The following is a 72,089-nucleotide window of genomic DNA, read 5'->3' on the forward strand; positions in this document are numbered from 1 at the left end:
CTAGTGTGTATATATGTAGTAGACTTTACCGCAAAGTGAAGAGGAGCCTTTCTTCAGCACCCACATACTCCCCATTTACAGTATTTTGAAGAATCAGAGAAGTCCTAAGACGGCCGAGCAGATCATCAAATGCTGGGATTGACATATGACAGTAGTTGTAGAACTTGTCTGCATCACTATAAATAAAGAAATTCAGCATTTTATCATTACAGTATATAACCTACATAATATTGCACTTAAAAGGTGTACTAAAAACATTACAGCTCACCCTCAAAGCATGCACGCTGAATGGCAGCATACAATATCTACAGGTACATATTATGTACCCATAGGCACCTAGTATATCATTATATTGTAACATGCAATTCTATAGGAATCATTGAAAACTGTATTCCATATTACAGATCTATACAGTCCATAATACGGCCATGTACAGGAGGCCCTAAAGAGAGTTTATTGTTCAAGTGTCAAATGGGTTTCCTGAATTAGAAAAACATGGCTATAATCTCTCAAGAACAGCACCACACCTACACATGCACCTTACAATCTTGAAGTTTCGCCTCTGAGCTTAATAATAAGATTCCATTCCCTGCTCTGTAGAGATCACTTTTAAAAGGGATTCTACCACTAAAATGCTGTCTTGTGTGCTTTAGATGTCAGAATAGCCGCCTTTAGAAAGGCTATTCATCTCTTACCTTTAGACGTGGTCTCCGCCGTGCCATTCCTTAGAAATATCGGTTTTTACCAGTATGCTAATGAGTTCTCCGCAGCAATGAGGGTGGGCCCCAGCGCTCAAACGGCAATGGGGGCGTCCCCACTGCTGCCCAAGAACCCGCTCCAGCGACGCCTTCTTCTTCACCTGCATCCTCCCCTTCTCTGTCGTCTTCCTTCTTCATCAGCTCTGACGCCTGCGCAGTCGGCTGTGCCAGCAAGACACTGGTAGAGCCAACTGCGCATGCCGGCCAGCGGCCATATTTTCGAGGCCGCAAGGCAAGACTGCGCAGGCGTCAGAGGAAGACAACAGAGAACGGCAGGATGCAGCTGAAGAAGAAGGCGTCGCTGGAGCAGGTTCTCGGGCAGCAGTGGGGACGCCCCCATTGCCGTTTGAGCGCTGGGGCCCGCCCTCATTGCTGCGGAGAACTCATTAGCATACCGATAAAAAACGATATTTCTAAGGAATGGCGCAGCGGAGACCACGTCTAAAGGTAAGAGACGAGTAGCACACAAAACAGAGTTTTAGTGGTAGAATCCATTTAAGCATAGAAACAGAGAAGACATAAAAGATTGCAGAAAAATACCACATGGTCCATCAAGTCTGACCTCATATTATTTTTTGTTGTAGATTTTGTTGAGGATTTTTGTGCCAAAGCCAAGAATGGCTACAAAAGGAATGGAAATATATATATATATGTGAAGCTCTTATACTTCTCCCTTCTGCTCAATCCACTCCTGGCCTTGGCTCAAAAAAGTAACAAAGTTTGCAACATGGGGCCTCAGCCTGCTTCTGTAACTTCCAGTCTGGCAGTGGGGGATTAGGAAAATGCATTTAACATAGAGTTGTCACAATAGCTGGTGTGAGTTATACCTACGGCATGGATTTCAATAGTGACTCGAGGGTGTGCACCTGAATTATAAAGGATCCGGAACCTCCTAATAATCCAGGAATATCTCACGCCATCCAGGGACTGGATTACTGAATTCCCCTGATGCCGTTACTGGTATCTAACATGTGACTGTGGAGGCCAGTGATTGGCCACAGCGTTCACCTTTGACCCTGTGTTTCCACCTGTCCAGGAACTTGAAGGAACAGGGGTCACGGGTAGGCTGGGGTGGTAGGAACGCTCTGACAGTATAGAGCTATGGACAGTAGTGTCAGGAGGGGCGTTCCCAGCTAAACTGTCAGGAACGCCCTTCTGACGGTGAAGACCTATCGGTAATGGAACCGATATCTCATCCCCCGGGGCACATAATGGGGCTCTGAATTCAGCGCACTGTCCGCTTTCTAGCGGTATATAAAACCGCATGTGCCCGAGGACATGAAAGAGACTCTATAATATATTTTTAACTTTTAGAATTAAGGTTTTATGTAAAAGCCAGATGAAGAATCATTTCAATACCATAGTAACATTTCTTTACCTTCGCAGTTCATTCCGAAATTTCGCCAGTCGCTGCCTGTTGTCCCTGATCCTCTTAACCCTCCGCATCCAGAGCAGATGCTGCGCCCGCCTGGCTTTCTCCTACAGAGATATATATTAATGGTGAACTTCTGAGAACAGATAAAATGACGCACAAATATGGCGGACACCACAGATACGTAAAAACGTACTCGAGCCATTCTGCGGCGCCTCAGTATCCTCACCAGGATTATTAAGAGCAAGGCTAAATGGCGTTGCCTCACTTTTATCCTCTTGGTCGGGTTTGCCTCCATGTTTCCTTCTTAGGTTTTTAGGGGAGTCGATGGAAATAAAGTGTGGCGACAGTAAGTGATGTCATCGTACGCACACAGTGATATGCAGCAAACCTGGGGGACAAAACAGGAAAGTTATACACGGACCTCATGGATGACCAGAAACATACAAAAAAGCCACTTTAATTAGATGTTTGCAATAAAACACAAACGCAAGGTGTGAACACAGGCAAACAACTCGTCAGTATCACAACATGTCTGCCACGAGTCTTCCCTTGTGACTGATAGGTGTCGCCCTGTCCACTCTCCTCCCCCACCATGTGCACTACTTACAGGTGAAGGCCCCGGCTTTGCTCTGCTGTTTCTGTCTCTAGGGAAAGTTCATTACAAATCCGGAACTCAGGAAGGGGGAGGAGCAATGCGTCTGGGCGGGGCCTCTGGCGACGTGCGCGGGCCATGTGTTGGTATGCGCAGGCGTGAACGCGCACCGCCTGTGTTTTCCCAGCACCACGTCACGTGATACATCGAGCTTGTCGCTGGCTTATCGTTTTGTAGTCTGTGGCTACCGAATTATGCCCCGATTGACCCATTAGAGACCGGATCACTGAGGGGGAATGGAGCGCAGTGACAGCTGAGAAGAGGGCCGGAAATTGTGGGCGACACGGCGACTCGCGGGGGCCAGGTGCGCGCAGACTCCCCCGGTGATGGCCTCCGGGTGTCGGTGACGCGCCCGGGCGTCAGTAAGGGGGACTGCGGTCTGGGAGCTCAGGCTTTACACGGTACCCCGGGCGCAACGGCTCCTCCTTCCTCCTCCGTCCACACAGGCGGCGACTGCTGCTGGTGGAGGATGTCAGGCCGCCGCTGCGCCGGGGCCTCGGGCTCGGCTGCCTCCCACGGAGACACGGGGGGAAGCGGGGAGCCGGCCCGGGAGCTGTTTGAAGCCTGTAGGAACGGTGACGTGGAGCGGGTGAGGAAACTGGTGACGGCCGACAACGTGAACAGCAGGGACACCGCGGGCAGGAAATCCACCCCACTGCACTTCGCTGCAGGTAAGACCTAGGCCGCTGGGGGAGGGGGCTGAGGATGTATCACCGGTGCAGGCTGACCCAGGCCAGGAACCAGTGTAGGCTAGACCAAGGATGACCCAGGCCAGGCACCGGTGTAGGCTAGATCCAGGCCAGGCACCGGTGTAGGCTAGATCCAGGCCAGGCACCGGTGTAGGCTAGATCCAGGATGACCCAGGCCAGGAACCAGTGTAGGCCTGACCTAGGCCAGGCAACAGAGGTGTAGGCTAGACCCAGGCCAGGCACCAGTGTAGGCCAGACCCAGGCCAGGCACCAGTGTAGGCTAGACCCAGGCCAGGCACCAGTGTAGGCTAGACCCAGGCCAGGCACCAGTGTAGGCTAGACCCAGGCCAGGCACCAGTGTAGGCTAGACCCAGGCCAGGCACCAGTGTAGGCTAGATCCAGGCCAGGCACCAGTGTAGGCCAGACCCAGGCCAGGCACCAGTGTAGGCCAGACCCAGGCCAGGCACCAGTGTAGGCTAGACCCAGGCCAGGCACCAGTGTAGGCTAGATCCAGGCCAGGCACCAGTGTAGGCCAGACCCAGGCCAGGCACCAGTGTAGGCCAGACCCAGGCCAGGCACCAGTGTAGGCTAGACCCAGGCCAGGCACCAGTGTAGGCCAGGCACCAGTGTAGGCCAGACCCAGGCCAGGCACCAGTGTAGGCCAGACCCAGGCCAGGCACCAGTGTAGGCCAGACCCAGGCCAGGCACCAGTGTAGGCCAGATCCAGGCCAGGCACCAGTGTAGGCTAGATCCAGGCCAGGCACCAGTGTAGGCTAGATCCAGGCCAGGCACCAGTGTAGGCTAGATCCAGGCCAGGCACCAGTGTAGGCTAGATCCAGGCCAGGCACCAGTGTAGGCTAGATCCAGGCCAGGCACCAGTGTAGGCTAGATCCAGGCCAGGCACCAGTGTAGGCTAGATCCAGGCCAGGCACCAGTGTAGGCTAGATCCAGGCCAGGCACCAGTGTAGGCTAGATCCAGGCCAGGCACCAGTGTAGGCTAGATCCAGGCCAGGCACCAGTGTAGGCTAGATCCAGGCCAGGCACCAGTGTAGGCTAGACCCAGGATGACCCAGGCCAGGAACCAGTGTAGGCCTGACCTAGGCCAGGCAACAGAGGTGTAGGCTAGACCCAGGCCAGGCACCAGTGTAGGCCAGGCCAGGCACCAGTGTAGGCTAGACCCAGGCCAGGCACCAGTGTAGGCTAGACCCAGGCCAGGCACCAGTGTAGGCTAGACCCAGGCCAGGCACCAGTGTAGGCCAGGCCAGGCACCAGTGTAGGCTAGACCCAGGCCAGGCACCAGTGTAGGCTAGACCCAGGCCAGGCACCAGTGTAGGCTAGACCCAGGCCAGGCACCAGTGTAGGCTAGACCCAGGCCAGGCACCAGTGTAGGCTAGACCCAGGCCAGGCACCAGTGTAGGCTAGACCCAGGCCAGGCACCAGTGTAGGCCAGACCCAGGCCAGGCACCAGTGTAGGCCAGACCCAGGCCAGGCACCAGTGTAGGCCAGACCCAGGCCAGGCACCAGTGTAGGCCAGACCCAGGCCAGGCACCAGTGTAGGCCAGACCCAGGCCAGGCACCAGTGTAGGCCAGACCCAGGCCAGGCACCAGTGTAGGCCAGACCCAGGCCAGGCACCAGTGTAGGCCAGACCCAGGCCAGGCACCAGTGTAGGCCAGACCCAGGCCAGGCACCAGTGTAGGCCAGACCCAGGCCAGGCACCAGTGTAGGCCAGACCCAGGCCAGGCACCAGTGTAGGCCAGACCCAGGCCAGGCACCAGTGTAGGCTAGACCCAGGCCAGGCACCAGTGTAGGCTAGACCCAGGCCAGGCACCAGTGTAGGCTAGATCCAGGCCAGGCACCAGTGTAGGCTAGATCCAGGCCAGGCACCAGTGTAGGCCAGACCCAGGCCAGGCACCAGTGTAGGCTAGACCCAGGCCAGGCACCAGTGTAGGCTAGACCCAGGCCAGGCACCAGTGTAGGCCAGACCCAGGCCAGGCACCAGTGTAGGCCAGACCCAGGCCAGGCACCAGTGTAGGCCAGATCCAGGCCAGGCACCAGTGTAGGCCAGATCCAGGCCAGGCACCAGTGTAGGCCAGATCCAGGCCAGGCACCAGTGTAGGCCAGACCCAGGCCAGGCATCAGTGTAGGCTAGACCCAGGCCAGGCACCAGTGTAGGCTAGACCCAGGCCAGGCACCAGTGTAGGCCAGACCCAGGCCAGGCACCAGTGTAGGCCAGATCCAGGCCAGGCACCAGTGTAGGCCAGATCCAGGCCAGGCACCAGTGTAGGCCAGACCCAGGCCAGGCACCAGTGTAGGCCAGACCCAGGCCAGGCACCAGTGTAGGCCAGACCCAGGCCAGGCACCAGTGTAGGCCAGACCCAGGCCAGGCACCAGTGTAGGCCAGGCCAGGCACCAGTGTAGGCCAGATCCAGGCCAGGCACCAGTGTAGGCCACACCCAGGTTAGGTACCACAATGGGCTAGATCCAGGCCAGGCACCAGTGTAGGCTAGACCCAGGCCAGGCACCAGTGTAGGCTAGACCCAGGCCAGGCACCAGTGTAGGCTAGACCCAGGCCAGGCACCAGTGTAGGCTAGACCCAGGCCAGGCACCAGTGTAGGCCAGACCCAGGCCAGGCACCAGTGTAGGCCAGACCCAGGCCAGGCACCAGTGTAGGCCAGACCCAGGCCAGGCACCAGTGTAGGCCAGATCCAGGCCAGGCACCAGTGTAGGCCACACCCAGGTTAGGTACCACAATAGGCTAGATCCAGGCTGACCCAGTCCAGGCACTCAGGCCTTGCTACTTCATACAAGTCTATGGTAGCTAACCTGTGGCCAGCCATGCTGGGTGATTGTATAAAGTGGAACTCTACCTATGGAGTTACATCTTTGTCTGCGCCCGGGAAAGCTGAGTGACTTTTCTTACAGCTGACATTTCCTCTCTCTTTAAAGGTATTTTCATACAATCAAGTGAATTTACATGGACCATGTCAGTTTTCAGGCCTAGATGGGTGTAAATCTGTTTTTTGCGCCACATTGTTCCATCTGCGCTTTATTCGGCAAGAAAAAGTATGTGGAAAACAAAACGGGCCGGTGTGGAGACGCTTTGGACAGATAAATTAAGGCCGGCTTCCCATGAAAGACACTTAGGGCCTATGCCATAAATGTCTGATGGATGCAGGTCCCATTACCTTTAAGGCTGGTCTTACACGACCGTAGTGGATTTTGCGGTCCGCAATTTGCAGATCCACAACACAAATTTCACTTTAAAAATTAATTCCGCAGACATCCGCAAAGTGCATCCGCAACGTTCCGTGTGTATCAGTATTATGCGGATCTGCAAAAAACAAAACACACATGTTGACATCCACAATTGCGGATATACACTGATGTATGTTCAGTGTATATCCGCAAAAATGCACACGCCCATAGACTTCTATTGGACCTTCCGTGCCGTGCCATTCCGTAAAAGTCCGGACCGCGGTTGCGGCGCGCCACATCACTGACAAAATCTACGGTTGTGTAAGAGGCCTCATAGAAAACTATGGGACCGTAAATGGTCAGCAATTTTGAACCCGCAATTGCGGACCATTTGCGGTGCAAAACTACGGTCGTGTAAGACCAGCCTAACTCTTAACTTACTGAGAGAACGGTCTGTGATCGCTTCGGTAAGCACCGTTGCTTTCTGAGCTACACTGTTTCTGTAACTCCCATAGAAGTAAATAGGAGTTATGGAGACGGCACAGACCAGTGAACTACAGTGATTCCTTCACTTCTATGGGAGTTATGGAAATATTGTAGCTCAGAAAGCGAAGCCCAGGCACAGCCTTCTCGGCAATTCAAGTTTTTTTTAATGAGTTTTCCATGGAATTACATTTACCACTGCCTTCCATTTTCTACATTGAGAAATTACAATTTTTGCTCCATTTCCAGTGGCAGGTGGTCACACGCTGACTTGCCCCCATTGAATGGGCGTCATGAGCCTGAGGACCTGCACCAGTTCAAGGCTGCAAACTGCAACAGGCATCTAAGGCTCAATTTCAGATTTCTGCCGTGGGCTGCATTGGCAAAAGTACATGTTGGATCTTTGACATTTATTACCATTGTGTGTGCGCCCACAGGCTATGTACACTCAGGTTTCTCATAATCCTGAGGGGAATCATCCCGCGGTCTAGGAATAATTGTCTTTCAGGATTTTATCAATACTGGCCAACAGTTCCTGTGGAACACAATGGTGTCGCCGTACATTTCTATGTCAGTATATGGCGAGGGATACTTTCCTTTTGGGACTGTAATAAAGCTGGGTGACGTAGTGTGTTGCAGCCAAAAAGCACTGTGGGATAATCTGCAACGCTTTATACAGAGAGTCGTCAGTTCCTTTGTGGACTTTCTGCTTCCATTATACCTATATGGAAACAGTCAGCGTTTCTGTAGGTATAATTGCAAAAAATGCAATGGTTTTTGAAAATGCAGCATGTTCACTGTGGATGATTTTCTGTAATGTGTGGATGGGATTAGACAGAATCCCATCCACTTTACCAGGACTGTATGTGGGGTCCTGGCCTTAAAGGGGTTCTGAGGCTTTCATATTGACGACTTGTTCTTGATCAGGTCTGACTCCTGACACAGCGGATTGGCATTGCCGAGTTCCAGGCACAGCGCCATACGCAATGTAGTGTTATTAATGATATTGCAGCTGATTTCCATTCACTCCATGCCAGTGATATACATGACAATGTGAGAAGGAAGCCACACCATTTGCCGCAGGTGACTACCCGCTGTGCTATACAGTTGTAGTGAATGAGTTATAAGCAAATCTCATTCAGGGGGCGCTCACACTTGTGCCCGGTGTATGTATTACGCCACAATTATAAGGGAAAAGTATGTATTTGTACCCACAAGTAGTCAATCTCCTGCTGTGGATTTGTAAACCTGCCTATATACGGGGGTGAGGACCGGATAGTTTCGACTGTACTTTGCCACTGTGGGATCAAACCCACAAAGGAAAATGATACTTGACTTTTTTTCATCAGTCCCATTGAGGGGGTGGGGGGATGCATATGCACTAGTACTTCAGGGGTTTGGGGATCCCTACAGTTGTCATTTCTGAGGTTCCAGTGGTTTTCACTGTCTTGAGTATAGGGGATAAGTCTTGTTACCTCCTTGGTGATCCCGTGTTCATTGTGCAGATAAAGTAATGGGTGACCATTTTATTTGTGTCTTATTTTCCTAATTGACCTTTACTATGGAATATGTTGGTGCTATATATGCGTGGTCTGCAAACAAGGTGTCTTTTCACATAGACAAGTATTTTGCTTTGTACGTGTCAGAAGTTAAATCTATGGGGGTTTGGGTGCGGAGAAATGAAGGGGGTGTTGCTTTACAATGAAGATAAATGCTGCCTTACAACCAGATCACTGCTGGGAAGCCTCATTGTTACAGCCGTCATGAAGGCCGATGGATTGCTGCCAGATGGGAAGTCATGACAGTCATGATCATTCTCTGCTATGGGAGTTTGGAGGCTTTACCTTTCTTTATAACCATTCTTTGTGTTGACTAGTAACTATAAGGGGTTTTTTTCCACCTTGTTTTAACACCTTCCTGGTATAATCCTGTTTTTAAGAGGTGGGGTTTGGAAAATAACTTTATTTTTTCATTCTCATAGATGTGTAAGGGCTTGTTGTTTGCAGGGCTGATCGTACTTTCCATGGGGGCCATTTAACATTCCGTATGATTAGGTAGAATTAAAAAAACAAAGTTGAGCCTTTTTTCATCGTGTCCACTATACTGTAAAAATGATAGGTTATCTTGATGGATGATTTTATAAAAATGTGAGTGCCTGTGGCGGCTTGTAAAGTCCATTGAAGGGGGTGTCCAGGGAGTTTTATTATACTCTTCTTTTTCTTCCAGGGATGTTCTTCGTTCTGGGCTGGGTCCAACCCCGGGTCAGGTGACAGTAACCAACTCCAGGGTCGCTCCATCTCCTCCCTCCTGATTCTCTTTCGCCTGGGCTATGGGGGCTGTCTTTGCTATAGGCCGTCAACCCCCTTAGCACAGATAACTAATGTGAGGAGGCAGAGCGACTTGGTGGTTGAGTGCCTATCTATGATATGACCTGGGGTCAGAACCAGATCGCAACCTCCAGGTCTAACATGAAAAAATTTCCAGAAGGAGTGAGTTTTGTAAAGTTCCTGACAGCCCCTTTTAGGGTGCATGCACACTACGTAACGCCGGGCGTGTATGAGTTCCGTACACGCCGGCGTTACAGCAGGGCTGCCGAACACTTCCCATTCACTTCAATGGGAGCGCTCGTAAACGCCGCTGTTACGAGCGCTCCCATTGAAGTGAATGGGAAGTGTTCGGCAGTCTGCTGTAATGCCGGCGTGTACGGCTCTCATACACGCCCGGCGTTACTCAGTGTGCATGCACCCTTAAAGGGTTTTTCTGGAGCTTGTATATGTATGGCATGTCATTCGTATAGGTGACTCCTCGCCAGTCAGCTGTTTAAAGAGGCCGTAGTGTTGCAGCCGTATTCTGAAACAACAGTCATATAGTACAGTAACTTCACAGTCACATTTAAGTGAATGGTGCTGAACTGCAATACCAAGCATAACCCAGCAATGAAGAGGTTGCAAAGCTCAACCTGAATGCTATGGCCTCTGACCAGTTGATCATATAGTTGATTTAAGTCCCAGACAACCCCTTTAAACCTCAGAGATCATAGGGATCCAAACCTGTTCTTAGATTAATTCCACAGCTCATGTTATCTAGTATGGTGATCCATCATGGTGCCAGTCAATCACTTGCTGGAGCCTAGTGCCCCCTAGAGTCTGTGAGCGGTGTGCGGGAATGTGGGCAGAGTGAAATGATGGATGCCACATCTGGCCATTATGTCTGAGGAGGGATGTGCCTTTAGGGGTCATCTGTGACAATCGGCCGTCCTCCCTGGTGACCCCTCAGTACAGCTGACTTGGCTGAAGATGTTATGTCTAGCCGGTCCTACCGAAAGTGAGATGAGGGTCTCTATGAGGGTCCTGTGTGAGTACAGTGTACTGGAGCTTCAGCTATTCTGTGCCCACTCCCAGCAGACATGTGCCCCTCACTCACTGCCTCCATCACAGTCACATTACAGGAAAAGTTTTACCATCTCCGACTTTAAAATAAAATATATAAATAGTAGCAATGAATTGTATTAATAATGTATAATAGATTAGATACATAGTTACATATTTCCTTTTATAAGAATATAATCGCTGTCTCTTTAGTGAATTGGCTTCTGTCTGTCCGTGGCTTTCAGCCTGTTGTGAATGGATCTGGGTCTGAGCAGGATTGGGGCAGGGGTTTGGCCTCCTGACTCCAGTCTGTCTCTGACAATTTCTCTACATAATAAATTCTTCTAAACATAAGATACCCAGTTTATATTCCATGTGAGTACGAAGATAAGGGACTACCGTAGGTTGATATCAGGGCTGCAGGATTTTTGGAGTAAAAGTAATTCTGACAATAAGAGTCTGTTCTTCATCCTCTTCATAGTCCGCCTCTTTGTATTTGCACTGGAGCTGCGGTATACGGTCACGCTCACTACTGGGTTGCAGATGACTGCTGACAGCAATATTGACAGAAGCCGAAGATCAACACGCACAAATGTCAAGCGTCGGCTGCAGCGGCATGGTGCACGTCATCACTTGTTAGTCACCTTGCTTGTCTGGCAGACAAGTCTGGGGCAGCGATGCTAGTGCCAATGTAAAGTTTGGTGAAGGAGGAATAATAGCTTAGGGCTGTCTCTGCTATAACCATGTCAGTCTCTGCATTAGGTGACTATTCCATAGGATGCTGGGGCACTTTACTAGTTTTGTTCAAATAAAAACCCTTATTTTTCCTGAAAAATCACTTTTGTGCATTGCTGTGATCCAAGACTGTACGCACACAAATGTGTACACTAATAGGTTCTTGGGAAATCAGCACATGGTTGATATCGGTGTGCCATCCGTGCCCCTCACGGACCTGTACACTTGCACATGTATGGTATTGTAGGGATTATTTTATACTTTTTGATAGGATTTATGTAGGATTATACCTATAGGGAAACCACTGATGTTTCTGTAGGTGTAATTGACATGCTGCAATTTCCAAAACTGCATCGGTTTTGGAAATCGCGGCGTGTCCACAAAGTGGTTTTTACCGTAAAGTGGGCATGGGATTCACTAGAATCCCATCCACTTTACCTGAACTGTAAAACGCAGCGATTTCTCCCGCAGTGTTTCCGTCCCATAGGACCCCGGTCTGAATGGTTACCCTCGCAGGCGCAAATCTCACCAGTATTATGAAGAAGCTCTAAGCTGCCTGTACAGTACTGCCGGTTGTAGGTGTGTATAGGTTATATTCACTCTGCGTATAAGAGATATGGACATCATGTACAGAGAGGGGTTAGTAGTAGAAACTTCAATAGTTTAGATTCTCTTATTTATGTGAAACAAAGTTACATAAGTCTGTATGTAAAGTATAAAATATTGCTGAAAGACGATTGTATGCAAATTTTTTAAATGTATTTTTACTCCTAGGATTTGGACGGAAGGACGTTGTGGAGTATTTACTGCAGAGTGGCGCCAATGTTCACGCTCGTGATGATGGTGGTCTGATTCCTCTCCACAATGCCTGTTCTTTTGGCCATGCTGAAGTTGTCAATCTCCTGCTGAGACATGGCGCAGATCCTAATGCCCGTGACAATTGGAATTATACCCCTCTCCATGAAGCCGCTATTAAGGGCAAAATAGACGTCTGCATAGGTACGCTTGTGTGTAGTACAATGATATCAAGCCGCATGGAACTAGATAGCGACTGCATGTATATAGACTTGTACTTTTTATAGGTAATGTAACTTTTGTTCAGAGAGAGGCCTCACGCACAGGACCATGTGCATTATCAGTGTGCTAGTCATATATTCATTGCAAGCACGCTGACCCGCCCCATACACCTGGCCGTGTATTTGATAATAATAATAAATTTTATTTATATAGTGTATTCAGTTCCATGTATAGAGTCTGAAGCAGTACTCAGGACAGCTCCTATCCCTGTCAGTTCTGCAGCCCTTGCTGACTGACCTCAGTGAATGGCATACATGTTACTCTAGATTCACACCTGCATTTGGATTTTCATTCGAGAGGGGGGTCCCCAAGCAAAGCTAATCCACTTAAAAAGCGGTTATCCGCAGAAACTCGCAGACCCAATAGACTATAATGGAGTTTGAGCAGTTTCCACCTGAAAAGGGAGAAAAATGCAGAGAGAAATGTGCTGCTTCTCTCTGTATTTTTTAAGTGGGTTTGGAGGCTGAAACCTCAGAGTGCAAGAACTGGTGTGAACCCAGCCTTACCTACATCTTACTCCCTTCTTTATTTCAGCCTGATGATCTGTTTTCTGGAATATAGTATAATTTGTAGCACAGTAATGACCTTATTTTCTTCTTTTTTTTTTTCTTCCATAGTGCTGCTTCAGCATGGAGCAGATCCAACAATCCGCAATACAGACAGCAGGACAGCTTTGGATTTATCGGATCCATCAGCAAAAGCAGTGCTCACAGGTAATGAATAGTCGCTCTCAATGGCTTCATTTGCTGTTTTTGCAGGTTTTCAAATTAAAGTTGATTTGTAGACTTTTCAGATTTTTTTTTTTTCCAGTTTTCTAAATAAAAAGGATTAGGTGAATGCATTAGAATGATACATGCAGCATTTTCTGTAAATTATGGTGATAACAGCGCTGCATGCTGCGACTTCAGATGCTAGTCTCAAGCCTGAGCAAGCATTTTCCTTAGGAAATGAAAACCTGTTTAGGCTGAGGCCCCACGTTTCGGGGAAATGCAGCTTTTATTTGTTGCAGATTTTGCTGTTTTTTTTTTTTTTTTAAAGCCAAAGTCAGACGTGGATTGAGCAGAAAGTAGAAGTATAAGTAATATATATATATATATATATATATATATATATATATATATATATATATACACATACACATACACATACACATACACATACATACATACATACACACACACACACCGTATTTTCCGGACTATAAGGCGCACATAAAAACCTACGATTTCCTCAGAAATCGTAAGTGCGGCTTATAGTCCGGTGCGCCTTATATATGGATGGAAGCGGCGGCAAAGTCTGCGTGCCGCTTCCATACATACATAAAAGGCACTGTAAGGGGGCATTCACACTACGGAACACCGGCGTGTATCACAGCCGTACACGCCGGCGTTACAGCAGGGCTGCCGGACACTTCCTATTCATTTCTATGGGAGCCGGCATGCGAGCGCTCCCCATAGAAATGAATGGACAGACACTTCCCATTCATTTCTATGGGAGCCGGCATGCGAGCGCTCCCTGTAGAAATGAATGGAAAAAAGCAGTCCATTCATTTCTATGGGGAGTGCTCGCATGCCGGCTCCCATAGAAATGAATGGGAAGTGTCCGGCAGCCCTGCTGTCACGCCGGCCTGAAACAGAACGTGAAACTTACCGAGCGGTGCAGGGCGGGCGGGCATTCAGGCCTCCTCTTCCTCCGATGTTCCGTCCTTCTCCTCTGGCGCTCGCTGATAATGGCCTGGGCGCATGCGCAATATCATAATGCTTCTACTACGGCTACTGCGCATGCGCCCAGGCCATTATCAGTTAGCGAGCGGCGGAGGAGGAGGACGGAACATCGGAGGAAGAGGAGGCCTGAATGCCCGCCCACCCTGCACCGCTCGGTAAGTTTCACATTCTGTTTTAAAACGGGGGGGTAGTTTAATCTAACTTTTACGGTTGGGCTCTATCAGCATGATTTTGCTGATAGAGCCCCTCCTCGCCTGCCGAGCGCTTCCAATAGAAGCGGCTGGCACGCGGGGGGTTAAGCGGCCGCTGGCAAAGTCTGCCTGCCGCCGCTTTCAATAACATATAATGCGCACCGGACTGCGGCTTATAGTCCGGTGCGCCTTATATATGAACCGAGACGGACTATAAGGCGCTCATGGGCAATGCGCCTTATAGTCCAGTGCGCCTTATAGTCCGTAAAATACGGTATATATATATATGTGTGTGTGTGTGTAATAATCTCCCATACCTCTTGCAGCCATTCTTGGCTTTGGCTCAAAAACTGCAACATCTGCGACAACAAAAAAAGGTACAATCCCGCAACGTGGGGCCTCAGCCTCAATCTCAGACTTGCAGGTCACATGTAGAAATTTTGTGAAGCAAAAATCGATCTATCTCTATATTTATCTATATAGCTATATTGTAACTTGTGTACATTTTTCCTTTTCCTTCTAGGAGAATACAAGAAGGATGAGCTGTTGGAAAGTGCGCGGTATGTAATCCTAAATGTTATACGACATTAACTTGGTCTATTAGGACAACCCCTTCTCGTTTGTTCAGTGAGTGGAGGAGAGCCCTTCTTCATGATCCGTTCTTATAAATCCTGTGTGAAGGTTTTACAATTCTGTGCCACCTTTGCTACGTTACTGAAAATTGGGAGCTCATGGGCATCATTTATCAATCATTTATCTGCTGTAACTGATTCACTAAATGGGTGACCTGTATGATCTGTTGTACAGTTATCTCTTCTCCTGGGGCACATAACGGGAAAGCCGACAGTGCGCTGAATTCAGCGCACTATCTGCTTTCTAGCGGTATATAAAACCGCATGTACCCGAGGACCTCTTTAATGAAATGTATGTGACGACTCTATCACAGACCATGTTTGTTTGGATTTATGTGCTTAAACTTTTTTTCTTAAACTTTAATTTTTTGTAGAAGTGGAAATGAAGAGAAGATGATGGCTCTGCTGACACCTCTGAATGTTAATTCCCATGCCAGTGATGGAAGAAAGGTAAAAGTTTCTGCATGACATTATTGATATCTTGATGAATGAGTTATTGGAGGGGGTTTGCAGTGGGGGAATATGATTTCCTATACTACTCAGATTAGATTAAAACCTCATCTTGTCAATTCTTAAAAACAAAACAAAAATACCCCATCTTTTTATTCCCCTTTGTAAAACCTGTGTAATTGTGTAAGCATCTGTGACTCATCTCTGGATTTTCAGTTTCCTCCCGACCACTTCCATTACACTTACACAAATCCCAGGCTGTGTTCCCACAGCTGTTTTTCTGTTTTAGTCCATTCAGTATCCTCATTTAAGTGAAAAATGGAAGCAAACAATCTGCCAAGGGAAAGTAAAAGGTTTTTATACTCAGCAGAAAATCTACAGATTCTACATTGTCTAGTTTACAGGAATAATATGATCCTCACTGCGCAATAACTTTATGCACCGTATTCTTACCCTGTAATAGTCGGCATCAAAGATAACTTGTCCAAGGATTGCACTGCTTTCAAACATTGAATTTTTATTGAGGGGTTCTACAAACCCATGTTATTGTAGATTACCCGTGTTAAGCTTATACCAGGCATGTACATGAACAGTCCAATACACAGGTATTCAATAAGTTGATCAAAAAATATAGTAAAACATAAACGCTGGTGATTTTGTCCAGATATTATAATCTTCTATTTGTATTGTTTCTACCAAAGGCTACATATCAGATTTCCCATTTGTCTTTTAATTGAACCATGCTGTCTTCTTTAGGTTAAGTTTTTCTCAAAGACTATTCTCAAGATTTTTATGTAAACCCTTGAGTTTCAGTATAAGACATATGTATTCCTTTCTGTCTTCAAGGAAGCCTAAGTGACTTTAAGGCTAAGGCCCCACATTGCAGAAACTCATTTTTTTTTTTTTTTGTTGCAGATGTTGCTGCGGTTTTTTTTTGGCCAAAGCCAAGAATGGCTACAAAAGAGATTGGAAATATATAGGAAGTCCTTATACTTCTACCTTCTGCTCAATCCACTCCTGGCTTTGGCTCAAAAACCGCAGCAAAATCTGCAACCAAAAAAAAGCTGCGTTTCCACAAATATGGGGCTTCAGCCTAAAAGGGATTTGTCATGAGACAATTACCCCTTATCCACAGATCGCTGAGGATCCAACCACTGGATGGAGAACAGGGGCATGAAAGACTGGCGTCCGAAACCCGGAAATGGCACAGATTAGCTGTTCTATATAAGCCTTCAGAAGCTGCGAGTGAATGGGGGAGCGTCTGTAGCACTGCTCCTGTTCATGTAGTAGTAACGGCACAGCAGCCCCATCCAATTGCTAGCTTTATAGCTTCTCTTACCACGTCAGATATGCCTTCGGTCTCCTGCTTCCCATTGTTTTCAGTACAGACATGACCACTGGAATATATTTAGTCAGTATCCATCATGTTACTGTGATGAATGGTTCAGTATGCTTTATCTGTCTGCAGTTTCAGTGATGGAACTGTAGTGCATCGACACACACTGGTTATCTCCATTGACTGGGGATAGCCAATATGCAAAAAATTCCACAGCTTCTACCCTAAGGAGAGGATTTGCATCACTTAGTCTATAGTGGGGTTACTCTACCCTATTGCTATAGAAATGGCTTCCCTGTGTAAATGGTGCCCTCATTATGTATGTTTGAGGACCTGGGAGGCGGTTTGTCTGGGTTTTGTAGACTATTTTGGGGAATATAAGATTTAGTGAGATGGGAGAGGTCGACCCCTTATGGTCACACCAGAGTATCTTATTAGCTGAGTTCAAGAAAGAAAAATAACCCCTGAAAACCTGGTGCTATTTTGTTGTCTTTTTTTTTTTTTTTTTTGTTTATATGCATTTTCATTTGCACAAATGTCTGCAAAATAATAGCAAACATTCAGAATGTATTTTCTGCTATTAATTGACTAGAATGGGGCAATATCCGCTTACACGAGAAATGTTTGAAGATAACTTCTAGTATTGTATGTTTGTATACGTTTCTATTAATTATATATATGTTTTTGTATCTTCAGTCAACACCACTGCACCTAGCTGCGGGCTATAACCGTGTCAAAATCGTACAACTGTTACTTCAACATGGTGCAGATGTACACGCCAAGGATAAAGGGTATGAGAACACTCATTGCTACTTAAAGGGGTTGTGCAGTAGTATATTATTGATGACCTTTGCTTAGTAGCAGATCATTGGAGGTTGTGATTTCTGACCCTACCTCAGATCTCGTGTTTGCGTTGTATAATGGATCTAGTTGAGCTGTGTTAGTTCTGGTACAAGCAGCTAGTCAGTGGATTGTCAGCAGTCAGACCGCTCCTTATCGACTATCGATGACCTTATTCTATGGCTTGGACATTAGTAATATACTCCTAGACAACCCCTGTCATGAATTCCTTTGCAAGTACAATAGTTATATGACTGTAATCTGTGATTTCTCAGTTGTATCCTTATTCAGTTCTGTATTGTATAATCTACACCTCTTCTGCTTCTTTGGCAAATATTGAATATTACACTGACATTATCAGATAAACTGTGTGTTAGTGTTGTGCAAACATCCTCTTCCATCTGATCTCGGGCATGAATACTTTCTATTGTGTGGTGGTTGGGACAGTAACTGAGAGACTTTTCCAATGTGTAGCGAGAATGATTGACAGCTCCTATTCTCATGAATTAACTCTTGCCTTGGCAACTGGCCCACCCAGTGCACAATAACCTCCCTGTGCCAGATTGGGTGGTTGTATCTATTGAATTCTTTGTCTTATATGTGAACGCTAAAAACCTCTCGCGATGCAGATCTCCATGTCATGAGAGGCCTAGGTCACAGAGATTCCAATGGATTTTACAGCAGTCACACTTGCAGCAGGCTTTCCGTAGCTCAAGTCTGCCCCTCCCCCTCCCTTCTCCTTTAGTTCTCATTATTACTTCAAAGTGTCCCGTTCAGCATCGCAATACTTATGCAGATCTGATAATATGTACATGCTTGTAGAGAAGGACTCAGTGTTACTGTGAACATAGAAAGATAACAAACAGGACAAACTGCAATTAGATGATTTGATTGTCACTGGGTGACATCACTTGTCCTATCACACAGGTCCAGTGCTATGGAAACGCTGTGTAAACAATGCTAGAAATAAGATCACATAGCAGGAAAACAAAGCAGCATTTCTAAAGCAATATATTTAGGAAAAGTCGTCTTATATAAGCTACCAGTATAGATAGGATCCTTAAGATGGCAATACCCCTATAATGCTCAGTCACTTGTTGCTGAATATGTTTGAGAATTTGTCGTCTAGACTATTAAATTTCTTGGCAATTCCTCTAGTATTGACTTTTTTATTCTCATGGTTAAGATTCCCTCATTGAACCAGTGATGGAGACATTTCCTTTTATGCAGTGTTTCCAGAGACTTAATATCTTATCAGCTACATAGCTGAGCTCATGCAGGCAGTGGATGCAGGATTACTGGGACTGATATACATTGGTTTGGGGTCTGGGCTAACAAAAACAGAAAAAGAAAGCTACTTATAGATTTAGTTCTATTGAACTTATAAAACAGCAAGTGTAAAGGTCAGATCAGAAGTGTTACCACATTTTGGCTGCATGCTACCTTCACTGTCCATGTACAGTGCTGAGTAGACTGGAAACTGGGCACCCATGTAAGACTGTTGTATCAGATCCTTCCTCTCACACCTGGCTTCACTTCTATGAAAATGTACAGATTACACATTCTGTATAGATAAGAATGTGGCCTGACGTAAATGCTAAAAATCTGTACAAATCATGTTGGATAGTTTAGCCAGGGATAAGATGATCCTCACATTGAATGTATGCACAGTATTCTTGTCTTGTGATATATTCGGCATCAAAGATAACTTTCTCATGGATTACAATTTAAAAAAAAAAAAAAAATATTGAATTTTTATTGAGTAATTCTACATTTCTATGTTATTGTAGATATCAGATTACAAACCATGTTATATCAGGCATACACATTAACAGTCCGATACACGTTGTTTATGAAGATACATACAGGTTGCACGTCCAGGTTTCCTATTTATTTGGGCATCTTGCAGTCAAATAAAAAGTATGGTCGGCCATACTGATATATTCCAGGAACACAAACGTCTTTACACCTGAGATTCGGATTTAGGTCAGTGCATGTGATATTCCCGAAGAGTGAGTGCAGCGGATTTTACCATCTGGTTTTTTTTTTTTTCAGTTTTGCATGAAGTGGTTGTGGTTTAACATTTATTTTACTAGTAAGTAAGGATTAGGATCTAGTTATGAGAAAATTGTCCACATCTGAAAGTGCAATAGTAACAGTATATAGTACACTACTTATGGCTTATCGTACCGTATTGAAACCTCCTCTCCCTATTTTCCTTGTATTTATAGAGACTTGGTGCCTCTCCACAATGCCTGTTCGTATGGCCACTATGAAGTGACAGAACTTCTGGTCAAGGTAACAGATTTCATTTCTTTGGTTTGTCACTTAACAGAATGCTGATGGTTAAAGAGCTGTTCCCATCTCTGTATTTATGGCAGGTCCATAGGATAAGCCCTAAATACCCAATAGCGTCATATGCGTGACTCTTCATTCACTTGTTTGGGAGTTCCAAAAATAGAGCAGGTTGTTCCTGTACAAGTGGATGGAGAGAGCCGCATGTGCACTGTACTGTCCATTCTGTGCAGCTGGTGAACGCCTTTACTAAAGAGACAAATTTCAATAGTTTTTTTCTTGTTTACAGCATGGAGCTTGTGTAAATGCAATGGACCTCTGGCAATTTACTCCACTTCATGAAGCCGCCTCCAAGAACCGCGTGGAAGTGTGTTCGCTTCTGCTTAGTTATGGAGCAGATCCCCACATGTTGAACTGTCACAATAAAAGTGCCGTCGATTTGGCCCCAACACCACAGTTAAAGGAACGATTAGCATGTGAGTATTAACATTTCACTTGTAGGGTGTCACACACAGATCTGTGTCACTCCTGTGAAAGGCGCGTCACTGTCAGGTTCCTTGCCATTGCAGCAACGTTTCAGTGATCTGGAACCAACCATAACACTCTGACTCAGAAATGGATCTGTATGTGAGAGCCCAGCACTGTCGCTAGTCAATCCTTATTGTTGACAAGAACTATCTCACTAGTGCCATCTTGTACAGATAGCTTCCTTAAGGTCAATGTCTGATTCTTTTAGGGGTGTCTGCTTTCTTTCATGAAGGGTATACTGTATGTGTCTTGCTGTATTCTCTTTATTGCATGTATAGCTACCTGGACACTTTTTTTTTTTTTTTACGAACTGCAACTAAGGCTTATTTTTTAAAGCATATGTCAAAAATCTTTTTTTTTTTTTAATTATGCGGCTTATTTTTTGGAAACAGGATGTAGATATATGCATATACAATATATTCTGATGAATCTTATGTTTAAGACATCTCCACTAAATAGGTCATTAAATTCAATCCGTGTTCTGTTTCTTCCTATGTAGATGAATTTAAGGGTCATTCGTTGCTCCTGGCAGCAAGAGAAGCAGATGTCGCTCGCATTAAGAAACATCTCTCACTGGAAATAGTCAATTTCAAACATCCTCAGACTCATGAGACGGCGCTGGTAAGTTTCCCAATCACAATCCTCTTGGGGTGGGTTCACACTTCTGTTGTTAATGTCCGTTGCTGTCAGCCTAGCAACAGACATTAACATTGGTTGTGTGAACCCACCCTTAAAATTCACATCAATGCTTCTGCTAACCCTTTATATACTTCCTCCTAAGCCTTGTTAATACACGAGTGGCATAGCCGTAATCAAGTTTTTCAGGGAGATCCATTCTCCCCGATGTCTTTTTAGATCAAAGGGAGCGTGTCTGTGCTGGTGAGAGGGGAAATGTTTCCTAAGGAATTCGAGAATTCTTCTCCCTTTGATCTGAATAGACATGTGAGAGAACAGATCTCCAAATGTGATGTGAATGGAGCCTTATGGAGGAAAGGAAGTTACTAATTATTGCATCTATTTTTAGAATATCTTCTTTCACTTTGGGGCAGATTTACTAATTCTGACTATTTGGTAGACCGTGTAATCTGAGACTAGAGAGTGTTAAAGCGCAGCACGTCTATCGCATTGGCTCTGTCCGGATAATAAATCTAATGCATCTTTAGTCTGTTTATTCTTCGTGTATACCACCTATTTCATGACTTTGTGTTCAGTTCTGGCATACGTTGTTGAATCTTTAAGTTCTGCCATTTTTGAAAGTCTCATTCCTTACTGCTAAGCCTTTCCTCATGTTGGGCTAGGCACAAAGGTGTCTTAAACATGTAATATGGTGCACCGGATGGAGACCAGTTTTTTATTGCAGATTAAGCATGGTTAGTTTTAGTCAGCCTGCCCGCTTTATGTTTGAATATTACTTTCTGTAGATAGATTTAGTAAGCAGCGGCTCACTAACAAGTAATTTGTCAATGAGAATCAGCATACGGCTTGACAAAGTAGTTAAATGTTCCCCTTAAAGCACCTCCAGCGCATTTTTTATTTTATATATAACTTTCTCATGAGAGAAATCCATGACGCCTCTGCTTGCCTGGAAAATCATGGCTGTCAGAGACTGTAGAATGAAATAACACAGATTCAACATTTTTATACTGTAAACTATTTGCAGGTCATCTGTCTGACCTCACTTCCCAGTAAAGCAAGACTCCAGGGAAAACATGCTTATCTTCAGTATTTTCCATGTAAAAAGCAGTTTAAAAATGTTTGATATGAATTTTTTTTTCCAGGCAGTCTTATTTTTTTTGTATGCAAGGCATGAAAAGTTACAGTTCTTTTATTTATTTTTTTACTTTTGCGTCCCACCTGCCACTTTTTTTTGGGGAAAAAAATGACGGAAATGGAGGACAGCTGGGGTGAGTGTCTCCAGCCTTAGATAGTCTATACTGCAACAAAAAAAAAATCTGAGGCTCCGCACACCCCATTGCTCTTGAGCCTCATTTGAATATTTTTAAAATTAGATTTTTCAAGGTGGTGGTGTATCTATTAGACCACTATAGGTATAAAAAACTGAAAATTGTCTTTCTAGAAATACTCAGATTAGGCTGACGTCCACACTGGCTAGCTTCCTCGTGAAAGATTCCTTTTAGGCTGAGGCCCCCATGTTCCAGATTTTGCTAAGGTTTTTAGAGTCAAAGGCAGGAGTGGGTTCCGCAGAAGCGAGAAGAATGAGTACTCTCTATATATTTCCTTTTGTGGTCACTCCTGGGTTTGGCTTAAATAACCGCAGCAAAATCTGCAACAGAAAAGCTGCATTTCCACAAACCATTCCAGGTCCTGCACCCAACACTTTTGCCAGGGGAAACCATGGTCCGCCAGAACAGGTTGGATCCCTTTTCTTGCTCATAGAGGAGCATCCGTGACCCCCAACCCATGATGTAAATATGCCCTTTGGGGGTTTTTTTTTGTATCATAGATCTTTTTCTTCTTTTTTTTTTTTTCTGTAGGGCATGTTGTATTTTCAACTTTGACATGTAAAGTAAATTTTATAGATCTGTCTTGGCAACAAATTTCAAAGGCAGACAAATTATCTTTTATGTGTTCCTTGTCTCCTAGCATTTTGCTGGATCATCTCCATACCCCAAGAGGAAACAAGTATGTGAACTGCTACTTAGGAAGGGGGCGAATGTCAATGAAAAGACCAAAGAGTAAGACGTCTTCTGGTTAGCCGTTATATAATCATGTAACCTTTAATGGTGTTCTTAATCTATTGATTGTTCTCTTTTGTTCCCAAAGCTTCTTGACACCGCTCCACGTGGCATCAGAGAAGGGACACAACGATGTCGTCGAGGTATTGCTGAAACATGAGGCAAAGGTAAAAAAAAATCTCATAGGAAATCTTCTCTGAATGTATAGTCTAAAGTATCATTTCTAATCTGAAGAATAGGATGCACAATGTATTAATGTATCTTTGTTCCCTCCTACAATAGATAAACACATTGGACAACTTAGGGCAGACATGCCTCCATCGTGCTGCACACTGTGGCCATTTGCAAACCTGCCGAATTCTTTTGAACTCAGGATGTGACCCAGCACTTGTATCACTACAGGGTTTTACTGCCCTTCAAATGGGGAATGAGAATGTGCAACAACTCCTTCAAGGTACGTGTTCAGTACTACATATTTCATATACTATATGTATATATTCATATATTTTTATTTTTTATTTTTTTTAAAAAACTTTTTGAGGCTGGGTTCACATGTGCGCCCCGGCTTTCTGCTTTCACTGTCTGCAGAAGACAGAAACCTGACAGTGTCCAACTGTGAGCGTTTTGTGCTCTCTGCGACGAAACCCCCCCCCCTTTTTTTTTTTTTTTTTTTTTTTTTTTTTTTTTTTTTAAATAACCGGACACAAAGTCCTGCATGTCCAACTTTGTGTCCGGTTAAAAAAACTGGTTTCGCCGCGGAGAGCACAAAACACTCTCAAATAAATGGGTTTGAAAACTGCCTGCAGGTTTCCGTCTCCTGTCCAGTTTCTTGTGCAGGAAACGGAGACCTGCAAAACGGAGATCGGGCGCAGGTGTGAACCCACCTTAAGTCTGGTGTGTAATCAGTGCTTTCTTTGCATTAATGTTGTGTATCTTTTCACCAGAAGGCTTATCATTCAGTAATACAGATGCAGATCGACAGCTGCTGGAAGCTGCAAAAGCTGGAGACTTGGATATAGTCAAAGTGAGTGGTGTGTGTGCAGAGTATTACCAGTGTTGTTACTTTTGTTAGGATTGAAAGGAATCTGTCAGTGGTTTTGACCTTGCAAACCTGCTGCGATAGGTAGGAACCCTAGAAAGCTGGTTAAACATACCTTTGTGTACAGCGTTAGTCCAGAGAAAGCTGTTGCAGGCTCCTAGTTGGGTATTATGAACAGATGCTACTAGCATGCACCAAGAAGGTATGTTTAAATAGCTCTCCAAGTCTCTTAACTAGCACAGTCATCAGTTTTGCATGATAAAAACATGGCTGACAGAGTCTCTTCAAAGCTGACCAATCAATTGGCCGACTGCATACTTTCAGTATATACTTTTCAGATATCAGTGCTGTTAGTTTCAGCTACCAATATCTCTGCACTGTCAGAGGGTCCGGCCTCACAACTCAGCATCATCGCTGCATGGTGAGGGAACACCCATCTTCACAGCAGTATTTAACATGTCACATCATAGACAACATTAAACATCCTCTTTAAGTTTTCAAGTAGAAATGGGGTGTATAGAAAAGTTCATTCCCTTTTCAGCCTGTCATTAAAACACAAAATAAAATATACAAATTGTATACCAGTGTTCTCAAGACACGTTACTAGTGATGGGACTGTAAGACCAGCAACAGAGCTATAATACAGTATAAAAAAAACACTTCATATGTCAATCTTGTTACTCCTAGAAACTGTGTAACTCGCAAACCGTTAACTGCCGGGATGTAGAAGGGCGTCAGTCTACACCCCTGCATTTTGCTGCAGGGTACAATCGAGTGGCTGTAGTGGAGTACCTGTTGCAACATGGTGCCGATGTCCATGCAAAAGATAAAGGGTAAGTATTTCCCAAATATGAAAACAGAATCCACAAACATTTCCCTTCAACCCTTATTTTCTATATTCTGCTTCCTGAGACTTTGTAATAAGAGAATGTGATGGAGCATGTTCTGTTTAAAAAAAAAATTATATATATATCATACACACACACACACTAAGATACTGAGAGATCCAATATGGACCCATAGTGGTGCCACGTAGTGGATTTATACACAATGCATGCACAGTTTAGCCTTATGTATCATTCTAAAATGGAGCTTTATCCCAGTGACACTTACATCCTACCCACAAGAAAGGGGTTTGTGTTTAGTTGCTGGGGTCCCCAGTTGATCATGCAAACTGGGGTTCCTAGTGCAACATGTGAATGGAGTGCCTGTGCTCAGCTGGCGCTCTGTTCACTTCTGGATAAATGAGTCATTACAGTAAAAACCTGAGATTGTGAAAGCTGAAATTATTTTACATTTTTCTTTTTTCAGGGGTTTGGTTCCATTACACAATGCCTGTTCATATGGACACTATGAGGTAGCAGAGCTGCTTGTTAAACATGGCGCAGTTATTAATGTTGCAGACTTGTGGAAATTTACACCTTTACATGAAGCCGCAGCAAAAGGGAAATATGAGATTTGCAAGCTATTGCTTCAGGTATGTACGCTAGAAAGCTGAATAGCATGTTGAGGCAGATGGTTACCCTTCATCACAATGCATATCATGTGATAAGTAAGGGCTGTGTTTGGGTATAACAATTCGCATTTAGAGGCGTTGTGCAGGACTAGAAAACATGGCTGCTTTCTTCTTCTTGGGAAGTGACTTCCTATCTGTTTTGCACAACCCCTTTAACAGTCTAAGCGGATGTTGGCTGAACGGAGGTGCTATGCTGAGTTGAGTTCAGGCTGATGCATAGATTATTTTAACCAACCTGAGCAAAGTCTACAAATGCTACACCATATACCAATACCAATGTTTTATAATGCTGAGACCTCACGTTGTGGAAACACAGCTTTAGTTGTTGCAGATTTTGCTGGATTTTTTTAAAAAAAATTTTTTAGCCAAACCCAGGAGTGGGTAATATTATAGGAGCTACTTATACTTCTACCTCCTGTACAAGTCACTCCAGGCTTTGGCTGTAAAAAATGCAGTAAAATCTGCGTTTCTGCAATGTGGGCCTGATCCTCACTCTAACTTTGCTGCCTTCATTTGAACAGCATGGAGCCGATTCAACAAAGAAAAACCGAGATGGGAACACACCGTTGGATCTGGTCAAGGATGGAGACACAGACATTCAAGATCTTCTTCGTGGAGATGCGGCCTTATTAGACGCCGCTAAGAGAGGCTGCGTGGCCCGAGTGAAGAAATTGTGCACACCGGAAAATGTCAACTGCAGGGACACCCAGGGCAGACACTCGACGCCGTTACATCTCGCTGGTCAGTATTGGTTATTACTAAAGAGGTTTCTGGGTGAATAGTGCTTGGTCAGATACTTTTATCATAGAAATAGGCTCTGGATGGGAGTCATATTGGCCCCCAGGATCAGAATTCAGATTTGCATGATCAAAATGATATTCTTACCTTTTTATTTTCTATGCTTTAGTGAGACTGTAACATAAAGCGTGAGCCTTTATGATTTCCTTGTCTGTTTTCTTTCCAGCTGGCTACAATAACCTAGAGGTTGCAGAATACTTGCTACAACATGGCGCTGATGTAAACGCACAAGATAAAGGAGGGTTAATCCCATTGCACAACGCAGCATCTTACGGGGTACGTTGTAACGTTGAGTTTTTCATTTTACACACTAAAGCTCACAAATATGACTAGAATTATAGTATAGAGCCTTGTTAGATGGAAATCTTCAGGTGAAAGTGAATGTTGTGTTACTACTGCTCAGTACCCATAAATGTGAGTAACGTCACTTGTCACATGCATTTTGGCACAAGTTTCTGGAGTTTAGCGCACTACTGATTTCCCAACAGCCATTCATGTTATTACAGTGTCACTAGGTAATGGCTTTTTTTTCTGTATTGGACTACATGAAGTTTTTTAGACAACATATTGTAAGGCTATACCATAAATACCTCATTTGTCAGATGCAATTGTTGGCGTCCCTGTTGATTCTTGGAACAAGTGTCCTGGGTTTCTGCTTTTGGCCTACAGATGGTTGTGTATGAACATTGTCGTACTTCTGTTTCTCCCATTCACTGTAATGTAGATTGACTCTGCATACATGCTCCATTCCCTAATCAGAACAGACACTATTCATAGATTTATGGTCTCCCCTTTTAGTATGTCATTCCTCTTTTAAAGGTTCTTATGGATGTTAGAGGTGGGAAATCTCTGCTGTGTGAATGAAAGGGAGTCTGTCAGTAGGAGACTGGGTATTAAACTGACAGTACCTTGTACAGTGGCTTCTACACTTTCCAAATATGCCTTATTCTGCACTGCAGCTCCGTTTTCAGGAAAAACAGCATTTTATTCTATTCCGGAAAAGGGCTTTAGGGACGTGTGCTCTCCGGTCAGGGCTTCACTCTCTGCCTGCGGTTAGGGGAGGTTATCTAGAGCAGATCAAAGTCTCATTAGGCAAAACGACTTTCATGGTATCTTTGTAAATTGTAGGAGCCGCACTGCAAGGTACTGTCAATACCCATTTCTTTGCCGACTACTGCTTAACACTACCGGACTGCTGCAAGATAAATGTATGACTAGCTGCAGCATACCCAAGCTATAAGAGCTGATCACCACAGACAATATTGTCTTCACTAGCCAGCTCTTTGTGTTAGTATATGTATGGATTAAATGGTTCCTAGTTCTGAAAAGTGTGCCTTTGGTCAGGTTTTAATACTGTGTGATATGTAAGTGCACTGTACTAACCAGTTAGGACGATGTTGTTTGCAGCATGTGGACGTTGCGGCTTTACTTATAAAATACAATGCATGTGTCAATGCCACTGACAAGTGGGCCTTTACACCACTGCATGAAGCTGCTCAGAAAGGAAGGACTCAGCTGTGTGCCCTGCTCTTGGCACATGGGGCCGACCCTACTTTGAAGAATCAAGAGGGACAGACCTCCTTAGACTTGGTTACAGTGAGTATTTCCATTTTAATCTCAGTCTGAGGGTTATAGGCTTTCTTTTTTTGTGACAATTTTGCGTCTACAGGGTAAAGCAAAAAATGGCGCTGTTTTGTAATGAGCTTCTACTAGATAAATGTGTGCTTTAAACCTAAGGAGCTGAGCGTTCATTTTCATTTTTCTTCTTCAGGCTGATGATGTGCGGGCCCTCCTTACAGCAGCCATGCCCCCAGCAGCTCTACCTACGTTCTATAAACCTCAAGTGATCAATGTTTCCCAGCCCACAAATCCATCCGTGGGAGTTCTGTCATCTGTGCCTCCTAGTCCGCCAACTCTCTCTGCTGCCAGCAGCTTGGACAACTTGGCTACCAACTTCCCTGATGCACCGACTGGAAACAATAACGTTGCTGAAGGAGCCGTTGGTATAGAGAAGAAGGATGAAGGTAAATGGGTGTGCAAAGCATGCTTAAATGACTTCAATTGGATGTGCGACCTGACTTACCGATTTGCGCGTTGTCTTCTTTACTTTTAGTACCTTGCGTTGATCTCAGTATCAATCAGTTTTTGCGGAACCTTGGACTTGATCATCTAATTGACATCTTTGAGAGGGAACAGGTAAGTTGACAAGCAGAAGTCTATGCGTTGCCTAAACCTAATAAATGCTTTTACAGTAGACTTTCACAAGGAAATGGCAGGATTTATTTTACTGTGTTGTATGATCGTTTTATTATAGGCAGCTATTAAAATTAGAAATTAGAAAATATTCAGATGTGTCCATTGATATTATTTCCTGGAGCCTATACAGTGCCTATCTTCTATAAGGTGTAACATCTGGAACGTGCAAGGCATAGTAGACATGTAAAAGTGTGCAGGATGCTACTGAGTACAGTTATTCCTGCTGCTTATTCTGTAATGTATCATGAAAATGTTTGCATGACTTTTTACAGATAACACTAGACGTCTTAATTGAAATGGGGCACAAAGAATTTAAGGAAATCGGAATTAACGCTTATGGACATAGACACAAGATCATCAAAGGAGTGGAGAGACTTATATCAGGCCAACAAGGTAACATTTGCCTCCTTTTTGTTCTGGTGTCCATTTGAAATTTTGTTTAAATAATTTTGGCTAATACACTTAAAGGTCCTTTCACATCTTCTGATCTCAGAACTGTGTGTGTGTGTGTATATGTATATGTATATATATATATATATATATATATATATATATATATATATATATATATATATATATATATACCAATAGAAAGCTGAACACAGCGCAGTGTACTTGCTAGTATGTTTCCCCAGTTGCAGAGATGTCAGTGCCATTAGTTTCAGCACAGAGATCCCTTCACTAATGGCCTTACAGCTCAGTTTCATCATGGGGGATGTAAGAAACTCCTTCTGACAGTACTTGTACTGTTCAGAGGGCCGTTGTGTTACTTTTACAGCTCAGTGATGACGCTGAGCTGCAAGGTCGGCCCCTCTGACAGTACACGAATATCAGTGTTAAAACTAACACCACCAATATATCTGCAACCAGGGCACATACCAGCAAAGTTTGACAGTACACTGAATTCAGCTTTCTAGTGGTAAATTACACCGCCAATATCAGAGGACATGAAAGGATTTCTATTGAGTCATTATTATACAGCATAGAACTTGGTTCCTTATCTTCATAATGTTGTTGATAAAACAAGAGGAAATTCTGGACTTGTATTCTTAAACCTCTCATTCAGTCTTTATGTATTATCATGTCTTGTGATTTATGTTCTTGGTTTCTATTCTAGGCTTGAATCCATACTTGACACTGAACAACTCTAACAGTGGGACTATATTAATTGATCTTGCTCCAGATGATAAAGAATTTCTTTCTGTGGACGAAGAGGTGAAGTATTTTTGCCTTTCTTTCATTCCTTATTCCTCTTAATTTGTATTACTTAAAGGGGTTTTCCAAGACTTGGGTTTTGATGGTCTATCATTAGGATAAGTCATTACTACCAAATTGGTGGGGTCTAACACCCGACACCCCCATGATCAACCATTTGGAGAGGCTGCAGCGTTTTCACTGAATACCAAGCACTGAATGTTGTATTGCAGCCCAATCCTATTCGAGTGGGACTGAGTTGCAAACAGGCCATATGACCAGTAATTGTGAAATCACAAGTGGAAGCTCATCTGTGTTCCAGGTGTTGGACCACCATTAATCTGATAGTTCTGACCTAAACTAAGGCCAATTGATATTACAATCTTGGAAAACTTCTTTAATGCACATAATCCCAGAGTTGTGATAGGAAGTCCCCTGCTAGATCTACAGTGGGTTCTTCCAAATGCAAAAGATTTGTCTTGGTTATGCTCGTACTAGTGTGAGATTGGAAGTGCCGGCAACTGTGTATCTGACCAATTCACATTGCCATGAGACTATCTGGAGGGGTCTTGTACTGTTGCAGCAACTTATAATCACTGCTATGACATAGATGGTGAAGGGTCTGCAGCTTCCAGAATGGTTTATGTGACATCTGACATGCAAGGGTCCCATTATTTGGACCCCTACTAATCTAAATTTGGTGGCCTGTCTTGGAGATAAGCCTTACGTTTTATGAATGTGGATAACCATGTTTAACCTATAGGATTTTAGGTGATATTTTATTACTTTTTTTTTTTTTTTTTTTTTTTTTTTTTTTTTTTTTTGCTTTTTGTAATGTAGATGCAGAGCACAGTCAGGGAACATCGTGATGGGGGACACGCAGGTGGCGTCTTTAATAGATATAACATCTTAAAGGTAACAACAACTGTCTGAAGCAATTTTGTGCATAATGTAGTCCCGGATCACTAGAATGTCATAGTAATTGTTGTTCCCTGCTAATGTCTAGATTCAGAAGGTATGCAATAAAAAACTGTGGGAAAGATACACTCACCGGAGGAAAGAAGTTACAGAGGAAAACCATAATCACGCTAATGAAAGAATGCTATTTCATGGTAAGTCTCGGCCTTGTGCTCCTATCATGTGTGTGTGAGGATATAATGAAGGGCGGCAGTAGACTTCCTCGTAGTCCTGCTGACATGGCGGTTTGGTAGGAATTATCCAGGCACATTATTACAGTCTTGCACATTTAAATTACAGGAAATTAGTAAGAGAATTCCAAGTAATGGGTGTATGCAAGATCTATATCCATGGAGTGCAACATTCATAGTCTATTATTTATTTAGAAGAATTTTCTACGTCAGCTAATTTCATCAGTCTCACCTAGTAGATGAAGTTTTATTATCCAGACAGTGGCATCCTTCTTCCATATAAATAAGTGTCTGAATCGCATAAAAAGCCCTATTTCATCACTAACTTAAGTGCATAAACCAGCAGTTCAAGGGGAATGAAGAAATTTTGGAATAAACCTTAGAGATAAATGCTTTTCTGTATTCTATATAATGTCCTGCATGATGATGAGCGAGTGAGAGGGGAATAGAGAGAATAATCTCCTGTGTCCTCCATGTTTTGTGTATGAGACCTGATGGCAACTAGTCTCCACCCAGACATGGAGGTTAAATGGTAGCTCTGATTTATAATATTAGTAATATTAATATAGTGCTGTTCAGTGGACATAAAAAGCTGAGTGATTTTTTTTTTCTTTATTTTTTTTTATTTTTATTTTTTTTTCCAGCGGGTAATTAGTAAAAAGGGTATGTTTTTATATACTTGTCCAACAGAGTCCAGTGAATGGATGCCTAAGGCTTATATCCTTAGATGGTACTGTATATATACACTTGTGTTATACAGAAGATTTATGACGTACTTTAATCTTTCACAGGCTCGCCTTTTGTAAATGCTATTATTCACAAGGGGTTTGATGAAAGGCACGCTTACATTGGCGGCATGTTTGGAGCTGGCATTTATTTTGCCGAAAACTCATCAAAAAGCAACCAGTATGTTTATGGCATTGGCGGGGGCACAGGATGCCCAATTCATAAGGACCGATCTTGTTACGTTTGCCATAGGTCAGTATATTTTGTAATTTATATGACTGGCATAATAGGGTACAGCTATGGTATTGATGTGAAAGGTTCTCACCACTAGGTGGCAGCTTAGTTCTGCTGGTTCAGACGAAACATTTAAGAAACACTCCACAAGAGGCAAATGAGACGGACACATCCCTTTTAGTCTCCCTTAGAATTTGATATACTTGGGTGTCTCCTTGTCTCCAGAAAATACAGTTGAATGTGCCCTCGAGGTCACAACTCTCCTAAAATGGAGGGCAAGGAACCTTGAGTGTTTATGAAGATGTTAAATTGTGAACGGTTTTGTTTACGTCTGATCAGTTCTCTTCTTGTTGGTCATCTCTCTTACCATTTTCTTTCCTGTCATATAGGCAGCTGTTGTTTTGTCGAGTGACGTTGGGCAAATCTTTCCTCCAGTTTAGTGCAATGAAAATGGCTCATTCTCCTCCTGGTCATCACTCAGTCACCGGTCGGCCTAGCGTCAATGGGCTTGCCCTGGCGGAGTATGTAATCTACAGGGGAGAACAGGTACTGTACCATTGGCCCTCTGCTTTGGTGTGTGCAATATATATAGTATAGTCAATGTTACAGCAGTTGTTTTACGCCATTGCAACCATTTGATAAATTCCAAGGGCTGGACAACCCTTTTTATATGTCTATGTAGTGGATGTTAAGATATTTAGCTCTTAAACCTCTTTAGCTCTTGAAGGGGTTTCCAGGATTTGGAAATTGATGATTTTTCTTTAGTATAAGTCATCCATATCCGATGGGTGGGTGTCTGAAATCTAGCATCTACTTCCATCAACTGCTATCTGGAGCCGTGGCCTCCTAATCTGGCTTAGTTTTAAAGTGGTTGTGCCATTATAGACACAGGATAGGGAGTAAATGTCGCATAGCTGGGTCCCATGGTGATCAGGAGAAAGGGCAACTAAGAGTTCCCCTGCCGTATCCTCCTTGTGAATGAAGAGACCATGTGCTATTCGCTTCATTGGGGCTGCCTGAGTTTGCAGCCCCTTAGTAGTGAATTGAGCACCGTTAATGCAAGTACACAACCGCTTCATTTACCAATGGGGGCCCTATAGCTGTCAGATGTCCAGCACTTCTCCCCTATCTCATGGATAATTGTCTGTAATGGCACAGCCCCTTTCATGAAGTGGAAGCAGCTGCTACGTGTACTGTCATGCAGCTCAGCTCCATTCACTTTGTTGCTTTGCCTTACCATGTTTTTTATCCGAAATCGCAGATACAAGTACAAGCCCTTACTAAAGTCAGATCTAGGTAGCGGGTGAAATGCACCAATAACATAGATATTCTTCATCCTGCAGGCCTACCCAGAATACCTAATAACATATCAAATAGTGAAGCCTGACGCCACAGCGGACGGATGAGCCTGACCACTGGACTATGCCACCTTCTCTGCGTATTACATCTGTACCGGCAAGTGGAGAGAGACTTGGGGACAATGTGAATACATTGTAAAGTTTTCAGAGACTTCAAGCTTTAAGCAATGTTTAGTCTATTTCCTGAACATTCACAAAAAATCTTTTTATTTATCAGCACTTTAACAGACGCCATTCTCGATATAAATGGGTTTGTCTATATTTAATTCTACACAAAGAAATGTATTGCATTAACTTGAATTTTAATTCGTTTTTTTTTTTTTTTTCTTTTTTTTAATACAACGCATTGGCGCATCTAACTGAATTCCTGTAAAAAAAAACCGCATTACTAGAATTGTGTATTTTAAAACACAGCATTTACACTGAATACAGTTCATTTGTACACCTGTAAATAAGAGCTTTTTGTACTAGCCTGGTATTTATTTACATCGCTTTGTAATATAGTCTTTTAAAATTGCAACTTGTACAAAGGAGAAAAAAAAAAAAAAAAATGCACATGTAATTTTATTGGAATGAAGCCTCGGGCTGTCCGTCGTGTACCTCAATGCTGGCCGTTACGTACTGAATATCAGGATGGTCTGAACAGTTGCAGAGGTAAGATTGCCCTGGAAAAATGGAATTGATTTTCATCTACAATGTTTATAGGGTTTTGCACACAGACTTACTCAACCCTTATTTTAGGAAGGAGATGGTTAGTTTTTAATGTAGGGAAAACCAAATTATTATTTTTTTTTAATATACCAAAAAAAAGGCCAGTTCCCCAACAAGGGAGGATACTTCTCTTGCATTATGTTCTATACTTGACCCAGAGTCTCCATACTAAGATGGGTTTCGCTGTAGGCTGCTGGTCAATAGGTTTTAGGATAAATTCGGGTCACCAAGAGAGTAGATGGTAAAACTCTTCTAGAAGATACTTTCCTACTTGAAAAATGAATAAATATTGCATGGTGTGAATCTAGTCTTTTAAGAGGACCTTTCCACCATTTCAAGATCTTTAACTGATTCCAGAACAGTTGGAGGTTTTTTTTTTGTTTTTTTCTCTAGCCCCCCACCTTTCCTGAGCAATCAGTGCTGTCTAGAGATGAGCGAGTACTGTTCGAAACGGCAGTTTCGAATAGCACGCACCCATAGGAATGAATGGAGCCGGCCGGCACGCAGACGTGGCCGGCGTCCTGCCGCTTAACCCCCTGCGTGCCGGCTGCGTCCATTCATTCTTATTGGTGCGTGCTATTCGAAACTGCCGTTTCGAACAGTACTCGCTCATCTCTAGTGCTGTCAGATTTGGTGTCTTATATGCTAACTAGACACTCTAAAGACAAGTGGGTGGTGTCAGGCAGGAGTCGGCATGGAGGTGTGATTTGGAGCTTGGAGTCACACCTTGTTGCCGAGTTAAGAAAAAAACTTTCCACTGACCTGGGATTGGTGGAGCTGGGCGTGTTAAAGGATCAAAGGAGCTCGAGTTAGTGTAGTTGGTAAATTGTTCTCTTTAAGAGTATATTCCCACAGGAACTAAATCAAAGCTGAAATTCTGCAGATTTGCAGTAGTTTTTTTCCCCCCTGCACTGCAGCATACAGATAACATGGTACAGATTTGACATACTGTACATACCGCAGATCAGTTTCTACAGTTTTTTATTTTTTATTTTTTTTAAAGTCATGTGGATGAGATTCATTTGCTTCTACTGTAAAATGCTGCCGAATTTCTGCTCGTTTCCCCATAGCCTTAGAGGACCTGTCGTGTCCTCCTGCAGATGCAGTTTTATATACCGCTAGCAAGCAGAGAGTGCGCTGAATTCAGTGCATTATCGGCTTTCCCATTTTGCGCCCCATTATGTGCAGTTAGTTTCGACACCGATCTCTGCCCACCATCAAAAGGGCATTTCTGACAGTGTAGTTGGACTCTGAGGAACGTCTCCCCCGACTGTACTCGTCTGTAGACTGGAGGGTCTTTCTCACAGCTCAGCGTCATCGCTGGGCGGTAAGGAACGCTCCCTCTGCTACTATGGGGCTATGGACGAGTACTGTCAGGGAAGGGGGTTACTCACAGCCCAGCTAGACTGTCGGGAACGCCCTTCTGACAGTGGGCAGAGATCAGTGCTGAGACTAACAGCACCAATATCTCCAGCCTGGGGATGTAAGGGAACATTGCTTGCACCGTTGCCAACTTATTTACATTTCCAGGAGGAAGAACAGAGGAATAGCACAACGCATTTCTTAGAAGGGATGCTCCAAAAAGATATATTAAAGGAAAGTATTTACCAAACTAGACAGGTCCTCTTTACCATCCCTGTTATGAAGGTTTATAGAAGAGATAGTCGGTGATGAGACTCTTCATCACCACTTGTAGCGGTGGAGAGAAATCTGAAATGAAAGCCATTGATGGAAATGTAGAGCTGGTCTATTTCAGATTTGTGCCCTGCTCTGCGAGACTGCCATTGTAATGTGATTTATTAACTTTGCCCTTTGTGTGTTAAACATCATGGACCTGGCTGCTGCGTGTCTGACCTGCAGGCAGCTTCCCTATAGGGAGATTTCCGTATATAGGAGAGATTAGTAAGAAGGTGTCTGATTCGGAGAGAGCGCTGTCACTGAGTAGCTTCTGCCATTGCTTTGCCTGTATCCTATATTGGCAGCATATTGGAATGCTACAGAACTTCTAGCTCCATAATCTACTGGAATTCATAAGTGATACGTGTAATAGAATTTATCTACAATGCTGCCCTTCAAGGTGCCATTAATGTACATTACCGAGCAATAATGAAAATATTCAGAATTTTTTATTTTTTTTATTTTTTAAATCCTGCAGCAGGTTTTTTTTTTTTTAAAAAAAGCGTCATTCTCAATAAATTATGTTTTATTCCAACCATTCCAATACATAGGATGACTGAGGCTAGATTCACACACGCTGTTTCCCGTGCAGCTTTCATTAGTCAACGCCGAGAGTGAAAACAAAAGCTATAAAGGAATCATTTATGCCTTTATATTTTTGCATTCACTCCAAAAACTGCTTGTGTGAATCCAGCCTTAGGGAGCCTTTACACGGAGTATACGCGCCGCTCATTCTGATTGTAAAAGTCGTTCAGAATGAGCGGCGTAAAAACCAGATCCCATTGACTTGAATGGGTGCCGGCATACGAGTGTTACCCATTGAAATCAATGGGAGGCTTTTTTCCCTATTGCTTTCAATGTGATACACGCGTATGCCGGCACCCATTCAAGTCAATGGGAGCTGGTTTTTACGCACTCATACTGAACGACTTTTACAATCAGAATGAGCGGAGCGTATACTCCATGTGAAGGCTCCCTTAGGCTGAGGCTACATGTTGTGGAAATGCAGTTGGGAGAGTGGGGGAGATTTTGTCTAATCTCATTGAGAGAGGAAGAAAATGCTATGGAAAATTTAATTTTCAACAACGTATGTTAATGTATATTTTTATCTTGAGAAAATGTGTTTTCCCCATACTTTTATGGCCTGCAAAAGTTTTTCTGCAGCATTTTTAGCTGTATTTCTCCAGGTGTGACCTTAGCCTTAAATTGGTTATTTGGTGGGACAAAAAATTGGTAGCGAAGGGCTACAGAAGCCTTACTGCTTTGGTTTTGGTGCTTACTGGGTCCTCAGTGGTCTCTTTCTGGTCCTGTCCAAACGCACAGGAAATGCTGGACAGGATCACGAAGGTATACACAGGCCAGGGACCTAATAAGCATTGGGATTGGTGTGATGTTTTGGGGTTTGTTTGTTTTTTGATTTTTTTTCTATCCACTAAGTGCGCCTTTTCCGCCATTTTTTTTCTCCTAATGGACAACCCCTTTAAAGTTCTTCATTCCTCAGTGTATAAAATAATTGTTATATTTAGTCTTTGTTCTTTAAACAAATTTCATAAAACAGTAAAAAAAATAAATAAAAAAATTCTGCAGTAAATTTTTTAACCTCTTAACAGCTTGCCTGTTGTTCCTCTTAACGTTTCTGTTGCCCACATGTACCAGTTGGCATTGTCTACATACTGCTGCCTCGGCTTTTTCTTTTTTATACAGTGGGTCTATAAGGTGCCGTGTTTGATGGTTTTGTACCATTTTACATGTAGACTGTGTATACTGTAGGTAAGACGGCTGATTGTTGTCATTTGGGCACATTTTACCAATCTTTTTGTATCTGAGCATTTTGTGGCATACAGAGTCGGATCTATTGTTATAGTAGGCAATTTTGTAGTTTTCGGTTCCTAAACTCTACGCTCCTATCGTCAGCAGAAGGCAGGTTTCAGGTACAACTGGTTGACCTCGTCCATCGTGGCTTTACAGCTCATTGTTTTCATACACAATGGCGAACATTACATAACTTGATATATATATACTGTGTACACTTTGCTTGGCATTTAGTCTGTAGCATTGGATGATTGTGTTATGTGCTTTTCTGTATTCATGATAACAAGCGTGCATTTGTCAAAACTGATAAATTGTGATGTTGAAAAGAACTTATTGTGAACTCTATGGAAGAAGATTCATAGACTTTTTACAGTCATGCCTGCTCTATTAAATTTTTGTGATGTTTAAATTGAACAAATTTGTATTTTTTTTTTTCCCAGCTGTTTCATATGTAAATGTTGTTTGATTTTGCTTTTGTCCCCTCTGCCGAGCGGGGAGAAAGGAGACGCTTAAGACAGTCCTCAGGATTCAGCAGTGTTGCCTGTGATTTGTCTGAAAGAGTCCTTGGAAATGGTGGAGGCTAGAGAGAAAAAAAAAAAAAAAAACCTACTGAGCCAGAATCGGTGATGCCAACACATGGAGTTGGTGAAAGGTCCTCTTTGAAGTTGCCCAGCCACCAGTATTAGGAGGGAGGGGAGGTCTGTATTACAAGATGAGGCTGATCCTGGGACTTAAGTCTATATAAATGTTATCTGGCCTGGGGTTTGTTTACAGCAGAGGTTCCCAAACTTTTTATCGTAGACCAATTTCAAAATTTTACTGGTTTCGATGAACCCTCTGCATCTACATTGCTACCAAATTCCCAAAACTCTTTAAAAAAAAAAAAAATGTGAAGATTAGATCTACGTGGACCCCTGGGGTCCACCTGGACCACTTTGGAATCACTGGTTTATAGGGTTTGAAGTATGATCAGTATCCATTTTAAGACTCGCTTCAGAAGGTCATATATACTTTGTGTAATAAGAGATTAATGGGGCTTGCCATCTATAAATGGTCAGGGCATAAGGGAAACAATCTTGTGTAGCCTACTATATATGCTGGACCCATTGCATGTACTATACTCTATCCAAGTGGAATGGACTGCCGATGACAGAATAACTTGTCACTAGGGGTTACTTTATGTAAATAAGTATACATTATATCTAGAGATGAGCGAGTACGGTTCAGATCAGCCGATCCGAACAGCACGCTCGCATAGAAATGAATGGACATAGCCAGCACGCGGGGGGGGGGGTTAAGCGGCCGGCCGACCTCAAAGCGGAAGTACCAGGTGCATCCATTCATTTCTATGGAGCGTGCTGCTCGGATCGGCTGATCCAAACAGTACTCGCTCATCTCTAATTATATCCTAATGACCACCTAAAATTGGAGAAGCTGCAACCATCAGTGTCCAAAAGCCTGACCTGCCTTAAACCAAGGGCCGCACAATGTTGTATAGCCATTGGCCAACATGGATGGTTGCCATCTAGGCCGCTTCTATCGGTTTACTCTTAGCCAGTAAATAGGATATACAGTACAGACCAAAAGTTTGGACGCACCTCATACAAAGAGTTTTCTATATTTTCATGACTATAATTGTAGCTTCAGACTGAAGGCATCAAAACTATGAAGTAACAGGTGGAATTATATACTTAACAAAAAAGTGTGAAACAACTGAAAATCTGTCTTATATTCTCGGTTCTTCACAGTAGCCACCTTTGGCTTTGATTCCTGCTTCGCACACTCTTGGCATTCTCTTGATGAGCTTTTGTAAAAGATAGAAAAACACCGAGCACACTTTATAGTGTAGATAGTCTATTCACCTTTTTAGATAATTGTAATGAATGTATCAGACCTGGTGGCCTCTCACCTGGTTTGGTTGTGACAGCGTTCACAACTCCGTACTAAGGTGTATATGATACCAGGTATGGGGAGCAGCACGTCTCTAAGGCACCAGTTGTGTCAACCGGGGAAACAGCAGAGGAATAAGGCAGGACGGCGCTCACAGGTCCAATAGATTTTATTAATAAGAAGAATTGCACTGTGCAATTCTTCTTATTAATAAAATCTATTGGACCTGTGAGCGCCGTCCTGCCTTATTCCTTCCTTGATGAGCTTTTGGTCTGTACTGTACATTGGACAAATGTCCTTTTATAAACAGTTTCCTTCGTAAAGTAGATTTCTATTTCATGGCTACATTTGTTCTTATGAAATTAAAGCCGCCCTGTCCTCAGAATGCAGACAGATAAGACCCATAAATGGATAAAGAAGATTGTATTGTAAGTTAAGAATTTCCCCCTTCATCCAAGAAGCAGAATGTGGGTGGTTGAGTCGAACAACCAGCTGAAAAGCACCCATTGGAGGTGCAATGTAAGGTAAGCCCTACTTGTGCACTCACTTTCTATATAATATCTTTCATGACCCTTTTTGGGCTTCGAGGTTATCCATCTTTAGAATACGGATCCTGTACCCTTAGGATAGGCGATCAATATTAGATCTGTGGCGTCAGACAGGCCCATTGTGGTTCAGTTGTACCAGGACAGCCCGGCTCTCAGTAATATGGGGGGGGGGGAGGCTGTGCTGTGCTGATCACTCGCTGTATGATGTGTAGTGACTGGTTTAGGTCTCATTGAAGGCTATGGGACACCTCTGCCATATGTAAACTCGCAGCTACATATTGTGCAGTGCTCCAGACATGTAAACATTAGAATGCACCATCTATATTCTAAAGGTGAACAACTCCTTTAATAGGGATGACCCACAATGACGACTAATCACGCGATGGCTAATATGTATAAGGTGGCTGAGTGCCCAATAATATGGACAACTGGTCACCTTTTATGTCCTGTTTTAATAAGTTAGAAATTATTATAGTGACACCCCTTTAACTCACACTTTCATCATCTGTCAATCATCTTCAGCCCGATATGTCATTACAGATATCTAACTAGTCACAGCAAATAAAAGGAAAAAGAGAGCGGCACGTGCACAGCCTGCCTACAAGACCAGTAGAAAATATAATTGTGAAAGTCCAGCATCCTAAAGAAATAAAAGCAAGATTGATATGGATATTAAAATCATGTTGACCATGGACCCGGAACAAAGGTGTCATCTGTAATACACTTGTACCAGCATGTTCACTGCTACACTTCTGAAGCTAAATGGCTGATCATCTGGCAAAGTTGTGATCTTATGGTGGACAGGTAATAGATGATACAGTACAGCCTATATGATAGCGTAAAGTAACAATTCTGCATTGTCTTATAACTGTGTGTGCAATTGACAACTGGGCGTGACAGGTTCCCTTGTCAATAGGGAGTGTCCCTTACTCAGTGTCACATCAGTACTTATTCTTCCTGAAAAAGTTTGCAAAACTTAACAAGTCTCCTTGACAAGAGCAGTGTCCAATAAGTGATGACGTGTACAGTGCAGTTTTGTGAAATTGGGCCCCCATGCCGTCCGAGTGGGGCTCCGAAGTTCTATTCCGATCCGATAGTTCTAGAGCCGGTACTATCCTGCCCCATGATATCGGAACTGGACGAAGCCCCTATAGAAGTGAATGAGTTACGGAAGGCACTCTGATGACATTGCATTACAAAATGGCACCACTTGGTTGTAACCATGAGGTCTTCTGCGCCAGAATTGTACTTTTATGGGGAAAGTTAGAGAACAGACATGTAAGGATAGCTATCCTGTTTTGTTTTGGAATGTTTTAAACAAAGTTTTACAAAAACTAAAGGATAGCAGACCGTCACGTCACTATGTTCTACTTGTCCTGTCCTTGAGAACCATAGGCTGTACCAGGACTTGTAATTGGGAACAGGGCCGGCAATGTCCTTTGTATGAAGTACAGTTCTAAAAGAATTGAGCTTGTAGAATATTTTCAAAGTTGTCTTTTAGCAAGGAAAACACATTTTCTCATTACTAGCATAGCCTATAATCTAGATTTGAGCAATCATCAAAAAAATCACTTGTTCTTTCCCAATATTATAGCAATGGTGCGAAAGATATAATTACGTAACCCGACTAATGGCCGCCTTAGAGAGAACCTAGTGCAATAATGATAGGACCCCCTGATTGCAGCTGTCTAAATGCCATAGAGATGATCAAATGACCTTTATTATGTATTACCAAGTCCTTGTTCATACCCTTGTTACTACTTTTCCTCAGGTTTTCACCAGTTTGTGGCAGCTAACCCACTGCACTCCCTTCACGTGTCCCCAACACTATTGTTTCAATGAACAAGCTGCTGGGGTTCCCTCTATACTTCCCAAATTCTTACTAGTTGCTCCCGTACACTTTTAAATAAAAAAAGATTTTGATCAAATGATCTTACACATCTAAGGGCTCGTTCACATCTGTGCCCGGTCTCCGTTCTGCAGGTTTACGTTTCCTGCATAAAACAGAGCAGGAGACGGGAAGCTGCAGGACTCTTGCAAGCATATTGCAAGCTGACAGGGATCCGACATAATAAAGGTACTAGATGCCCCCAGGCATGCTTCCCCTGCTGTCCCAGTTGCATTCCAGGGTGTTGGCATCATTTCCTGCGGTATCATAGTGGACTTGGTGACCCTCCTGAGTCGAATGGTGGGATCCCCTGTAGCGAAGCATTTTCTCCCATAGACTATAAATGGGGTTCGATATTCGATCGAATAGTTGAATATTGAGCGGCTATTCAAAACGAATATCGAACATTTTACTGTTCGCTCATCTCTACTGCTTAGGGCTCGTTCACATCTGCGCCCCGTCGCCGTTCTGCATGTTTTTGTTTCCTGCACAAAACAGGCAGGAGACGGAAACCTCCCGGCATGTTTCAAACCCATTCATTTGAATGGGTTTGAAAGATGTCCGGCCGTGAGCGGTGGTGAGCGTTTTATGCTCTCCGCCGTGAAACAGTTTTTTTTTAAATCGGACACAGTCGGACATGCAGTACTCTGTGTCTGATTTTAAAAAAACTGGTTTTGCGGCGGAGAGCATAAAAAGCTCACTGCCGGACACGTTCTGACAGGTTTCCGTCTTCTGCATGCAGAAGACGGAAACCACAGAACAGACTGCAGAACGCTAGTGTGAACCTAGCGTTACTAGTTTTTGGAGTGTGTGCCTCTACTGACACAAATTGGGTACATTTCGGACACTGAAATGGCATATGTATGGAAAAATTGCAATTTTCATAAATTTTTGGGAAATACTTTGACTCAAAATGTTAATACCCATTGATAAATTCCTTAAGGGATGTAGATTCTAAAACGGGGTCACTTTTGAAGGTTTCCATTGTATTGGTACTCTAGGGGCTTTGTAAATGCAACATGGCACCTCAAAACTATTCCAGCAAAATCCGCCCTCCAAAAGCCAAAGAGTGCTCTTCCCGTTCCAAGCCCCACCGTGTTACCCATACAGAAGATTAAGACCATGTATGGGGTATTGCCAAGTTCATGAGCAATTGTTTAACAAACTGTGGGGGGCTTTTACTCCTTTAACCCCTGGTGAAAATGAACAATTTGGTGAAAAAGTGCCATTCTATAAGTGTTTCATTTACACATAGGGTTTTCTAAAATGTATGTCTTTATAATCCCGTTCAGAACTGAAATGGTCCCTAAAAAATTAGTTTGGGAAATTTTCTTGAAAATCGCAGTTCCAGTTGTAAGCTTTATAACGTCCAAAATACATTAAAGGACAATTAAAAGATGATGCCAATGATAATATGTATTCAGATATTTGTGTGATATGACTGTTTGAAAAGCAGAGCGTTTCACATTTTGAAAATTGCGATTTTTTTTTTTTCCCCATATTTCCATTTTTTTTTTATAAATATAAAAATATTGATCAATATTTACCACTATCATGAAGTAAAAGGTATCATGAGAAAATAATCTCAAAATCACTTATGTAAGTCGTCTCAAAGTTATTACCACATAAAATGGCTCTTGTCAGATTTTAAAAATGAAGCCTGATCATGAAGGTACTTGTAGGTTCGGTCTGGAAGAGGTTAAACAACAATGAAAAATAAAAATTTAGAGGGATTGTAAAAACATGGCTGCTTTCTTCTAGAAACAGAGAACTGGTATTGCAGCTCTGTTGTAAATAAATTAGATTGAGCTGCAATGGAAGATTATGAATGATAATCTGTTTTCCCTTAGCCCAAACAGCAGCACAACTGGGGGGTATTTCTGCCCCTGTGAGCTGTTAGGACAGGTGGAACTTTTAATTAACTAACAGCTTTACCCCCTATAAAGAGGCTGCAAGACCTCCTCCCCCCCCGTGTTAGTATCAAAGTATACAAATACAATATGTACTATGACAAGGATCTGGGAGGGAGCCTTGTGCTGCTGTTTGGGCTAAGGGAAAACAGATTATCATTCATAATCTTCCATTCCCCCTACGCCCAACCAGCAGCACAACTGGGGATTTAGCAAGTATCGCTATTACCCTAGGGTGGGAGATCCTGGCAGGCTGATGCCAAGACAGACTGTCCAAATGCTGTGGAATCCGCCGCACGCCAATCCAGCCTGTAGTGCCTGGCAAAGGTCAGCTGTGAACTCCAGGAAGCAGCGGCACATATCTGTTCCAAGGAAAGGGAACGTCTTTCTGCCCAGGATGTCGCCACCGCCCTGGTGGCATGGGCACGGACAAACTCAGGTACCGGAAGGTCTTGAGCACGCAGGGAGCAGGTGATGGCCTCCTTGATCCATCTGGACAAAGTCACCATCGATGCTTTGACACCTCTATTGTGGCCAAACACATTGATCAGCAGATTTTCTGATCTCCGGAAGGAGGCTGTACGGTCCAGGTAGATCCGCAGTGCCCTGACTAAGTCCAGCTTGTGCATCTTCTCCTCCCACTCAGAAGCGGGGGAGGGAAAGAAGGCCGGTAAGCTTAAAGTCGGAGGGAGAGGTGCCCCCTAGTAAGAGGTTGTAACACCTCTCCCCCCTGCCACCTGTCCTGTCCGCACAGGACAGAAAAAAACACGGGGGGGAGGAGGTCTTGCAGCCTCTTTATAGGGGGTAAAGCTGTTAGTTAATTAAAAGTTCCACCTGTCCTAACAGCTCACAGGGGCAGAAATACCCCAGTTGTGCTGCTGGTTGGGCGTAGGGGGAAAATCAGGCACAACCCATAGACGGGAGAGGTGCTGTTTTTAGCAGTATGCAGCCATGTTTCTAAAAACCTAAACAACCCCCTTAAAGACCAAAAGATGCTCAGACTAAGCCCTGACAAAGGTGTCCCTTTAAGTGATCTCAGTGATCTGTGCTACCATTACCATATGATGGCTAGCAAGGGGCAGCCTGTCTATCACTGAAGACCATGCTTCTGGTGCTTGCCTTCTGACAATAAAAGCCTACCTGGCAGCCATTTTGAAAAATTGACCAATAGGAACTTAACAAATTTGCATAATCTCCCAGAATCCTTTGCTGGAATTCTCTCTAAGCTTTCTGAATGGTGGAAAGAATAACCCATTTTCACAACTGCTGCAACAGATGAAACCGAGCTGCAATATCATGCACAACCCATAGTCAGGAGTGGTGCTGTTTGTTTGCAGCTGTGGTTTTCTAAAACTAAACAATTCCCTTAAAACTCTATAGGTGCTCAGATGAAGTGCTGACAAAGGTTTCGCTTTAGGTGATCCTGGTGATCAGTGATCTGTGCTACTGTTACCAGCCGAGAACTGAGTGATGGCCAGTCGGTATCACAGGGCATCATGCCTCTGGAGCTTACCTTCGGACATGGACTGCCTACCTGGCAGCCATTTTGAAAAATTGACCAATAGGAACGTGAGAATTTGCATAATTTCCCAGAATCCTTTGCTGCAACTCTCCCTAAACTTACTGAACATTGAAAATAAACAAAATCTAAGAAAATGGCTAAAAAGCTGCTCTGTGCAGTTGGTGGGCAGAGCCTTCTGATTCAGTTCTCTGGCATGGCAGCAGGGTCGCTGAGTCAGGATTCCAACAGCTGAAATTTTGAGCAATTACAAAAACAAAAAGTTAGGATACATTTGGATAATGCACACCTTTTTCGATGGTTTATGGTCTTTGCAATTTACAAAAAAATTCTGATAAACAGCCGAGACTCAGTCACCACACTTAGGTCCACACTGTTTTCAGGAGTACAGAAGACACTCTTCAAGTGAAAGGGGGACAGCAACCTCACAGGGACAACCTCAGAGCAACATTCACTGAGCTTAAGGAGAGTGAACTTAACTCAAGCAGTGCCTTATGGGAATATATGTAAATCTGAAGGTCTTCTATTCTAATCTTATTACTGAGGCGGAGCCTCACATAAGTCCTCCTCCCAGGTCATCTCACTACTTATAGTGCACCATGGAGCAAGGCCCAATGACTCCCTCTGCCTTCTTGTGCTTAAGTTCCGCTTCTGTCAAAATCAAATCAAATAGGCTTTATTGGCACGTCTGAATAGATATTTGGCATTGCCAAAGCTAGTACATTGGGGGGAGGGAGTTAGAGTCGAGGGGGAGAGTATGAGGGGTGGGTATTCCGTGGAATAACAGTCCGTGGAGTCTCATCTTCCTCTTGTTTGGTGACAGCTGGACACGTATTGGGCAGCGATCTCCACAGTGGCCTCTTCTTCTCCCAGTAGGATGTAGAGTTTCCTCTTCTCGTCTGCAGATATGAAGTCTGGGATGTGGGCAGAGAGTCTTTGGAAGTAGACGGCCCTCACAGCTGAGTATTTGGTGCAATGTAGCAGGAAATGGGCCTCGTCTTCTAGGGCCTCCTGGTCACAGTGCTGGCACAGTCTGTTCTCCTGTGGCTTCTACGTCTGCCTGTGTCGCCCCGTCTCCATCTCCAGGTTGTGGGCGCTCAGTCTGTACTGGCTCAGGGTCTGTCTGTGTTTGGGGTAGCATATTCTCTCCAGGTAGGTGGCCATGGTGTAGTCCCTTTGATGTGACTGGTACACGGTGAGTTTCTTGGAGTTATTTATTGCGCTTCTCCATTCCTCGATGTACCGCTCTCTGTGTCTCTCAATGACTCCTTTTATTTGAGCCTTGTTCAGGGCATGTTGGGGGGTTTTGGCTTGGCAGATGGCTGATGTTTGGTTGGAGGGTATCAGATTTTCTCAGGGCTCTGTGGCTCAGCCAGGCTTGGTGGTGGTAAGAGCCAGGGCTGCTGCCCTGTATGTGTGTCCAGAATGATAGCGCCCTCTTCTGCATGGTGAGCCATAGGGGGAGTTTGTCTAGCTCTGCCCGGCATCCCATGTTGGAGGTGCTGCGGTGGACATGGAAGAGTTACTTGCAGAACTCCAGGTGGAAGTTCTCTGTTGGACTGGAATCCCACTTTGACTGGTCTGGGTAGGTGGCTGGGCCCCAAACCTCACTGCCATAGAGAAGGATTGGAGCGATGACTACATCAAATATCTTCAGCCAGACCCTCACCGGTGGTTTGAGGTGGTACAGTTGTCTTCTGATGGCGTAGAAGGTTCTGCAGCCTTTTCATTTCAGGGTTTCTATTGCTGCTTTGAAGCTTCCTGATTGGCTGAGCTCCAGTCCCAGGTAGGTGTAGCTGTTGGTTTTCTCCAGTGTGGAGCCGTTTACTGTGAATTGTGGGGTGGGGGCTTTGTTGTGACCCTTCTTCTGAAATACCATGACTTTGGTCTTCTTCTGGTTGATGGGTAGGGCCCATGTGGTGCTGAATTTTTCCAGCACTGACAGGCTGTCTTGGAGGTCTTTCTCGGCGGGGGACAGGAGTAGGAGGTCGTCGGCGTATAGCAGGAACTTCACCTTATGGTCTTTCAGGGTGAGGCCTCCAGGGCTGTAGCCAGTTCATTGATGTAGATGTTGAAGAGCGTTGGGCTCAGGATACAGCCTTGTCTGACTCCTCGGGCCTGTTGGAAGTATGCTGTCCTTTTCACACTGCACTGGTTTCCGGTGTAAGAGCTCTTGATGACGTCATACGTTCTTCCTCCTATTCCACTCTCTAGGAGTTTCAGGAGCAGGTCTGGGTGCCATACTGAATCAAACGCCTTCTTGCCTCTTCTGGAGTTGTGGACGTGGGTCTTGATGAGGTTGTGCAGGGTGTAGATATGGTCTGTGGTGCGGTTGTTTAGCATGAACCCTGCTTGGCTCTTGCTGAGGACCCTGTATTGTGTGAGGGAGGTGAGGATTCTGTTGTTGATTATGCTGTTGAACAGTTTCCCCAGCGTGCTGCTGACACAGATCCCTAGGTAGTTGTTGGGGTCATATTGGTCTCCATTCTTGTAGATGGGGGTTATGAGGCCTTTGTTCCAATCTTGGGGGAAGTGTCCGGTGTTGAGGACAAGGGTGAATAGATTTGCCAGTGCCACGTGTTTGGCTGGAGGGCTGTATTTGATCATCTCTGGTAGGATGCTGTCAGGGCTGCTGGCCTTTTTGCCTTTCAGCAGGGCAATTCTATCCTGTATGTCTTTTATGGTGATTGGTGAGTCCAGAGGGTTCTGGAAGTCTTTGATGACTTTCTCCATATCTCTCAGTTTGGTGATTATCTGTTGCTGTTCAGGGGTTAGGTCTTCTTCAGGGATGTTTTTGTAGAGACCTCTGAAGTAGTTGAGCCAGATGTTGCCGTTTTGGATGTGGAGGGAGTTTTTCTTGGGCTTTGTGCTCGTATGGTGCCAGGTCTCCCAGAATGAGCTGTCCTGGAGGGATTCCTCGAGTTGCTCTATTTTGTGGGAGAGGAACCTCTGTTTCTTCTCTCTGAGGATGCCTTTGTATTACTTGCATAGGTTGTTGTAGGCTTCCCTTGCCTCTCTGTTGTTGGGGTCTCTGTGTTTCTGGTTGGAGACTGCCCTTAGAGAACGACGTAGAGCCTTGCAGTCAAACCATTTGTGAGACTGTTTGTTAGTCGGTCTCTTGGGCTTTATCTGTTTCAGGCCTGCTAGTTCTGCTGTGGTGTACAGGATGTTATTGAAGTCCTTCACTGCTCGGGTGACCCCTTGTTTGTCTGGCTGGTAGGAACTCATATAGAAGTTTGTGATTTAGGGTCGTTTAGCCGCGTTGGTGTATTCGGTGGCCCGGTGACTGGCCCATTTAAAGGATGGTGGTAGGTTGTAGAGACCAATCTGGTGGGGCTGCTGTGTGAGTGGCTTGTCAGTGGATCTCATGTACAGCAGGATCTTATTGTGGTCTGACAGGTGTGTCTCAGGGGTGACTATGAGAGCATCTATGTCTGCTGGGTCTGCGTCTGTGATGACATAGTCCACCACCCTGTTGCCCACGTGGGAGTTTAGTGTGAAGCGACCTCTGGTACGTCCGTTCATTATGTACAGTCCCAGACTCCAGCACAGGTTCAGCAGCTGTCTCCTGCTCTTGTTGATGACTATGTCATAGCTATTTCTTCTTGTCTGTGCAGACTCCAGGCGGTGGACCTCACCTACTGGGATGTGCAGGTTTCCATCAGAGGACAGGAAGTCTTTCTTTGTGCCAGTCCTGGCGTTTAGGTCACCGCAGATCAGCACTCTGCCTTGGGACTGGAACTGGGCAGATTCCCTTTGTAGGACCTCATAGATGTCTGGGTTGTGGTAGGTGGACTCAGATGGGGGGATGTATACTGCACAGAGATAGATGTCATGTTGGCCGTTGAGGATGGAGCTGCTTATTTTTATCCACATGTGGTTGTCACCGCGTTTGATGGCTTTCACATGTTCTTTGAGCTCCTCCTTGAGCCATATTCGTATGCCTCCTGAGTGGCGGCCTAGTTTGGTGGTCTTGCTTTTCTGGGCAGCGACAGAGAATTCCTTGTAGCCCATGGGTGTTAGGGATTCATCTTCTGCTCGGATCCATGTCTCTAGGAGGATTTGGATGTCGATATTTTTTAGTCTGTCTATAAAGTCTGGATCGTTTGGTTTGGATCCAAAGGCTGAGGCATTCAGCCCTTGGATATTCCAGCTACTGATAGTCAGTGGTGTCATCTTTGATGGGTATACCTTGTAATGAGCTGTCCTGCAGAAGACGGGCTGGGTTCCTGATTGGTGGATATGTTGTGGATCCCAGTCTGGAGCAGTGTGTTGCACAGGGTGCTGAACATGGTTCTTATCTCCTCCATGTCTGTGCTCTGCCTTGTTCTGTATGACACAGGTGGCTTCCGCCCTGGTTTATAGTAGTCCCCATTTCCAGTTTTTTGGGGGAGACGTTGTGTTTGAGATATTTTCCAGTCAGGCCACTTTCCCGTGGGTCTTTGTCTTGTATGTTGAGGGGGGTATGGTGTTTGGGTCTTTCTCCTGGCAGGTGACTTCTCCACAGGTTTTTGTCTTGTATGAGGTATGGGCCGGGGGTCTCTGTTGAGCACTATGTCTTTAAGTTCTTTGGCCAGGAGACTGACTCCCTGTTTGTTGAGGTGTTTGTCATCATATAGGTGACGCTTGTCTATGGAGGGGTGTTGTGCCAGGGTGATGCCTGATGTTGATCCGATTTTGGATGCCAGCTCTGAATTGATATCTCTGATGATGTGTTCAGAGATGTCTTTTCGTGGGAGTAGAGATGACAGGATGATTTTACAGTCTGGGAACTGTTGTTGCGCTTTCTCTGCTAGCTGGGTCAGCTGTCCCGCTATCTGTTGGTGCTGGTCCTGGGCCTCGAGGTTTTTTGTCCCTGTGTGTATGATGACGTGGTTGGGTTTGGTGAAGTATGGGTCGTTGATGACGGCGTTTGCTTTTTCAATTTTTAAACAGCGGATTTTGTTGACTCTTTTCCCTGGGAACAGTCTATTTGTGTCCAGGTATTTGCCATTGGAGTCTGTGGGGGAGGGGCGGTTTTGCTGATCTGTGTCTGTATACCTCTTCTGTGTTAGTTTGTATATAGGTAGAGGTGTCTGTCTTCTGTTTGTGGGTTTGTGCCAGTCTCTTAATCTTTGGAAAGGGATCTTCAAACTGCTGTAGTTTTACTTCTCTGCCCTGTATTGTAATATTGCCAGTATTGTATACGGTTATAGTGAGTATCACGTCGTCATCGTTTCGTGGGTCTTTTACTCTAATTCGTCTGCCCGTGCTGTTGTTCCCTTTTGTAATTTTCTTATAGTAGGTGGACAGAGCAGTGTGCCAGGCAGATGGCTGCTTAGTATAGAATATTAAATTGGTTCTTCTCCTGGTCTTTCCATTAAGAGAGTAATCAGCAAACAAGACCTCTGGGTGTTGCTTGAGCATGGCATGTTTATGGCTTTCTGTTCTTTGAGGCTTAGGCTGTTAGGATATACAATCTCCAGGGTGCCGGACCCCCTGCTGTGCAAGGATGCAGTCCTCGGCTCTGTCTTATTAAGGGCTGTAGAATTGGGGCATACTTCTAAATTTTGGATATCCATATTGTAGTTTCCCAAAATACCCAGATTCTTAGGGTTTTCCCAATTTTCTTATTTCTGCTGGAGTCTAGAGGGCTAATCTACTTGGTTTGAAGAGTTAACCAGATGGCCTTACTGTTAGATGTTCCGCTCTGGTGTGGGATTGTGTGGTCAGATGTGATGCTCCTGTTGCTTACAGCCAAGTCCTGTAGGTAGGATTCTTGTCTTGTATTTTAAAGTTCCTTTTTGTACTTGTTTCTTTTTTCCTTAAGATATTTTTAGTCTTCCTTAGTTCTGTCTTCCATGGAGTCGATATTTTCCAAGTTTCGTCTTACAGGTAGCTCATTACAAGGTATTAATTAAAGGGAATTCAGGAGCTCATCTCCAGTGCTCTTTCCTCTTCTGAAGTCAAGTCTACATTAGGCTTCTGTCCATGTTCAGACAAATCTCAAGCATTTTCACAACTGTTGTAATAAATGGAACCGAGCTGTAATATCAGGCACAACTCGGAGATGGGAGTGGTGCTGGTGTTAGAAGTATGCAGCCATGTTTCTTTAGACCTAAACAACCCTTTAAAGATCTATCAATGCTCAGCCTAAGCTCTTCCAAAGGTGTCCCTTTAAGTGATCTCAGTGATCTGTGCTACCATTACCATATGATGGCCAGCATGGGGCAGCCTGTCTATCACAGAAGACCATGCTTCTGGTGCTTGCCTTCTGACCTATAAAAGCCTACCTGGCAGCCATTTTGAAAAAATGACCAATAGGAACTTAAGGAATTTGCATAATTTCCCAGAATCCTTTGCCAAAGCTCTCTCTCTAAGCTTATTGAATGGTGGAAAGAATAACACGTTTTCACGACGGTTGCAATAAGTGAAACTGAGCTGCTGTACTAAGTACCACCCATAGACCGGCGTGGTTCTGTGTGTTTGCAGCCATGTTTCCCTAAACCACCACCTTAAAGATCACTTTAAAGATCTGTAGGTGCTCTGGCAAACGGTGATCTGTGCTACCATTACCAGCCGAGAGCTAAGTGATGGCCAGCCAGCATTGATCCCGGCAGTTGGTGATCTCTGCTACCATTGCCAGCTAGAATCACAGGGCATCATGTCTCTTCAGCGTACCTTCTAACATGGACCGCCTACCTGGCAGCCATTTTGAAAAATTAACCAATAGGAAGGTGAGAATTTGCATAATTACCCAGAATCCTTTGCTGGAACTCTCCCTAAGCTTAATGAACATTGGAAATAATAAATCAAATGAAGCAAAATCTAAGAAAATGGATAAAAAGCTGCTCTGTGCAGTTGGTGGGCGGAGTATCCTGATTCGGTCCTATACAGAAAAGGAAGGAGGGGTGCTGTATCAGTATTTCAGCAATTAAAAAAAAAAACAAAAAACTTTCAGATGTGTTTGGTTGTTACAGACCTTCATTTCACAGTTTATGGTCTTTGTAAATTGCAATGAAATTCTGTGATTCAGCCAAGACTGTAAAGAACAGGTGTCACTGCCCAGTCTCAGTCACCACACTTAGCAGCAGCCCAAGGCCTCTACTAGCAGGCAGACATGGAGCAGTCCACGCTGACCTCAGGAGTGCAGAAGACACTCTATAAGTAAAAGGGGGACAACAACCTCACAGGGACAACCTCAGAGCAACATTCATTGAACTTAGGGAGAGTGAACTTAACGCAAGCAGTGCATTATGGGAATTTATGTCAATCTAAAGGGCTTCTATTATAATCTTATTACTGAGGAGGAGCCTCACATAAGTCCTCCCAGGTTATCTCACTACTTATAGTGCACTATGAGGCACTGTCAGCTTTCACGATCTGTGCCCCAAGTGAAGAGCTATCGGTGCCGGTACCGTAGCTCTTCACCATCAGAAGGGTGTTCCTTCTTCACAGCAGTGCCTATAGCGCTGTACTGTGAGACTGGGGAGGAAGGCCTCCCTCCCCTTCTGATACAGTAGTACTCGTCCATAGACAAGTACTTGGGGAGGCCTCCTCCCCAGTCTGTGAAGAAGGGCGTTCCTGACTATCAGGAATGACCTTCCGACTGTGAAGGGCTACAGTAACCGGCACCAATCGTCAAAGCCAATAGTGCGCTGAATTCAGCGCACTGTCAGCTTTCTAGCGGTATATAAAACCACATGTGCCCCAACTCATGAAAGGTCCTCTTCAAATAATCTCAGTGATGTGTGCTACCATTACCATATGATGGCTAGCAAGCGGCAGCCTGTCTATCACAGAAGACCATGCTTCTGGTGCTTGCCTTCTGACCTATGAAAGCCTACTGGCAGCCATTTTGAAAAAATGACCAATAGGAACTTGAGGAATTTGCATAATTTCCCAGAATCCTTTGCCGGAGCGCTCTCTCTAAGCTTATTGAATGGTGGAAAGAATAACACGTTTTCACGACGGTTGCAATAAGTGAAACCGAGCTGCTGTACTAAGTACCACCCATAGACCGGAGTGGTGCTGTGTGTTTGCAGCCATGTTTCTCTAAACCTAAACAACCACCTTAAAGATCACTTTAAAGATCTGTAGGTGCTCTGGCAAACGGTGATCTGTGCTACCATTACCAGCCGAGAGCTAGGTGATGGCCAGCCAGCATTGATCCCGGCAGTCGGTGATCTCTGCTACCATTACCAGCTGACTGAGGGCCAGCTAGAATCATAGGGCATCATGCCTCTTCAGCCTACCTTCTAACATGGACCGCCTGCCTGGCAGCCATTTTGAAAAATTAACCAATAGGAAGGTGAGAATTTGCATAATTACCCAGAATCCTTTGCTGGAACTCTCCCTAAGCTTAATGAACGTTGGAAATAATAAATCAAATGAAGCAAAATCCAAGAAAACGGCTAAAAAAACTGGTCTCTGCAGTTGATGGGCGGAGCATCATGATTCAGTCTTCTACCAGGAGGGTCGCCGGGTCATGATTTCAGCAGCTGAAAATTTGAGAAAAAAAAATGTTTGAGATACATTTGAATAACACGTAGTTTGTTTTCATGGTCTTTGTTCTTTACTATAATATTCTGAGGAACAGCCGAGACGGTGTAGACCGGTAGGTGCCACTGCCCACACTCAGTCACCACACTTAGCAGCAGCCCAAGACCACTACTAGCAGGCAGACATGGCGCGGTCCGCTCTGACCCCAAGAGTGCACAACACACTCTAAATGTAAAAGGAGGACAGCGACCTCACAGGGACAACCTCAGAGCAACATTCATTGAACTTAAGGAGAGCGAACTTAACTCAAGCAGTGCATTATGGGAATTTATGTAAATCTAAAGGGCTTCTATTATAATTTTACTACTGAGGAGGAGCCTCACATAAGTCCTCCTCCCAGGTCGTCTCACCACTTATAGTGCACCATGGAGCAAGGCCCAATGACTCCATCAGCCTTCTTGTGCTTAAGTTCCTTAACTTTGCTCCTGTCCATGTTCAGGCAAATCTCAAACATTTTCACAACTCTTGTAATAGATGGAATGGAGCTGCAATATCAGGCACAAGCCATGGACAGGAGTGGCACTGTTTTTTGAAGTATGCAACCATGTTTCTCTAAACCTAAACAACCCTTTAAAGATCTATCAATGCTCAGACTAAGCTCTGACAAAGGTGTCCCTTTAAGTGATCTCAGTGATGTGTGCTACCATTACCATATGATGGCCAGCATGGGGCAGCCTGTGCATCACTGAAGACCATGCTTCTGGAGGTTGCCTTCCGACTTATAAGAGCCTACCTGGCAGCCATTTTGAAAAATTGACCAATAGGAACTTAAGGAATTTGCATAATTTCCCAGAATCCTTTGCCGGAGCTCTCTCTCTAAGCTTATTGAATGGTGGAAAGAATAACACGTTTTCACGACGGTTGCAATAAGTGAAACTGAGCTGCTCTCCTAAGTACCACCCGTAGACCGGAGTGGTGCTGTGTGTTTGCAGCCATGTTTCTCTAAACCTAAACAACCACCTTAAAGATCACTTTAAAGATCTGTAGGTGTTCTGGCAAACGGTGATCTGTGCTACCATTACCAGCCGAGAGCTAGGTGATGGCCAGCCAGCATTGATCCCGGCAGTCGGTGATCTCTGCTACCATTACCAGCTGAGTGAGGGCCAGCTAGAATCACAGGGCATCATGCCTCTTCAGCCTACCTTCTAACATGTATTGCCTACCTGGCAGCCATTTTGAAAAATTGACCAATAGGAAGGTGAGAATTTGCATAATTACCCAGAATCCTTTGCAGGAACTCTCCCTAAGCTTAATGAACGTTGAAAATAATATATCAAATGAAGCAAAATCCAAGAAAACGGCTAAAAAACTGGTCTGTGCAGTTGATGGGCGGAGCCTCCTGATTCGGTCTTCTACAGGAAGGGTCGCCGGGTCATGATTTCAGCAGCTGAAAATTTGAGAAAAAAAAAAAAAATGTTTGAATAACACATAGTTTGTTTTCATGGTCTTTGTTCTTTACTATAATATTCTGAGGAACAGCCGAGACGGTGTAGACCGGCAGGTGCCACTGCCCACACTCAGTCACCACACTTAGCAGCAGCCCAAGACCACTACTAGCAGGCAGACATGGCGCGGTCCACTCTGACCCCAAGAGTGCACAACGCACTCTAAATGTAAAAGGAGGACAGCGACCTCACAGGGACAACCTCAGAGCAACATTCATTGAACTTAAGGAGAGCGAACTTAACTCAAGCAGTGCATTATGGGAATTTATGTAAATCTAAAGGGCTTCTATTATAATTTTACTACTGAGGAGGAGCCTCACATAAGTCCTCCTCCCAGGTCGTCTCACCACTTATAGTGCACCATGGAGCAAGGCCCAATGACTCCATCAGCCTTCTTGTGCTTAAGTTCCTTAACTTTGCTCCTGTCCATGTTCAGGCAAATCTCAAACATTTTCACAACTCTTGTAATAGATGGAATGGAGCTGCAATATCAGGCACAAGCCATGGACAGGAGTGGCACTGTTTTTTGAAGTATGCAACCATGTTTCTCTAAACCTAAACAACCCTTTAAAGATCTATCAATGCTCAGACTAAGCTCTGACAAAGGTGTCCCTTTAAGTGATCTCAGTGATGTGTGCTACCATTACCATATGATGGCCAGCATGGGGCAGCCTGTGCATCACTGAAGACCATGCTTCTGGAGGTTGCCTTCTGACTTATAAGAGCCTACCTGGCAGCCATTTTGAAAAATTGACCAATAGGAACTTAAGGAATTTGCATAATTTCCCAGAATCCTTTGCTGGAACTCTCTCTAAGCTTACTGAATGGTGGAAAGAATAACCCATTTTCACAAGTGTTGCAGTCAATGATACTGAGCTGCAATATCAAGCACAACCCATAGCCGGGAGTGGTGGTGCTGGTTGTTTGCAGTCGTGTTTCTCTAATTCTAAACAACCACCTTAAAGATCTGTAGATGCTCAGACTAAGATCTGACGAAGGTGTCCCTTTAGGTGATCCTGGCGATCAGTGATCTGTACCATCGTTACCAGCTGAGAACTGAGTCACGGCCAGCCAGTATCACAGGGCATCATGCCTCTGGAGCTTAGCTTCTGACATGGACCGCCTACCTGGCAGCCATTTTGAAAAATTGACCAATAGGAATGCGAGAATTTGCATAATTTTCCCAGAATCCTTTGCTGGAACTCTCCCTAAGCTTACTGAACATTGAAAATAATAAATCAAATGAAGCAAAATCTAGGAAAATGGCTAAAAAGCTGGTCTGTGCAATTGGTGGGCGCGGCCTACTGATTCAGGAATCTCCCGACATCGAGGGGGCGTCGCTGGGTGAGGATTCCAGCAGCTGTAATTTTCAGTGATTAAAAAGAAATCTTTCAGATACATTTGGATGATACAGACCCTCATTTCATGGTCTTTGTAATTTACAGCAAAATTCTGAGATTCAGCAAAGACTGTAAAGAACAGGTGTCACTGCCCAGTCACCACACTTAGCAGCAGCACAAGGCCTCTACTAGCAGGCAGACATGGACCGGTCCACGCTGATCTCAGGAGTACAGAAGACACTCCACAAGTAAAAGAGAGAGCCAGCAAGCTCACAGGGACAACCTCTGAGCAACATTCATTGAACTGAAGGAGAGTGAACTTAACTCAGGCAGTGCATTATGGGAATTTATGTAAATCTGAAGGTCTTCTAATCTAATTACTGAGGAGGAGCCTCACATAAGTCCTCCCAGGTCATCTCACCACTTATAGTGCACCATGGAGCAAGGCCCAATGACTCCATCAGCCTTCTTGTGCTTAAGTTCCTTAACTTTGCTTCTGTCCATGTTCAGACAAATCTCAAGGATTTTCACAATTGTTGTGATAAATGGAACCGAGTTGTAATATCAGGCACAACTCAGAGACGGGAGTGGTGCTGGTTTTAGAAGTATGCAGCCATGTTTCTCTAAACCTAAACAACCCTTCAAAGATCCTTCAATGCTCAGACTAAGGGCAAGTTTGCACCAGCGCCTGATCTCCGTTCTCAAAGTTTCCGTTTTCTACCGGCAGAAGGCGGAAGCCTGGCAGACAGTGTCCGGCCGTGAGCGCCCATGAGCGTTTTGTGCTCTCCGCGGCAAAAGTTTTTTTGTTTTTCTTTAACCGGACACAAAGTCCTGCATGTCCAACTTTGTGTCTGGTTAAAGAAAAACGGCCGGCCACTTTTCAAACCCATTCAAATAAATGGGTTTGAAAAATGACTGCAGGTTTCTCTCTCCTGTCCAGTTTCGGGCAGGAAACGGAAACCTGCATAACGGAGACCGGGGCGCAGGTGTGAACCCACCCTAAGCTCTTCCAAAGGTGTCCCTTTAAGTGATCTCAGTGATCTGTGCTACTATTACCATATAATGGCCAGCAAGGGGCAGCCTGTCTATCACAGAAGACCATGCTTCTGGTGCTTGCCTTCTGACATATAAAAGCCTACCTGGCAGCCATTTTGAAAAATTGACCAATAGGAATATGAGAATTTGCATAATTTTCTAGAATCCTTTGCTGGAACTCTCCCTAAGCTTACTGAACATTGAAATTAATAAAACAATGAAGCAAAATCTAAGAAAATGGCTAAAAAGCTGGTCTGTGCAGTTGGTGAGTGGAGCCTCCTTATTCAGTTCTCCCGCGGCATGGCGGCGGGGTCGCTGGGTCAGGATTCCGGCAGCTGAAATTTTCAGCAATTTAAAAAAAAAAAAAAAAAATTCAACTAAATTTGGATGATACAGAAAACAAAATTCTGAGAAACAGCCAATACTATAAAAACTGGCAGCTTTCACTGCTGAACCTCAACCACCACTTATAGCAGCAGTTCTAGGCTTCTACCAATAGGACGCCATGGGCCACACATAGCAGCAGCTCAAAACTTGTACCGGTAGGCAGCCATACATGAAAATTCCTTAAGTTCCTATTGGTCAATTTTTCAAAATGGCTGCCAGGTAGGCTCTTATAAGTCGGAAGGCAACCTCCAGAAGCATGGTCTTCAGTGATGCACAGGCTGCCCCATGCTGGCCATCATATGGTAATGGTAGCACACATCACTGAGATCACTTAAAGGGACACCTTTGTCAGAGCTTAGTCTGAGCATTGAAGGCAGCCATACATAGCAGCAGCAGCAGCAGCAGCAGCAGCAGCAGCAGCAGCAGCAGCAGCAGCAGCAGCAGCAGCAGCAGCAGCAGCAGCAGCAGCAGCAGCAGCAGCAGCAGCAGCAGCAGCAGCAGCAGCAGCAGCAGCAATGGACCAGCCCAGTCAGAGCTCTGGCGTGCAGGGCACACTCTACCAGTAAGGGGGCAGCATCCTCACAGGGACAACCTCAGAGCAACATTTATTGAACTTTAGGAGAGTGAAGTTAACGCAGGCAGTGCATTATGGGAATTTATGTAAATCTAAATGGCTGAAGGTGTTTGTATTATAATCTTTTTACTGAGGAGGAGCCTCACATAAGTCCTACTCCCAGGTCATCTCACTTCTTATGATGCAATATGGAGCGAGGCCCAATGTCTCCATCAGTCTTCTTGTTCTTAAGGTGTTTATCTTTGCTCCTGTCCATGCTCAAGCATTTTCACAAGTGACTAACTCAGTTTATGAGGACGCCCAGTTGTCTATCAATGTGTTCCCTTCTTCTCTTTTTTTTTTTAGGTGCCCAAAACTTTGCCAACTTTACACCTAGTGCTTGAAAAAGTGGGAGCACCACCATAAAAAAAACACATACGGGATTTGTCTGTCACAAAAGTAGATCTCCAAAGAGAATGGGCTCCCCCTGACCTCTGGACCAAAAGGCATCAAGAGGCCATTAACCTTATACATGGGTAACTTCAGTGAGAAATCTATTTAACCAAAGGAGAATAAAAGGCAATGCACCATGGAAAAGCATGCAAATATGATGGGGTGACAGGCCGTCTGTTAAGGGCAGTTCACACGGAGTAATGCGCCACGCATTCAGGCACGAGTAACAAAGTTCAGCAGGAGAACAGCTTAAGAGCTGCCGAAATGCAGCTGTCAAGCTTGCCTGCCGTTGAGCTTGTTCCTCACACCGTGCCTGTAATTGTTCAGGATCTCAGCAGCTCGATGGGACGCCATATAATGAGTGTGTTGTTTGCGCCCATGATCTCGCTCAGCTCTGCTTGAGAACTCTGTTGACTTCTGGCTACCTTCATAGTTCTCGTTGTTTTAGAATTTTGTGACCAATTAGATTTTCTTTTTCGTGTCATGTTTAAAAAGAGCAAACTGCCAATTTGGATTAAAGGTGTTTTCCCATCCAGTGTGTCAGCATGTTGCCTGGAGCAGATCAGATAATATGCATGTATAGCATGGACTGAGGGTTAGCTGAGTGTTTACATAGAGAGTTAACAGACCTGGCTTCAAAAGAACCTGAGATAAGCTGCTGCAAGAGCAGTGTAATATAGTATGTGAACATAAATTCATAACAATCATGAAGCCATGTCATTTACCGGGATAAAAAGTAGCTTATGTGTTAATCGAGGTTACAAACTATCTACCAAATTTCATTCAAATCCGTTCAGCTATTTCTGCGTGATTGAGCAACAAACACACAAACTTTCACATTTATAATATTAGCAGGATAGGATGGATCATTTTCATAGACCATTGAGAGAAGAGTTCTTGTTTGTCTGCTTCATGGAGGTTATATTTTATGTTGTTATATGAGACCCTTCTAGCAGGATTGCCTTTATCAATGCCAGAGTTAGTAGCGGGTATACATACCTTCCAACCGTCCCAATTTCCGATTCCGGTGACATGTCCCGCGGTCCCGGTTGGAGGGAGGTATGTCCCGATTTCAACTCAGATCTGCGTCCAGAGGACATGAAACTGGGGGCAGAGATGGAGGGGGGACATGAAACTGGGGGAGAGATGGAGGGGGGACATATAATTTACGGGTGACTGTAGAAGGATTATACTGTGTGCGGGCACATGAAAAATTAATGAGTGGGTGGAGTCAACACAAAAGTGGGCAGGGCTAAATTTGCCACACATTTTGTCCCTCTTTCGGTTCTTCAAAAGTTGGGAGGTATGGGTATACCTTTATATTGATGTATGATCCCTTACAGTCCCCTTATCGAGTCCCAGCGATAGTGACGCACTGAATGGGCGTACAGCTCTTACATCATGGTCTGCGGCGCTGATGGGCAGGGCTCCGGGATGGGGCGCTCCTACTGATGATGCAGGAGTAGGGGCGGAGTATGTTGTATATTAGGACGGGCGGTAAACGCTGGTGCTTGTGGCTACACATCACAGACGGCCAGACGCTGCGCTTCATTTCTTTTCCCATGTGGTGCGCTACTGCACGCATGGTTGGGCTTGCTTATTTCTGCCTCTGATGAACTGGTGTATCCAGTGAAATGCGTCAGGCGAGGTGATTGGCCTTTATGCTTATGTGTGTTTATGTGTCTATGTGTGTTTGTGTGAGACAGTATTTCTATTAGGGGTCGTGTCCATTATTGCTCTCTGTAACAGTCTGGTCCTGTGCATATGTGTGACTCTTCATTAGTGTGTATGTGTGGTGTCCTTATAGGTGGAAGTGGGTCTCCATTCCCCAATTTCAGGCCAGTACATCTATATATATATGTGCACCAGAGTCATTACTGTGAGGCTTTACACCATACATCACTACTGCGAATACTGCTCTCATGTTTGATACGCCCGTTATCTTAGTGGTATTATCCTTAGATCCACTTGTAGTACTTTTAGTTGTGAATATTAAAAGTTGCATTTTATTGCACTTTTGTGTATTTATTTTTCCATTTTGGTTAGGCGCACCTACCCTGTATTAGTTTATCTATTTTGACATCAGCGTAGAGGCCCAAAGCCTGCTGGGAGTAACACCAGATTACAGGAGAAGTGAGTAACATTGGTGTTTATGGTTATCACCTCCCCTGGGTCTCTGATAATAATACTCCAGTGTCTGAAAATACCCCAGAATATAATAGTATTATTTGTCAGGGTTTGCCTCACTTACCGATCCCACTCTTGGTCACAGCAATTTCTGCTTCCCCCCTTCTGCATCCTATAGCAGAAGGGCAAACGGAAGCGGCCATGAGCAGGAGCCAGGATAGGTAAGTAAATATGGCACATTACCTGCTGGGGATACTCCAGCAGGTAACGGCCTATTGAAAAAACTTAAAAAAACAACAAGTTATACTCACCTACCTGTGAATCCGTGATGGAGCCGCCGCCGCCTCCTCTTCTTGACCTGTGCATAGGACGTCTGCCTCATGACATCATAGCCTCACCGCCTGCACTGAGAAGCAGACATCTCCTAAACCAGCCCAGGACAGTTCCGCTCAGCTTTGGTTTTTGTTTTGGGCTGGTTTAGGTTAAATAAATAGTAAAAATGCTGCCCTGCAAACGGGCACGGATAGTGCCGCCTCACGTCGCCTCATTAGAGGTGCACCCCTGATGCTACTCCACCCTTCCCTTCTCCATAGAGGTCTGTGTGTGAGAGAAATATAATGAAAAGAAGTCGTCAGATTTAAGATAAGACTGACCGTACTAAAATATAACCAAAGCATACGCCTTCTCCCGGATACCCACTTAGGTAAATAAAAACTCAGACACCAAGTATGGATAAATGGTGGAGGTCGGCCACAGCTTTATTGAATGAAATTACACATATGAGCAGAACTTTGATAACCCCAGGATGACCTAATTGACACATTACCAGGATGCCCAGACACCATTTGCGGTGAGCATGTGTGAGATGTTTAGCAGGTGACGCGTCTACCACCTTCTCCTGATAACAAAGGATAGAGGGACAAGGACCTGCCGATATGCCAGCTGTGACACCTATAAAAAACCAGAAGAAAATTAATAACCCTAATAACAACAAAACATAAACAAAGAAACCAACCAACAAAAGCAACGAGGGAAGGCAGGTGGGCCGCTTCTAGAAGACTTGACGACGGCGGGGATCCAAAAGGAAGTCCCCGCCCAGCGCCAAGCTATATAAAGGAAGGGGGGAAGCGCCGCCCCCCTTCCCATTAACCACAGGAGTGCCATAGAGCACGCCCAGTCAGAAGCCGGGCGGCTTATGCAGCCGCCCAGTCTCACAGGAGCAGGAGAGCAGCTTAAGTGTTGAAGGAAATAAATCTTCTAAATAAGATATATGAGCTGTAGAAATGAGGGACTGGAGAAGTCTTTATGGTGATCTGGCCAGGATGGAGAACAAAACAACGTCTATATTCCAGAAAGATGTCACCCCTTCTTACTTTAATTTCTGAACAATACAGAACTTTCTGAGTAAAATATAAAGCTAGTTTATTCACCGCATCTGTGCAACTGGAGACTCCTTATATTTATCCCGCATAGGTGGTGGTAAATGTTGATATACTGGCTTGTGGTTGATCACTCACAGTCCATGTTAATCTTAGGTGGGACGCTAACTCGCATACATTTCCATGAGTTTAATATCTATTCTAGATTGTCTTTTATGGACACCAAGGGATAGGTAGGGTGACTTTTATCTTCCTATTAACCTTAACTATATAGCTATTAGGTATAGACCCTAGGCACACATCTTATTTGAGAAATTTCACTTTCATTTCATTTTATAGCGCTGCTAAGTAGCAGTGCTGTATACTGAGGCTCAATGTACCGGAGCAGGGACAAGAACATCATATGTGTCCAGCCCTCTTTCCCCTCCTGCTCGCTGTATGTTCTGAGAGTTGGATAACAGCAAAAACAAGATTACGGAGTAGACATAAGCAACAAACTTCGGGTGTCACTGTCTCCCATCACCCCTAGATGGGACCGTCTTGTTGCAGGAAAACAAGCCCAGTGCTCTCACTCATTCTGAATCTATGATGAGTTTACATTCACATTATAAATGTCTTAAATAAGTATGCACTAAAATCCAACCCCCTCCATAACCTTGTGACCAAAGCCCCGCCCTGCCAGCCATGGAAAGATGGTCTTGCTTGAAGCCGGTCCCTAGTGAAAAAAAGGTTGGGGCTCATTGCTTTACTGTGAGTTACGTGTTTGATTTGGGTTCCCTATTATACCTTCTGAGATAATTTGGCATTACTGCCTCCAGTTCCTCGGTCAAAGCTGACAGAGGCGCCATTTTCCTGGCGGCGCGTGGGCGCCGCCATTTTTCCTGTGATCACTGGCACCCAGAGTAAGCTCCAGGGCCGACATCATGTTGCATCATGTTGCTTCGACAGCCGGGTGCCTATTGCTTCTATTGCATACTGCGCTAGGTAGCCTGCAATAGAAGCGTCAGTATATTGCAGTGCATTAGCATTGTATTGCATTGCATTAGTGATTAGACCCACTGGGGTTCAAGACCCTTAGGGGGTCTAACAAATGCAAAAAAAAGTTTTAAAAAAAGTATATAAAAAATAAAAATATTAAAAGTTCAAATAACCCCCCCCCCCCTTTCCCTAGAACACATATAAAAGTACTTAAATACTGTGAAACACCTACATGTTAGGTATCCCTGTGTCCGAAATCACCTGCTCTACAAATCTATAAAAATATTTTTCCTGTGCAGTAAACACCGTAGCAGAAAAAAAAGTCAATAGTGTCAAACATTCCCCAAAATGTTAGAACTAAAAAGTACACCCGTCCCCACAAATAAAGACGCCCTATACATCTCTGTACATGGAAGTATAAAAAAGTTACAGGTGTCAGAATATGGTGACTTTTAGAAAAAAAATTCAACACAGTTTTGGATTTTTGTTAAGGGGTTAAAATGTAAATAAAACCATATAAATTTGGTATCCCCAGAATCGTACCAAAACACAGAATACAGGAGACATGTCATTTTGGCTGCACAGTGAACGCCGTAAAACCGAAGCCCGTAAGAAAGTTGCACAAATGCACTTTTTCTTCAAATCCACCCAGCGCCGCACCTCCCATGAGGCGACCTGAAGCGAGCGCTTCAGGCGGCGCTATGCCAGGGCCTCAGGGAGAGCGGCATTTTTGCTAACCTAAGCCAGTCCAGGAGAAGCACCGAGTGGTGGTTTGGGGAGGCCACTGGAGCAGCGCTGCTCCAGCAGCCTCCCCTTACGCTCAGGCAGAGCTCAGGCAGTCTCCGGGCCTGCTCTCTGCCGGCGAACGGCGCTAAGCCCCGCCCCCTTCGAGTCACCACGCCCCCTCCGCTAAGCCACGTCCACGCTCCGCCCCCTCCCCGGGCGGGGCTTTCTGTAGTTCACCTCGGGCGGCGAAAGGGGCAGGTTCACTCCTGAAACCACCCCATTCTGAATTTTTTTTCCAGCTTCCCAGTACATTATATAGAATAATTAATGGCGGCATCATGAAGAAAAATTTGTCCCGCAAACATTAAGACCTCATATGGCTCTGGCAGCGGAGAAATAAAAAAGTTATGAGGTTTGGAAGGAGGGGAGTCAAAAATGAAAAAAAAAAAAATCGAAATATGCCGTCGTCGGGAAGGGGTTAAAGCAAGGTTTACATGACATTTTTTGCAAGGCTGTCACAAACCATGAAAGTCTATGGGTGTATTTACATCTTTGTTTTTTGTAGCCATCAAAACAGACAAAGATATAGCATGTCATTTTTTTTTTTTGTAGATTATGAGCCCCACATAGAGATCACAATGTACATTTTTCCCTATCAGTATGTCTTTTTTTGGAATATGGGATGGAAATGCATGCAAACATGAGGAGAACATACAAACTCCTTGCAAATGTTTTTTTGCCCTTGGTGGGATTTGAACACCAGGACTCCAGCGCTGCAAGGCTGCAGTGCTAACCACTGAGCCACCGTGTGACACCTTAGCATGTAATTTTTTTTTTGACACATGTAAAATGTGTCAAGAAAACAGACCTGCGAATGCACCCACACACTCTCATTGGCTGTACAGAAAATGTCACGCAAGTAAATCCTTGGTCTACATAGATACATGGCTTGCAAACCTTACTTCCTCTTTTGCACACAAGGTGGCAGTGCAGAGGGAAAACTAGGCAATAAAGGTATATCCACAAACCAGAACATTTGTGTCCTTCATGGAAAATAACTAAAAAAAAAAAATGTAAAAAAATACAGACTGTACTGTGTTTTTGTTGTTGTTTTTTTGTACGGCCTCTCGAGAACATCATGATTGGAGGCTTCACTTGGGATCAAGGTAATGAATCCCTGTGCTCATGGGGTACAACAAGTCTATCTTGACCATTATGGATTTACGTATTGATTTTTTTTTCCAGCTCTTCTACACATATGAGCATAAACTACTAGATCTCAATCTCCAGTATTAAAACTTATCCACCCTTTCAATTTGTTCTCCTATTATATCCCATTTCATTCTGTATTAGGCCATATTCACACAGTATTTATTTTACTTACAGTATATAGCTCCATCATATTCTGCAGCGTTTTACAGATATTGCAAACACTGTCCCAGGCAGGGCTCACAGTCTCTATTCCCTATCAGTATGTCTTGGGAGTGTGGGGGGAAACCCATATAAACATGGGGAGAACATACAAACTCCTTGTTGATGTTGTCCTTGGCTGGATTCGAACCCAGGACCTGGACTGAGCCACCATGCCAGCCATCAGTTTTTGAGGTCTAAGTTTTTCCATACGGGATCTCTTTAAATGCATTGGCAACTTTTTTGTGCAAAGTTCTGACACTTTCTCCATACGAGAATATAGGACATTGTACAGTAATTTGGGGTCCTCATCTAAAAGAAGCGAGATGACATTGATATGCGCTGTGGTTTTTTTTTTGAAAGATTTATTAATAACTTTAAATAACTTATACCAAACATAGGAAACTAAGTAAGAGGTGGGGATAAGGGAAATAGGGAAGGGGAAATACGGAAGGCAAAACAGAGATACAACAACATGTTCCTTCTCAATCAGAAATCACAGCAATTAGATCGGAGAGAACAGGCGCTACATCATCTCAGACACTTCCATGACACCAGCTGTGCTAGCCAGTGTATGCACACATATACAATGGATAAGTGCAGGTTATATCAGGTTATATACTTAGAATAGGTCATAAATGGAAGATTGGCAGAGGTCCAAAATCTGGGCCCAATCAGCTGACTGAAAAAGGCCCTGCGACCACTATGTCAACATATATCACAATCATGCATTATGACATCACAATGAAAGTCAGTGTGACATCAAAATGGGTTCTATGATATCACAATGGAGTATTGTGACATAATTACAATTGTGACATTGCAGTGGGGCCTTGTACAGCACATAGGGGCCCCATGTAAAGACATTGGATCATTTTGCAATCACAATAGTCTTTGGTGAAATTACACAGGTGAAATGTAAATACTCAGTGTGGCATTGTGACCTCATAATAGGCTAATGTGTAATGTGACCGCTGTGACATCAGAGCGATGCATTATATCACCACTATAAGATCAAACAATTACATCAAAATTGGGACACCGTAATAATTCTTTAGAACAAAAAAGTTAATAATTTTAAGGATATGATTTGCAAAGGAAAACGGAGAAACAGTCACTCTATTGTAAAGTACCAAGGTAATTGTATGGATTCACATCTGCGTTTCAGTATAAAACAGATGGACCTCAATAAGTGGACGAGGCCTTCATTAAGTGGACGGGGTCTTTTCTCCGTCTTTGGGTCTCTGTTGTTCTGGTCCACATGGGACCACAAAACGTTAGTGTGAACCTAGCATAAGAAGGCAGGGTATGATGTTCAGAATCCAGGAAGAACACTGGCATAACACATCTCTGGATCTCCATACAATGTATGGTACCAATAAAAAAGGGTAGTTTATAGGAACCCTGTATATACATATATATATAGTATTCATACCTCCCAACATTTGAAGAACTGAAAGAGGGACAAAATGTGCAGCAAATTTAGCTCCACCCACTTTTATGTTGACTCCGCCAATTCTCATTCATTTTTCATGTGCCCGCACACAGTATAATCCTCCTACAGTCACCCGTAAATTATATGTCCCCCCTCTATCTCTCCCCCAGTTTCATATACACCCTTCATCTGCCCCCAGTTTCGTGTCCCCCCTCCATCTCTGTCCCCAGTTTCATGTCCCCATCTCTGTCCCAGATTCATGTCCCCCCATCTCTGCCCCAGTTTCATGTCCCCCCATCTCTGCCCCCAGATTCATGTCCCCTCCATCTCTGCCCCCAGATTCATGTCCCCTCTATCTCTGCCCCCAGTTTCATGTCCCCTCCATCTCTGCCCCCAGATTCATGTCCCCTCCATCTCTGCCCCCAGATTCATGTCCCTCCCATCTCTGTCCCCAGATTCATGTCCCCTCCATCTCTGTCCCCAGATTCATGTCCCCTCCATCTCTGCCCCCATATTCATGTCCCCTCCATCTCTGCCCCCAGTTTCATGTCCCCTCCATCTCCTCCCCCAGATTCATGTCCCCCCCATCTCAGCCCCCAGATTCATGTCCCCTCCATCTCTGCCCCCAGATTCATGTCCCTCCATCTCTGCCCCCAGATTAATGCCCCCCCATATCTTCCCCCAGATTAATGTTCCCCCATCTCTGCCCCCAGATTCATGTCCCCTCCATCACTGCCCCCAGATTCATGTCCCTCCATCTCTACCCCAAGATTATTGACCCTCCATCTCTGCACCCAGATTAATGCCCCCCCATCTCTGCCCCCAGATTCATTTCCCCCATCTCTTCCCCCAGATTAATGTCCCCCCATCTCTGCCCCCAGATTAATGCCCCCCATCTCTGCCCCCAGATTCATGTCCTCCATCTCTGCCCCCAGATTCATGTCCCCCATCTCTGCCCCCAGATTCATGTCCCCCATCTCTTCCCCCAGATTCATGTCCCCTCCATCTCTGCCCCCAGATTCATGTCCCTTCCATCTCTGCCCCCAGTTTCATGTCCCCTCCATCTCTGCCCCCAGATTCATGTCCCCTCCATCTCTGTCCCCAGATTCATGTCCCCTCCATCTCTGCCCCCATATTCATGTCCCCTCCATCTCTGCCCCCAGTTTCATGTCCCCTCCATCTCTGCCCCCAGATTCATATCCCCCCCATCTCAGCCCCCAGATTCATGTCCCCTCCATCTCTGCCCCCAGATTCATGTCCCCCCATATCTTCCCCCAGATTAATGTTCCCCCATCTCTGCCCCCAGATTCATGTCCCCTCCATCACTGCCCCCAGATTCATGTCCCTCCATCTCTACCCCAAGATTATTGACCCTCCATCTCTGCCCCCAGATTAATGCCCCCCCATCTCTGCCCCCAGATTCATGTCCCCCATCTCTTCCCCCAGATTCATTTCCCCCCATCTCTTCCCCCAGATTAATGTCCCCCCATCTCTGCCCCCAGATTAATGCCCCCCATCTCTGCCCCAAGATTCATGTCCTCCATCTCTGCCCCCAGATTCATGTCCCCATCTCTGCCCCCAGATTCATGCCCCCCATCTCTGCCCCCAGATTCATGTCCTCTATCTCTGCCCCCAGATTCATGTCCCCCATCTCTGCCCCCAGATTCATGCCCCCCATCTCTGCCCCCAGATTCATATCCTCCATCTCTGCCCCCAGATTCATGTCCCCCATCTCTGCCTCCAGATTCATGTTCCCCATCTCTTCCCCCAGATTCATGCCCCCCATCTCTGCCCCCAGATTCATGTCCCCTCCATCACTGCCCCCAGATTTATGTCCCTCCATCTCTACCCCAAGATTATTGACCCTCCATCTCTGCCCCCAGATTAATGCCCCCCCATCTCTGCCCCCAGATTCATGTCCCCCATCTCTTCCCCCAGATTAATGTCCCCCATCTCTTCCCCCAGATTAATGCCCCCCCATCTCTTCCCCCAGATTCATGTCCTCCATCTCTGCCCCAGATTCATGTCCCCCATCTCTGCCCCCAGATTCATGTCCCCCCTCTCTTCCCCCAGATTCATGCCCCCCCATCTCTTCCCCCAGATTCATGTCCTCCATCTCTGCCCCCAGATTCATGTCCCCCATCTCTGCCCCCAGATTCATGTCCCCCATCTCTGCCCCCAGATTCATGTCCCCCATCTCTTCCCCCAGATTAATGTTCCCCCATCTCTGCCCCCAGATTCATGTCCCCACATCTCTGCCCCCAGTGTCATGCCTTCACCTTCTTCATCTGCCCTCAGTTTCATGTTCCACCTCAATGTCTACACACAAAAATCACTTAAACTCACCTTTTCCTCGCTCCCTAGCCACTCTCTCTGCAGTCTCTACACAGCCACGAGCTGGAGTGCAGCGGCAAAGCAAGGAGCTGAGCTGTGAATGTCCCGCGGAAATCGGGATGGTTGGGAGGTATGGGTATGTATATACACGGCGGCATTAAGACATCAATCTGCTCAGCTCCTTTGGCTCTAAAACACACTGCCTACACAATGAACAGCATTTTCCACATTACAAATTCCCTTTAAATGTGAGATCTTACAATATAACAGAATGCAGTATATACTACAAGCTGCGAACACAGTACAAGCACTATATGGCACCGTGTCTACAACCACTAGCAAAAAAGCACTAAAAGTCTGAGGATGGATAACGCAACTGCTGGTTTGGCGATTTGTTTTTCTTTGAAGAGAAGACTTCATGAACTCTACACAAGACAACAGCCGCAGGCTACTACTACAAGATCAAGGCTTACTTATGAAACAAAGAAGCTGCTGGTGTTCGGAGAACAATGGGCCGGCCACCCCAGAGCTCAGACCGCCATATTATTCAATGGGTAAGAGATAACTCGCATCATGCAATGCAGAAAATGCACCAACTTCTAAGACTGAACTTTATGGATTAGAAAAATAATATCTTTAGATTTCACTAAAAAGATGAAAACAAATGAGAATAGAAGCTGCAATAAGACAAGGGGTGGAAATGTGGAAAAGTTAGAAATATCTATGGTACCCATATAAGACCTTTTATTAAGGCTATACAATGAATAAAAATACAGGAACATAGTGGAAGTCAGGTTATGATGGCGCCACCCTAGTGCGCTGTACATGCCGGTATTGCATCGTGTCTACCTTCAACTGAATTAGTTCAAACTGCAGTTTCAGAAGCCTCCAACAAACAAGAGTGGCGCTATTCCTGGAAAGAGGCAACCCATTTTTTTTATAACGTCAGATTTTTTTTTTAATGATATTTATCTTAGTATCTACATTGGTTTGCAAAAGTATTCATACCCCTTGAACCTGTTCACATTTTGTCACCTTACAACCACAAATTTAAATATATTTTATTGAGATTTTAAGTGATAGACCAACACAAAGTAGCAGATAATATGGAACGGAAGTGATACATCTGAAAAGTGTGACGTGTGCCCATTGAGGTGGACTTGTATACACCGAACTGGTTTTGCTGACTAGGGGACAATTGCAGAACATGATGTCCTAGCTACTGGAAATGTTTTGGGGTCAAGGAAACACCTGCCAGGTCCCTTTAAGAAAGCCAACCAAAAAATAGCAATGACTTACTTGTTGCCACTAAATATCATTCTGAAATCACTGGCAATGGCTATAACCACTAACACAATGGAAAGCTGAACTTCCAGCCAGATGCACACGGCCCATAATGCTATACAAGGGAGGAGGCGAAACACTCCAGAACAATGGCTCCTCTACTAGTATTATAAATGCTGTCTGATGGTTGTCGGGCCTAGCTGCATGAGGTCCAGTAGCTTTAAGCAAAGTCTCAGTGTGTAGGACACATCTCTTTGACAGGAGGAATAGCAGAGGAATGGCAAAATGTAAGAAAAGATGTGGATGTAGCCAGACCGTATTATGTTGGTTGAGGAAAAATAGGGTGCTATGCTAGCTTGGAGTGTGTATATAGGTGCTGGGCAGCCCAACTGATCTAATAAGGGTGTCACTAATAGGTAGTAAGCCTGTCATGTGACTGGTACATTATATAAGGGCTAGTTCACACGTAGGCAAAGGGGCGGATTTTGACAGCGGATTTCGCTTCAAAATCCGCCCCTTTACAATGGTGGTCTATGTAGAAAGAAACGACATGCCCTTTCTTCAGGCGGAAGCCGCGCGGGCTCAGCCGCGCGGTTTCTGACCCCGGCAGCTCTCTCCTATGTCGGCTCATTCATTTGAGCCGACAGTGGAGGGGAAAGCCGCGACCGCGATGGTCGCAGCAGGCGAGTTTTGACAAGAGAGAGACGCGGCTCACCGCGTCTCTCTCGGTGTCAAAACCCGCGCGGGCAGTTCACGTGTGAACTGACCCTAAGACTTATCTGTGTGCCCTTGGAATACTAGTGCTGCTACCCAATCGAGGGAACTAGGGGTGTGAGGAGGAGGAGTGTGATGTCACCAATAGGCCAAGACACTCAACCAAGCCCACCAGCCTACCTACCAGTTAGGGCAGTGTTGAGGGGGTCTTATGGTTGTGGTAGTTTCCCTAGGGCTCTTGCAGTTGGAGAGGGGTCCTCTCCTGAGAGAATGATGGTGACAGTGGAGGCAGCAGTGGAGCTGAAGCAAAGATGTAACACTACTGTGGTAGCAAAGAACAGATGCAGCTCCCCGATGGGGGTAGTAGTTTGGAGTTCCACTGTGGACTCTGTTACTGGACATCATATGGGGGAAGCCAAGGATTAGATGGTAACGTAGTGCCTTTTATCTCCACTCCTGTAAATCTGTATTCTGTCTTTCCTACTATGTATATGGGGGCTGACATGATGAAGTCCCAAGCATCCCTGTCTACCTGTCCTGGCTGGGAGGCTCTGGTAACTTCAACTTGTCATCCACAATGGCACTTCTCTCCCTTCAGGTAGCTTGACAGCAAATCTTCCCTGGCTTGCCTGGCTGTAGCAATGTAATGTGGGCCCTGAAAAGACTCCAACACCTTTCCCTCAGGGGCTGCACGATCTC

The 72,089-nt window shown here is 44.6% G+C and overlaps 1 protein-coding gene across 3 annotated transcripts; it reads left to right on the forward strand.

Annotated features, from left to right (window-relative positions):
• The first annotated feature begins 2,863 nt into the window (after positions 1 to 2,863).
• On the forward strand, positions 2,864 to 34,500 carry TNKS2 (tankyrase 2). 3 transcript variants are annotated; one of them, XM_075257919.1, is made up of 27 exons: positions 2,864 to 3,456; positions 12,031 to 12,255; positions 12,951 to 13,046; positions 14,772 to 14,808; positions 15,255 to 15,330; positions 17,363 to 17,457; positions 19,738 to 19,804; positions 20,091 to 20,277; positions 20,829 to 20,950; positions 22,934 to 23,025; positions 23,114 to 23,192; positions 23,308 to 23,479; positions 23,970 to 24,049; positions 24,752 to 24,897; positions 25,376 to 25,541; positions 26,102 to 26,321; positions 26,545 to 26,654; positions 27,786 to 27,974; positions 28,150 to 28,402; positions 28,492 to 28,574; positions 28,907 to 29,027; positions 29,752 to 29,849; positions 30,669 to 30,743; positions 30,835 to 30,940; positions 31,768 to 31,954; positions 32,326 to 32,482; positions 33,280 to 34,500. In XM_075257919.1, exons 1-27 carry the CDS (start codon positions 3,255 to 3,257, stop codon positions 33,340 to 33,342), a joined length of 3,504 nt encoding a protein of 1,167 aa, XP_075114020.1. In that variant the 5' UTR covers positions 2,864 to 3,254; the 3' UTR covers positions 33,343 to 34,500. The 3 variants fall into 3 exon arrangements, with proteins under 3 accessions (XP_075114020.1, XP_075114021.1, XP_075114022.1); XM_075257920.1 differs by having other exon boundaries at positions 23,973 to 24,049; XM_075257921.1 differs by lacking the exon at positions 27,786 to 27,974.
• Positions 34,501 to 72,089: the final 37,589 nt, after the last annotated feature.

The sequence above is a fragment of the Leptodactylus fuscus genome, chromosome 10 (genome assembly GCF_031893055.1).
Source record: "Leptodactylus fuscus isolate aLepFus1 chromosome 10, aLepFus1.hap2, whole genome shotgun sequence".
Classification (NCBI taxonomy): Eukaryota; Metazoa; Chordata; class Amphibia; order Anura; family Leptodactylidae; genus Leptodactylus; species Leptodactylus fuscus.

Coding starts and splice junctions, on each gene's coding strand:
- TNKS2 (XM_075257919.1), top strand. CDS start 3,255: ATGTCAGGCCGCCGCTGCGCCGGGGCCTCGGGCTCGGCTGCCTCCCAC. Junction 23,193..23,307: donor TGCTGAAACATGAGGCAAAG/GTAAAAAAAAAT, acceptor CTCCTACAATAG/ATAAACACATTGGACAACTT. Junction 26,655..27,785: donor ACAACGCAGCATCTTACGGG/GTACGTTGTAAC, acceptor TGTTGTTTGCAG/CATGTGGACGTTGCGGCTTT.